This window comes from Dasypus novemcinctus, chromosome X (assembly GCF_030445035.2).
Source record: "Dasypus novemcinctus isolate mDasNov1 chromosome X, mDasNov1.1.hap2, whole genome shotgun sequence".
NCBI classification, from domain to species: Eukaryota; Metazoa; Chordata; class Mammalia; order Cingulata; family Dasypodidae; genus Dasypus; species Dasypus novemcinctus.
In genome coordinates this window covers 60,625,403-60,697,491 of record NC_080704.1, presented here as the reverse complement: position 1 = coordinate 60,697,491, position 72,089 = coordinate 60,625,403, and the positions used below count along the sequence as shown (strand labels likewise).

General features: G+C 43.1%; 1 protein-coding gene and 1 non-coding gene across 2 annotated transcripts; both read right to left on the bottom strand.

The window, feature by feature from the left end:
* Positions 1–20,581: 20,581 nt before the first annotated feature.
* Positions 20,582–28,093, bottom strand: LOC101446372 (melanoma-associated antigen D4). The gene is made up of 13 exons (XM_004478358.4): positions 27,944–28,093; positions 26,798–27,008; positions 25,634–26,464; positions 25,124–25,327; positions 24,954–25,017; positions 24,646–24,725; positions 24,171–24,262; positions 23,471–23,550; positions 23,339–23,381; positions 22,854–22,916; positions 21,767–21,881; positions 20,989–21,419; positions 20,582–20,792 (listed from the first exon to the last, which is right to left on the bottom strand). Exons 2-13 carry the CDS (start codon positions 27,005–27,007, stop codon positions 20,783–20,785), a joined length of 2,223 nt encoding a protein of 740 aa, XP_004478415.1. The 5' UTR covers position 27,008; positions 27,944–28,093; the 3' UTR covers positions 20,582–20,782.
* LOC111760525 (small nucleolar RNA SNORA11) lies at positions 22,116–22,244 on the bottom strand. The gene has a single exon (XR_002794187.1). It is a non-coding gene; the product is annotated as a small nucleolar RNA SNORA11 (small nucleolar RNA).
* Positions 28,094–72,089: the final 43,996 nt, after the last annotated feature.

The window sequence follows — 72,089 nt, the reverse complement described above, 5'->3', positions numbered from 1 at the left end:
ACTTTTTAAGTATTTCAACCCAGTGCCTTCTTTCCCCCACGGTTTTTGATGAGAATTCAGCACTTAATCTAATTGGTACTCCCTTGTACAATCATGTTGCTTCTCTCTTGCAGTTTTCAGAACTCTGTCTTTGGCCCTCGCATTTGATAGTCTGAGCAGCATGTGACAATGTGTAATTTTCCTCACATTGAACATGTTTGGTGTTCTCTGGGCTTCTGGGATACACGTATTCATGTCTTATGCTGCCTGTGGGAACTTTTCTGTCATTATTTCTTTGAACATTCCTTCTTCCAATTTCTCTCTCTCTTCTCCCTCTGGGACCTACATAATGAGTATATTGGTATGCTTGGTGGTGCCCCAGATGTCTCAGGCTAATTTAGCTTTTTATAATTCTTTTTTTTTTCTTTATTCTCCTGAGCCTCATTTCAAATGTCTTGTCCTCAAGTTTGCTGATTTTACCTTCTGCCATCTCCATTCTGCTCTTGCAAGCCTCCTGGGAATTGTTCTTTTAATTTATTATGGTCTTCAACTCCAGTTGCAATGTTTCATTCTCTTTAAAAATTTCTACCTTTATATTGATATTCTCATATTGTAAATTTATTGTTTTCCTGATATCCTTTAGTTGTTTCTCTGTATTTTCCTTCATCTCCGTGGGCATATTAGAGATCATTTTTCAAAGTCTTTGTCTGTTATGTCCACAGTCTGATTTTCTTCACTGATGGTTTCTGGATTCTTGTCCTCTTCCTTTGGATGGGCTACTATTTCATATTTTTTGTTTGTCTTGTAACCTTTCATTGCACACAGTACATTTTAATATTTTCAAATGTTATATCTGGATTTATTCACTGAGATGTCTATTTCTTGATTTTGTAACCAGGCGATGATATGACAGAGAGTTTCTTGAGTGTTAGTCTTTCTGTCAGGATGGTCTCACCAAGGTGAGTGTAAAACTCAGGGTCCTGCCTTTTATACGCCTGTGTTTTCATCTGGGCTTGTGCTTGCTCACGACCTTAGGAATTCCTCTGTTTACAGGAGTCTGAATGTCCGCTCTACCTCTCGGGAGATAGAACTTCTCCCTCTCCTGGATCTTCCATGGTCATACTTAAAGCAGGTAAGCTTTTGCTCCAGACCATCCCCCTCAATAGTTTCTTACATTGCTTTTGTTGTGTCAAGCTGCTTTTTCCTGGAGGGCAAATTCTGGAAGGAGGGCTGTGCCACAGAGGAGTTTTCCAAGTCAGCCATTCTCAGCCAGAACAAGGCCAGGGACCCACAAAGGGAGTGCCAGGTAGTTCCAAAATGACGTGGAGATGTGCCAAGAGCTTCTTTCACGGTTGCCTAAAGCTTCAGTTTCTTGGCTTGGCACATGCCCAGGCAATGCAGCCCTTCAACTGTCTTCTGCAACTCTGATGAAGCAAAACATCTTTAACTGTCCTCCATCTGCTTTGTCTGTGGCAGTTTGGAACAATGGAAGCCCCCAGAGCTGGGCCCCCAGTAATTCCACGTAGCTAATCAAAAGACAGGATAAGCAATCGGCCGATACCCTCACTGGATCTTGGGGAAGAGATTTTTTATTTTATTTTATTTTTTTAATTAATTTTTAAAAAATATTACATTAAAAAAATATGAGGTCCCCGTTCACCCCCACTGCCCCCACCCCACCACTCCCCCCACAGCAACACTCTCCCCCATCATCATGACACATCCATTGCATTTGGTGAATACATCTCTGAGCACCGCTGCACCTCATGGTCAATGGTCCACATCATAGCCCATACTCTCCCACGTTTCATCCAGTGGGCCATGGGAGGATCTACAATGTCCGGTAATTGTCCCTGCAGCACCACCCAGGACAACTCCAAGTTGGGGAAGTGATTTTTTAAGTCTCTTTCCGGCACCTGCAAGCTACACTAAGACTTGTACCCCACTGCTGCCTGCCATGAAAAGGGGTCTGGGTAATGGTAACCATGGTGCAGAAAGAACAATTTACTGGTATTAACCATAGTTTACCAGCCTCTTCCTCTCACTCTTCCCTGGATGCTGCATGGTCTTCTGCTGGATTCTGGAGTTTCACAATAGTTGGTCCAGACAATTCCTTTCTGTTTAGTAGTTGTTACGGTGGAGGGAATGATTCTTGGAGCTTCCTATTCCATCATCTTCCTGCAATCCTCCTCCATAACATTTTGTTGAAAACCCAACAATCTAAAATTTATAATGTGGCAACTCTGAAATCAGATACTACCCCTTCCCCCGGGCTTGTTCTTCCTCCTTGTTTGAGGTCATAAATGTTTGTTTAGCTTCATTTATCAATTATTTTTATAAAGACTTTATTCTTTGTCATGTGTGAACATGGAAGTCTCCACTCCATTAACTAGTGGTTTGAAGGATATTAACTTACATGCATGGAGCAATGTGTGTGTGTGTGTGTGTGTGTTTTGTGTGTGTTTGTGTGTACCCCATTCTTTTCAGATTGGCTCTGTATTAGGGCACTCCAGCATTTAGCCCAGATCTGTACAATTCGGCCTTAGCTTTCACTTTCTGCTTGCTCAGATTCTAAAGTTCAGAGAGAGGTGAAAACGTAGGGTCCTCACAGATCTTTGCTGAGCACGACTTGGATCCTAAACATGCATGTGGGCATCTATATCCCCCTGTACACAATAGAGCTTTGCAAAGCAAGTCGCCTTTCCCCAGCTTATCTCCTTTCACATATTCTCCCTTCCCGCAGTTTTTGGTTTGTCTGCTCCTTGCTCTTTCGTTCCATAAAATCACTACAGCAGTGCCTTTAAGTGATTTTCACAAATGACTCTTCAGAAGACCATTCCAGCTGAGAGAATATTCTTCTGAAGGCCTTGGAAAGGCAAGCCATCGGTCCAATCCTTGAGGAAGCTACCAGACTTGTCAAACAGGCAAAACAATTTTTTGAGACATGGTTGTATCACCCACCCTGTACCTGCAGCACACACCAGGACTGCTGGCCACCCTTACAACAACTGCTGCTGAGCCTAGGAAAGGGGGATGATAGGTGGATAAGTTAAAATGCCGCAAATGCTTTCTTACCACAGTTTAGCACCTTCTGTGTCTACATTAAGCATTTCTCCAGTTGTTGAAAGTTCCTGTTTAGATTACAGAGTTCAAAAAAGTTGAATTTTCCCGTTTTTGCTAGATTAATTGTCACTTTTTTGGAGAGATGGAATTTTGGGGTCCTCTACTCACCACTTTTGTTGAACCTACTCTCTAGTTCGCTCTTGCATCTGCTCTGCAACAATTCTCCCACACCACTTCTTTTCACGTCCCACCACTACTTTTATGTTTATGCTTCCTTCCTTGCACAGTTTATACTCCATGGTTTGCTAGAGGCTCTCCCTTGAAAACACACTAGACAGGTGCTATTCAAAGTGAGATGCACCGACCAGTGCTGGACCACAACATAAGTAAAGAAACCCAGAGTAAGCCTTAGAAACTTATACAAAATCTGTCAGAGTAATTTTACCTCTTTGAAATGCAGTAATAAAAATGAGCTTGTATGTTGTATGTCTTTATGTTTTTCATTTTACTTTTAGTGTACAGCTATTGATCAATGACAGATGGGACATTTTATGAAAGAATGTTTCTTCACCAGAGATAAGTTTAGACATCCCAGATTACTCAACAGTTCAGAGGGGACTGTTATTTCTGGGAAGGTTTCATCCATGTATTTTGTTTATCTTGTTATTAACATAAGGGTCATTGAGAGGAGAAACCAGCTAAGACAGTGGCTATGTTATTTTATTTATTTATTTTTAAAAGATTTATTTATTTATTTATTTTTCTCCCCTTCTCCCCCTGACCCCCCGGCCCGGTTGTCTGTTCTCTGTGTCTATTTGCTGTGTCTTCTTCTTTGTCCGCTTCTGTTGTTGTGAGCAGCATGGGAATCTGTGTTTCTTTTTGTTGTGTCATCTTGTGTCAGCTCTCTGTGTGTGCGGCGCCATTCTTAGGCAGGCTGCACTTTCTTTCGCGCTGGGCGGCTCTCCTTGAGGGGCTCACTCCTTGGGCGTGGGGCTCCCCTACGCAGGGGACACCCCTGCATGGCAGGGCACTCCTTGCGCGCATCCACACTGCACGTGGGCCAGCTCCACATGGGTCATGGAGGCCCGGGGTTTGAACCGTGGACCACCCATGTGGTAGACGGATGCCCTAACCACTGGGCCAAGTCTGCTTCCCAATGGCTATGTTGTAAATGCCTAAAGAAGGTTTAAGTGAGACAGCGATGTAACCAAAGCCAGAAACCACAGTCCACCTGCTCTTCGTGCAGCCATATTGGGATCCACACCCGAGAAGAAAGTCCAATGCACCCTGCCACCTTCCTGCCCATTCATTTCTGGTGGTTGCTCTGAAAAGTGAAGGGACCTATGCGTGTCCTAGAGGAATACCTCTTCTGAGGATGAATTTCCTTTTCTGGGGGAGGCTGTGGCACTTACATCTATAAAAGGCCAAGGGAAAAACTGTGTCTTAGGTCTTCACTATTCCTACTCTTTGTAGTTTGGGGCAGGTGGGATAAGAAATGTTATAAAATGGCATTTCTGTCGATATGTACTTGCACATACACACACACGAACTCATAAATGCAGCCACAGAAATAACTAAACATATAGAATAGCATACACATGCACAGTCTGAACGAGGGCCCATTAAACCCACATGTATAGGGGCACCATGGACAACAGCACAGTACAGACACATAAACTCAAACACGGTAACACATTTTCACGCCAACTTCAGGAAAAATCATGCACTGCCCACAGGGTCACTGAGACTCACACATTGCCCCAAAGACATATTCAGGTCATACATACTTTACTGATACACATTCCACAGACACACTGAGACCTAAGTGGAGAGACACACACACGGGTGCCCTCAGATACTGGGATGTTCTGTACATACATAATCACACGGAATATAAGGCCATCCCCTAAAACACACCACTAGCAAGCTAGTTACAGAAACACACTCATCAATTCTCATGGGTATATCTGTAGATTCATACATATTTAGCCATATTACTCATAAAACAGACTCAACTTCAGATCTGCTGATGAACACATACGAATTCATGACTCACATTTCACAAACATGTATGTGAACACACACTTACAAACATTCTGACTACACACACATAGTTCATGAACACTCACCTCCATTCAGGCTTACCAAAACACATTCACCTGCACATACTCACAGGTGAACAACTCATACACATTGACTTGAGTGCATTCACACACACAAATAGATGTCCAGACTTAGATGCCCGGGTCCAAGGAACCAAGGTGCTCATATGATGGTGAACCACCTTCATAAGACCATCTAAAATATATTGTAAGTTCTGTGCTTCAGTGCTGGGTGAAAAATGTCTTTGAGGAGCTGTCTTAGGGAAATTCAGGAGTGAAATCTGGGGGTTTAGCCTGTGAAATCACTACTACTGTTATGACTATCACTGCCACTCCCACGAGCCCCAGAGGAGAATACGATGGTATGCTTGGTACACTTAATCTGACAAGGAATTGCATATACCTGGAAATCCAGGGGGAGTGGGAACGTCAAGTATACACGCGCCTCCTTGTGCAGCAAAACAAGTGCATCTGGGAGGGGGAAATCCACTTTCAGGCCTCCCCATAATCGCAGGATGAGTGAGTTGATTATATTCAACTGGAGCACCACCTGTGAAAGAAAAGGGATAGGAAGGGGAGGGACAGAGCAGAGTTGATTCTCAGCAGCTGAACATCACTGCACTGTGTGTGTATGGGAGGGAGTGGGGGTTCACAATAACTCTCTTTTCCCACATAATCTATCAGTATCCCTCCAAGACAGTCTTAATGTGTTTCTTTCTTTGGCATCTGCCTCCATGAGCTGAGGGTCCTATTCAAAAATGAACCCAAGGAGATGGACAAGGACAGCCATATTCATGATGGAAAAAGCAAAATACTAATCTCTATAGGCAAACCTGTTGTGTTGGTCAGCCGAAGGGGTGCTGATACAAAATACCAGAAATCTGTTGGCTTTTATAAAGGGTACTTATTTGGGATAGGAGCTTACAGATACCAGGGCATAAAGCATAAGTTACTTCCCCCATCAAAGTCTATTTTCTTTTTTTTTTCCCCAAATTCTACTCAATTTATTCATTTTTTAAAAAGATATTACATTAAAAATATATGAGGTCCCCATTCGCCCCCACAGCCCCCACCCCACCACTCCCCCCCCCCCCAACAACACTCTTCCCCATCATCATGTCACATCCATTGCGTCTGCTGAGTACATCTCCGGGCATCGCTGCGCCCCATGTCCCATGTTCCACACCATAGCCCACACTTTCCCACGTTCCATCCAGTGGGCCATGGGAGGACATACAACATCCGGCAATTGTCCCTGGGGCACCACCCAGGACAACTCCAAGTCCCAAGAATGCCTCCACATCTCTTCTCTTCTTCCCTTTCCCCGCACCCAGCAGCCACCATGGCCACTTTTTCCACATCAATGCCACATTTTCTCGATTATTAACCACAACAGTTCATGAATAGAATATCATTAAGTCCACTCTGATTCTTACTGTATTCCTCCTTCCTCTGGAACTTGGCTTGGTTGTGTCCATTCCACATCTATGTCAAGAGGGGGTTTAGATTCCACATGGATATTGGATGCAATCCTCCTGCTTTCAGTTGTAGGCACTCTAGGCTCCATGGTGTGGTGGTTGACATTCTTCGACTCCATGTTAGCTGAGTGGAGTAAGTCCAATAAATCAGAGTGCAGGAGCTGAAGTCTGTTGAGGTCAGGGCCTGGCTATCATATTGTCAGTCTAGAGCTTCAAATCCCCTAGATATATCTTAAGCCCCAGCACCAACTACAATTCCAGTAAAGTAGCATGAAAGCCTTGTGAAAAGAGATCCCATCTGAGTCCAGCTCCATCACGCAGAAACATCAGCTCCAAAGAAGGGCCAACTGACATGGCAGTGAACCCCATCTGCCATGACCATAGAACCTGTGAGTCTCTTTAGCCCTCAAAAGGACCAATACCTAGGGTTGTAGTATCTACTTTATCTGTCTCTGAGACTCTGCTCAGGTGTGCATAAGGGCAATCCTTCTGACAACCTCCAGACTCTTTTTTAGAGACTCATAGTCATATAAACTCATTTGTCCTTTCCATTTCCCCCTTACTTTAGGTCAAACAGCATTTTTAACTCCTGTTATTATATGCAGACAGGGATATTCTGCTGGTCCGCGTTGAACCTTTAATTCAAGGTCATTTTCTAGTTGCATCATCAGTTGGTACTTGGTAGTGATCCCTCAGTGCCAGGGAGGCTCATCCCTGGGTGTCATGTCCCATGCTGGGGGGAAGGCATTGCATTTACCTGCTGAGTTTGGCTTCGAGACTGGCCACATTTGAGTAACACGGAGGCTGTCAGGAGGGAACTCCTAGGCACAGTGCTGCTCTAGGCCTTGTTCTTATTTCAGGCGTATAGGCTCACAAGCATAGTCATTAGTATCAGGGGCTCACTGTTGGACCCTCATTCCTTCCTGGTCCTTACCGTTGCACCTGGGGGACTGCTGCTGCTCCCCTAGGGACCACGACAGAGCCCTCCCCGGCCAGGAACCCAGTACCCCCCCCCCAGCTGTTGTTTTTAATTGTTTCCACTATGAGTACATCCAAACATTTCCATGCACCCTGGACACATGCCCTGTATATCTCCCTGTCAACCATATGTCCCCTGTCAATAACATCCCATACTGGTATTCCTCCACTGCCATTGTTGAACCATTCTGTGATCCAAAACTTCCTGAAAAGTGAAGCCCAATATAATGTCAGGTTCCCTTACTAGTAAAATGGAATATAGCGATGAGTTTAAAGGTTAGATATAGAATACATATTGATTTGGAAAAATTCTACATCCTATCTTTTTCTTTTCTTTATTCCTAATTATTGAGCTTCTCTTCACAACAGCCCTAGATCACAGTAATTCATATATACAATATACAGTACTCCCACACATCCACCATAAAACCTTTTCCCTTCCACAGCGATAATCTTTTAACTTATTCATATCATATTTACTGAAACTGATGTACAGACTCTGAGACAATAGCTTTCAAACAAGGTGATATCTGTGCTTACAATGTGGTCCATACTTTAGGATATACAGTTTTCTAAATTTTTTAGTTATTCTATGTTTTACATTATGTTTTACATTATGGTTTACATTATTAGTCTGACGCCCCTATAAGTTTTTGGTGTAATATTACATGTTTTATATCCATCCTTGTGTACTCTCGCAAAACCCCTCTCTTGCCCCCACATTTACCTTGGTTCCATCCATTCAACATCCATTTTCCCTTCCCCTTGGCGTGCAAAGCGACAGCCAATCTCCATTTCCCGAGGAGCCACGTCCAGATATACTTGCAACAGTGTTCAGGGCCTGACTTGCTCAACTGCCCTAATGCCCTGAGAGCCACCCTTTCTCTCGAGAGATACAGTTCCCTCTATTTGATGGCATTAGTCCTCCCCAGGATGTGGGTCCATCAAATTCTATTTTCATGTGTTGGGACAAGACGGCTGCCAACATCTGTGGGGGTTTAGGCTTCCTGGGTTCCTCTCTTCTCGGGGCTTGCTTCTCTTTCCACTGTGTGCTTAATTCCCAGGGCTCCAGCTTAAGAGGTCAGCATCAAGCTCCAACATCAAAACTCCAGCATCAAAGAGCCTCCAACTCTGTCCTTTGCCATGTCTTTTATCTGTAAGTCCCCATCCACCAATGGGTGGGGACTCAACGCCCTACTGATGTGGACCAATCAAAGCCCCAATCATGATTTAATCACGCCCAGGTACAGACAAGTTTACAAACATAATCCATTATCTATTTTTGGAATTAATAAGTGTATCAAACTGCTACGCTCCACCCTCTGAATTCCAAAAAGACAATATTACATTTATTCAAGAAAACCTTAACTCAGTAACAATGCAAGTACTAAATCATATCACAATCAATTTAAAGAAGTACAGTTTGTCCTGGGGCAAATCCCATCTGCTGTGTATCTCTGAAACTTACAAAACCATTTATATGCTTCCAATACACAAATGGACAGACATAGGAAAACATTTTCATTACAATAAGGAGAAACTGGGAGGGAAACATGAGTCCCGGTTTCTCTACAGCTCAGTAGACCTGCAGGGCAACCTCTGTTCGATTTCAAAGTCAGAGAGTCATTCTTAAGATGATGGATGGTTGTCTTTGGGGCCACCTGGGACTCACCTTTTCCACAGGCTTGCCCATTGGCCATTTTCTCAGTTCCACTCTCACCACGGATCTGGGTTTTGACCAAGCTCTAGACCTCACCCTGCAAGAGCATGGGGGTGATTGCCATACTTTACTGAATCTTTGGGTTAGAGTCTTAACCCCCCGAGTACTGTGACATGAGGACTATATTCCCCCTAACCTTTGGCCTACAGGCTCAACTCTCTCAGAGCAGTGAGTTGACCACCTGGCCTTCCCTAATCCATGGGGGACAGGTCCACCACTCTCAGACCTGTAAGGTGCAGACCTTAATCGCCCTCATCCTTGGAGAATGGGCTCCACCTTCTCTGTACCCTGGGGCAGCAAAACTTTCCCAGAGCATCTGTCAGGAACATCCACCCTCTTCAACTGCTGGGGCAAACTCACCCTCTCTGTACACATGGATGGGGTTCCTCTCTTGGCCCAAGGTGATGCCTGAGTTCCAGATCGCAGCTTCCATGGTTTTCCTGTTCAAGTTATTTCCCCTTCAATCACCCCTTTCAATGTCCCTCTTATTCCAGGCTGACAGTGGCTTTGTTCATACAGCTCTCTCAAAAAGCCTGTTGGCTTTGCATGCAGGAAGCAGGCATCCAAGTCACCAGACAGTAAGACTTTCCACAAGTCTTTCCAAGATAACTGCATCTTCAATCCTGATTTACAAATTCCAAGTTTAGTTAAGTCCTCCAGTGGGGCATTTTCATCTGGCAGCTTGGTTTCCAAAGGCTTGGAATTCCCAGAATCAGATTTTGTTTTCTTTGTGCCCTACAGTTCAGCCCTCAGCATATCTCTCTCATCTAGCATTTTGCTCTAGGCTGCAAGCAGAAGCCAAGCCGCATTCTCCGGGTTTAATTTGGAAATTTTTTCAGCTAAATGCCCAGGTTTGCCATTTTCAAATTCTGCCTTCCACAAAGCACCGGGAGTTAATCTTGCTAAGTTCTCTGCACCTTTAAAACACGGGATCGCCTTTCCTCCAGTTTCCAAAAATTGTTTCATCATTTACTTCTCAGGTGTCATAAAAAGTCCCTTTAGTATCCATATTGGTATCAACAGTCTCTTCAAAGCGATCTAGGTCTCATCCTCAAAGCATTTCACAATTCTTCCAAAAAATACCCCTTACCTATTGATAAAACCATTCCAGTATTTTGGTCATCGCAAAAGCACCTCCCCACACCTCGGTACCAGATTCTGTATTAGTAAGTCAAAGGGGCGCTGATGCCAACTACCAGAAACTTGTTGGCTTTTTTAAAGTGTATTTATATTGGGTAGGAGCTTACAGATACCAGGCCGTAAAGCGTAAGTTACTTCCCACAGCAAAGTCTATTTTCACAGCAAGACAGCTGCCAACATCTGTGGGGGGTCAGGCTTCCTGGGTTCCTCTCTTCCCAGGGCTTGCTTCTCTCTGGCCTCAGGCTTCCTCTCTTCCTGGGGCTTGCTTCTCTTTACTCTGTGTCCTTACTTCCCGGTGCTCCAGTTTTAGACTTCAGCATCAAGCTCCAACATCAAAACTCCAGCATCAAAGAGCCTCCAACTCTGTCCTTTGCCATGTCTTTTATCTGTAAGTCCCCACCCACCAACGGGTGGGGACTCAACGCCCTACTGATGTGGACCAATCAAAGCCCCAATCATAATTTAATCACACCCAGGCACCGACCTGTTTTCAAACATATTCCAGTATCTATTTTTGGAATTCATAACTTTGTCAAACTGCTACACCTGTATATATCAATAAACTTAACAACTGACTTGAAATGGGCACATTACCCCAAAGAGCCAAGTTGTCAATATGGGCTCAAGAGGAAATAAAAATTCTGAATATCCCTGGGTCTCAAAAAGTAATTGAAGTTGTAAATAAAAACATTATAACAAAGGAAACTCTAGGCCCATATAGCTTCATCAATAAATTTAATGGACTATTCATGGAACAATGATAAAATCCCATACAAAGTCCTTCTGAACATGGGAAATATTTCACAGCTCACTTTCTGAGGCCATCGTTACACAGAAAACTAGAGCAGAGAAAGATAATATTAGAAAGGCAAATGTTAGTCTAATATCCCTCATAAAACTTGCTGCAGAAATCCTTAATAAAGTAATAGAAATCAATTATGGAAAATATACAAAAAGAATAATGCACGACGACAAAGTAGAATTTATGCCAGAGAGGAAAATTTTGGTTTAGCATTCCAAAAGCAATATAATCTACCATATTAACTGTGTAAGGTAACAAACGTGTGATTGTGTGACTAGATGCAGAATGAGCGTTTGAGGAAATCCAAAACCTGTCCACGACTGAAAAAATAAAAAAAACTGTCAATATATTTGAAGGCTGTCCTCCAGTCTGATAAAGGCATCAACACAAAACAAACCGAAAACATTGACAAACTTGTCCACATTCCCCCTAAGAGTGTGGACACAGAAAAAAATCCACTCTTTCCACTTCTACTCATTAACGTACTGGAAGCCCTAACAAGAAAAGGGAGAAAAATGTGGACTGTGAATTTCAAAGGAATATTCAAGCATGTTAGAAAATCCTATGGAATTGTAGCAGTTTGGTATTATTTATAAATTCCAAAAATAGATATTGGATTATAATTGCAATCTGGTCTGTACCTGCGTGTGATTAAATTATGATTACAGCTTTGATTGGGCCACCTCAGGATGTTGAGTCCCTGCCTCCTTGGTGAGTGGGGTCTCACAGATAAAACTCCATGGCAAAGCAGAGGTGTTGTTGGAGTTTTGATGCTGGAGGAGGTTTTTTTTGTTGTTGTTAGTTAGTTAATTTGTTTGTTTCTCTATTTTTTTTAAATGTTACATTGAGAAAATAAAAGAGGCCCCCATATACCCTCCACCCCCCTCACCCCACTCCTCCCACATTAACAACCTCTTTCATCATCGTGGCACATTCATTGCATTTGGTGAATACATTTTGGAGCACTGCTGCACCACATGGATAATGGTTTACATTGTAGTTTACACTCTCCCTCAGGCCAGCCAGTGGGCCATGGCAGGACATACAATGTCCAGCATCTGTCCCTGCAGTACCACCCAGGACAACTCCAAGTCCTGAAAATGCTCCCACATCATATCTCTTCTTCCCTCTCCCTACTTCAGCAGCTACCTTGGCCACTTTCTCCACATCAGTGCTACAATTTCTTTCATTACTAATCACAACAGTTCCATAGTAGAATATCAGTAAGTCCACTCTAATCCATACTCTATTCCTCCATCTTGTGGACCCTGGGATGGTTACATCCACTCCAGCTCTATATCGAGAGGGGGCTTAGATTTCACACGGATGATGGATGCAATTCTCCTGCTTGCAGCTGTAGGCACTCTTGGCTCCCTGGTGTGGTGGTTGACCTTCTTCACCTCCCTGTTAGGTGGCCGGCGTAAGTCCAATAAACAAGAGGGTAGGAGTTGCAAGCGTGCTGAGGCTCAGGGCCTGGCTGTCACACAGACAGTCCAGAGATTCAGGTCTCCTGAGTATATAGCAACCCCAGCAACAACCACAGGTCCAGTAAATGTAACAAAAGGGGCATGTGTAGAAAGGTCATATCTGAGCCCAACTCCATCACACTCAGGAACACAAACCCCAAAGTAGAGTCAACTGACATGGCACTGAACTCCAGAGCCATATGCCATGACCATAGAACCTGTGGGTCTCTGTAGCCCTCAGAAAAACGAAAACCTGGGGTTGTGATGCTGGCGTTTTGATGCTGGAGCTTTTCTGAGCTGGAGCCTCAGAAGTGAACGCACAGGAGAGGAACACCGAGGAATAGAGATAGCTCCTTAGACATGGCCGAAGCCCTGTGGAGAGAGACAGAGTCATTCACCTGATAGTCTATAGCTGGCCTTTTGGAGAGAGCAGAGCAGCTGAGCCCAGAGAGGAACGGAGCCCCTGGAAGAGAGGAACCCAGGAACCCTGAACTCTTGGCAGAAATCGGCAGACATCTTGCCCCAACACGTGGCAATGGACTTAGGTGCGGAAAGGAACTTATGTTTTATGACCTGGTAAACTGTAAGCTTCTACCCCAAACAAATACCCTGTATAAAAGCCAACAGGTTTCTGGTATTTTCCATCAGCACCCCTTTGGCTGACCAATACAGGAACCTATAAAAACCTGACTAGAACTAATGTGAGCATTTAGCAAGGTCACAGGATAGAATATCAATGGCATTATATATTCAAACACTAGGGGTGAAAAATTGAAAGTCACAATTAAATAAACAACATTAGCAGTAACATCAAAAAACCTGAACTACTCAGGGATAAATTTAATAAAATATATGCAAGACACATAGTCTGAAAGCTACAAAACAACTGAAGGAAATGAAAGTGTACGTAGATTAATGCTTATGAGGAGGAATATCCAAAATTGTTAGGATGTCAAATCTTTCTCAATTGGTCTACAGTTTAAATGTATTCCCAAGCAAATTCAGAAGTGTTTATTTTTTGAAACCAATAAGCAGATTCTAAAATGTATATGGAAATGCAAAGAACCTAAACCAGTTAAAACATTTTTAGAGAGGAAGAACAAAATTAGAGGACCCACACTACTTAATTTAGGGTATACATGTCGATCAACGGACTGGAATAGGTAGCACAGTAATTGATCCACACATATACGGTGAGCTGAATTTCTACAAAGGAGCTGAAAGTAATTCAGTACGGGGAAGTAGAGTGTTTTCAACCATTTATGCAGGAACACCTAGATTTCTATGGGGAAAAAAATGGACTCCTACTTTTCCTGCAGAAATTATCTTCAAATGGATCCTAGCTCTAAAAAGAAGGCTAAAATTATAAAATTATAATTCAGCCTATTTATAATTTAGCCTGTGTGTTCACTTCCCAGGCTCCAGCTCAAAGTCAAGATTCTAGGAAGTAAATATAGGAAATTCTAGAATTTCCTATATTCTAGAATATAGGAAAAAGTGTTGGTGACCTTGGCGAGGGCAAAAGGATTCTTATGTAAGACGCAAGAAGTAATAGCCATTAAAAAAAGTTAACCGGAAATCATCAAATGTAAAAATAAAAAGGCAAGCCATTGACAGTGTGAAAATATTTGCAAAGCACATACCTGACAAAAGAAAAGTAACCAAAAATATATAAAGAATTCTTAAAAAATCCGTAATAAGAAGATGACCCAATAATGAAAAGGCAAAACATTTGAACAGAGCTTTACATGCATGGAAAAACAAAACAAAACACACAACTGGCCAATAAGCACATGCAACAACACTCTATATCATTAGTCATCAGGCAAACTAAAATTAAAATGACAATGATATACCATAACAAAGCCACTAGAATGGCTAAAATATTAATAAAAAAGACTGACAATGACAAGTGCTTACAAATATGTGGGCCAACTGGAACTCTCATATTGCTGATGGGAATGTATACTGGCACAACCACATTGGAAAATATTTTTCCAGTTTATTATGCATTTACACACATAGTTACCATGTGAAGAAGCAAATTTACTTCCATGTATTTACCCAAGATAAATGAAAACATACATGCTAGAGGAATGCGGGAGATGGCAAAATGCTTGAACATATTTAACAAAATAGGGAGTTCCAGGATTCAGATGATCCATCAGAACAACAATGAAACAGGAAGGAACTACTTGAAACAGCTCTTCTGAAACGCCAGGGTCCAGTAGAACACTGTACAGCATCCAGGGAAGAGCAGGAGGAAGAGGCTGGTAAATTACAATAAACACCAGTAAATTCCTCTCTCCTCCCACGGTGGTTACCAGCACCTATTCCCCGTTCTCGCGGTAGGTCACTGTAGGGAAGAGCCCCTGGATAGCTCACTGGAGGCGGAGAGGGTCCTAAAATCCTCTTCCCAAGGCCAGGGGCGGACATGGTTGATTGCTGATCAGGGCTCTTAGTTACTGACTTTGAATTGCTGGGGGCCCAACTCTGAGGGTAGCCACTGTTCCAATTCACAATTGCCAAAAGCTGGAAGTAACCCAAGTATCCATCTACCAATGAGGAACGGGTAAAAAGAGGCAGGACATACAAACAATGGAATATTATTCAGCAGGGAAAGGGTAAGAAGTCCTGATACATGCGAAACGTGAACGAACGTTGAAGACACCATGTTGAATGAAATAAGCCAAACAGAAAAGGAGAAATATTGTATTTTCTCACTGATATGAAAGAAGAATAAGCAAAATCATAGAGTCAGAATCTAGAGCATAGGTTATCATGCGTCAGGGTGAGGCTAGGGAATGGGAGGTTAAGACTTCAAATGTACAGGGTTCCTATTTGGAATGATGGAAGTGGTTACTTAATGGATGGTGGGGATGGTAGCACAACCTTGAGAATGCAGTGAACAATGCTGAAATACGTATCTGAATGTGGTTAGAAGGGGGAAATGTTAAATTGTATATATGGTAACAGAATAAAGATTTTTTTAAAAATCCATGGAACTGCGCTATACTCTGAACCCTAAATTAAACCATGGACTGTAGTTTATGGCACAATTATAAAAATGTGCTTTCATCAATTTTGTAACAAATGTTCCACACCAATGAAAGTGTTAATAATAGGGTAGTATATGGGGATCCTGTATTTTATGCAAGATTGTTCTGTAAACCCACAACTTCTCTAACAAAGAAAAAAAAAAACTCACCAAATACACTGATAAAGAAATTGTGCAAAAATATTCAGAACAACTTTACTCATAAGTCAATAAGTGAAAACCAGTGCGTGAGTAAATGCTTGACCGTCAACAGGTTACTGGACAATCACGTTGTGGCATATTTATAAAATGGAAAAATACTCAGCAATAAAATCCCGCAATCTACTGATTTATGCCAAACACAGATGCAGCTCAGAGGCCTTCATACTGAGAGAAGGAAGTCAGACACGAAAGATTATATCTTGTATGTTGACATATATATGAAATTCTAGGAAATAAATATCTAATATATGGCCATTGGAAGCCTAAGACTTGGTGTGGATGGTAGAGATCCCCTGGAAATGGACATAAGGGAACTTTTGGTGGGATGAAAATGTTCTATTTCTCGATTAGGGTGGTACTTCCACGGATGGTTGAATTTCCAAAACTTATGGATCTCTACACATTAAAATAGGTACATTTTTGCATGCAAATTATACCTCAATAAAGTGGAAAACAGAAGCAAAGCCTTGCCTCTCAGCGAAATTTTGATGGGCTCAGTTTGTTAATGAGGTATCCTCAAAATCAAGACCTCTGATAGTACAAAAATCTAAGGCTAGGTAAGTCATTCATGGTTTCTACTTGTGAGCACTAGGCTGAGGACTCTAGCCAGCCTCTGCCCACCCCACCCACACTCCACACACGGCAGATTAACGACTCGTGCCTCTGGACAAGAATTTTTAAATATAGCTGGTGGATGACTGAGGTTGGACTCATTCTCATGGTTGATTGCGCCTATGCACTTGCCTTTGCCCTTGCCTCCACTGCATCCCAAACTTGTGGCTTCTGGCCTTTTTTTTTTTTTTTTTTGGTGGGGGGAGGGTACAAGAAAGAAAGGAGGAGGAGGAAACTCTGAAAGGGTGGGCTGATCCACGGGCTCTTCCCCAGTATCTCCATTCCAATGGCCAGTATTCCACATTTTCCTAGAACACTTCAGAAACAAGGCGGAACACAGTTTGTAGCTGCTGTCGTCCCACAAGGTACATGGTTATCTGGCTTCAGTTCCTTCAGATTCCTGGCTAAAGGCACTGGACAACTCTTAATAAATCTACAAATTTCCCCACTTGTTCCTTAGCTGCTTTCAAGAGGCTCCCATTCCCCTGGACTTTGTCTCTGATCTCCCCTCCCTAGAGGTTGCAGGAAATATTCAGCTCACTCTAATTTCCTAATGTTTTCAAACGGTGTTGTGGAAAATATCAATTCTGTTGACACTATGTAAGAGTTCCCTTGCTCCACATGCTTATCAACCCTTAGGACACCTGCCTTTTTTTACATTTTAAACTGCTACATAGATATTGGGTGTGTATAGCTGTTTTCATTTTTCGACCTTTGTGCCCCATGGTATATTAATTTTTAAAAATCTTACAATTAAAAAAAAATCCCCCCCTCGAGATGGCTCCCTCGTCAGCAAGCTCATTGCCGGCTCTTTGTGTCTGCCTGTCTTCTTTTAGGAGGCACAGGGAGCCGAGCCCCTGACCTCCTGTGTGGGAGGGGAGCACCCAACCGCTTGAGCCACATCTACTCCCTGCTCATTGTGTCTGCTTGTTTTGCAGCTCATTGAGTCAGCTCGTTGCGCCTGCTCACCTTTTTTTAGGAAGTACTGAAAACTGTACCCAGGACTTCCCGTATGCGAGGCGGAAGCCCAGCTGCTTGAGCCACGTCTGCTCCGTTCTCGTTGTGTCTGTTTGTTTGCCTGCTTGTTTGTTGTCTCATTGTGTCAGTTCACTGTGTCTGTCTGCTCGTCTTCTTTAGGAAGCACCGGGATCTGAACCTGGAACCTCCCATGTGGGAGGCCGGAGCCCAACTGCTTGAGCTACATCTGCTCCCCATTGGGTATATTAATTATTTCAAAAATTTCAAAATAAAATTGCTTTCCTAGCCTCGACTGTTAATCTCATGTATGGGTGTGAGAGTCCATTCCTAATGTGGATGCTGAAGTGTCAGCATTTCCAGGATATTTTGAGAGTGCAAGAGGACAATGGAAAGGTGATATCTGAAGTCCACAATGGCCTGTAAACATGGATCTTTTCTTCAATGCTAGCTTCAGAATAAAGAGTGTGTGAAGTGCGGGGTCATCTAGAATTGGAACCCAGGGAACTTGGGAAATTGACATTGGACAAGTAATTTCCTCTGCCTGCTCCTCATTTCCTCTCATAAAAGGTGATGAGGGGGGATGGCGTAGGGGTTGTTGGGCTGTGAGATTTCTGATGCAGTTCACCTCTCTACTGTTTGGTGCCATCTTTGAAACTGAGGCAGGCATACTAACTTCACTGTCCAGACGAGGAAATGGGGGCTCAGAGAGATGAGGTCACTGGCCCAAGGTCAGAGGACTCAAACTGGCAGAGTTAGGAGTTGATCCCAGGTGCATTCCAGAGCCCCTCCCCTCTGAGATATGCCTGGAGTGGGGGGGGGGGGGGGGAGGGAAGGGGCGTGCGTACCTCCCTTTTGTACACAGCTTTATCGTTTGTATGCTGCTTTATCCACTCCCTACACGCACTCACACACAGAGCCATGCCAGCTGCTCACAATTGCCCTGGGGTCCAAGCAGGGCAGGACAGATGTTCTCACTTACTCCCATTACACAGGTGAGGAAGCTGGGGCTCAGAAAGATGATGTGGTAAAGACTGCAGAGCCACAGAGCCTCAGAGCTGGAGGCACCCTCGAAGTACATCTAGTCCAGTATTGTGCTGTGAGAGACGGGGACACTGAGGGCCGAAGAGGGAAGAAATCACTTGTTGAGACAGTGGCAGAGCTGAGTCAGAGACCTCAGGAAATTGGTTCCCTTCTCTGAGTCTGTTCTCTCTTCTGTAAAAGGGGCAACGGTAAGACGCTCAGAGTGTCAGCAAGGGTGGAATGAGATAATGCCTGTGGAGTGCTTGGCACAGAGCCTGATGATGACGATGGCAAAGACGAGGGGGAGAAGCAGGATGGCTGCCCAGGGAAAGCCCGACGAACCTGATGTCTTAGGAGGCTGGGAGGGCGGGAGGAGAGTGCAAGCCTTAAAAGCCTAGGATGCAAAACACAGGAAATATTTTCTTTTGGGAATGGGATTGTTAAATTATCTCTGAGCAGCATACTACTGTCTATATACTTTTCCATTGGTTTGGAGGATGTGGGAGGGAAACCACTGCAAAAGATAATTTGCTAGTATGCCCATACTTGGACAACTTCAGACAAAACTTTTTCTGTATGTTCTCAAGTGCCCTCTGCACACTGTGCTCAAACTCACACCTGTGGCTTATGATGAGTACCCTCACTTCATCCAAGGAAAGTCTTGTGCCTACCAGGTGCACAGCAGCATCCTGGGAAGTTCCCAGGGTGGGGGTGCCAGCCACATTATGTGTAATTCTTCACCCTAGGGCAGGGGTCTCAGTATCCTTCACCTCTCCCACAGCCTCAAGCACAGTCCTGGAAACAGGAAAGGAAGGGAATTTGATCTGTTCAGAGTCACAGAATGTCGCTGTGGTCAAGCATTGACCCAGAATTCACAAAGGAGAAAGCACAGCATCTGCCAACAAGCATATCCGGGGGGAGGGGCCAGGACAGAGACAGCTTCCTGGTGTGGGACCTATGCCTTTGCACAAGGCCCTCCACGTAGAATGCCCCCACACTTGGTTACATGCTCTGCTGTTGCCATCTTGAAGTGCTTAAATAACTTCTGAACAAGGGGCTCTGCATTTTCCTTTTGCACTGGGCCTTGCAAATTATGTAGCTGTTCCTGTGTCAGGATCCAGGTCTGGCTGAGAGAGGACCCCATTCTAGAGGAGGGGCTGGGGCCCTTGCACTGCAGTCTTTCTCCTCCTTATCTGGGGCACTGGACACCGTCCCGGTCCACTACTGAGCACTTCCCTGGAGTCCAATCTGTCTCTGCCCTCACTGTCTTACACCTTGGGGAGTGGCAGCCTTGACACCACCCCCTCCAGCTATCACCCAGCCATTGAATACACCTGGTCCTAGGGTCCTAGGCCTGACCTTTGCCTCACGGGGAGCCTCCAGAACTCCCAAACAGCTCTCAGTTCCCAGTCACAGGGATGGGCTACCTGTGAGGAGGAGAAAACTAGATCCTGCCCTCTCAGTAATAACTCCTCCTCCTACTGGCTGGATGGCTGAGAATGTCATTGTGTGGTCTACCTCATTTTCCTTAAGACCCCTCCCTTCCCAGAGATGAGGTCCTGAAAGATGTGTGGATGGTGAGGGAGTTTCTGGGACAGCACCTCCAAAGATGGGGGAGAAGATAGTGGGTCCAGTGAGTCCCTGTGGACCCTGTTCCTTAGTGGGGAGGACAGTTGGCACCAATGTGCAGTCTTCCATTTGATCCCCTCTCTTGCCTCCCTCTTGGCATCTAACTGGAGCTGCTGAACAACGCTTGTTGGAAATTACATCAGTGTGTGGACTGGGACCTCTAAAAACTCATGGCCTCCACACTCAGCTGGAACCTCAGCACTTCCCAGCATCCCACCCATTATCTACCTGTCTTTTAGGAAGAGGCAGGGTCCACCTCTCCCAGAGAGCCCGCAGAAGTTTCCATCCTACCCTATGAGCACAACCAGCGCCACTTAGAGCAGCAGGTGCACAGGAAAAGGAGGAAGCATCCAGGTTAATTTTGCAACTTTAATGAAGCACTGATAACCAAAAACGCCAAAGCACAAGAAAAAAGCAAACAACAAAAACAGGAAGAGCAAAGGAAGCTTCATCTTGCATGCTCTCTTCAATGGATAGGTACAAGCTGGCCAGAGTGCTAATTCAGAAAGAATGTGAGGAGGTGCTCTGGCCTGGTGAGTAAGATTGCTGCAGTTCATCAGCGGTGTCTGTAAACACAAGAAAGAAAAGAGAAAACACAAATTTAAATACATTAAACAGTGATGGATATAAATGACAAAAAGAGTTCTCTTCCACCGTCTCATCAGTTCCCCCAGCCCACCCTACCCCAGGCCTTCCCCTGACATCTCCCAGCAACTCCACATCCCCTTCTTCAGAGTCTAACTTATCTACTGAAAAACTTACTGGATCCAGGAGAAGAAGTTGGCACCGGCTCGGGCGGCATTTCTGGTGCGGATGGTAGAGCTGGTGCTAGGGCCATCTAGGATGCTGGTGCTGACCCCACCATTGGTGCCGCTGCTGACACCAGCTCTCCATGTGGCTCTCCTGTTGGCACGGTTGCTATTCAGAATGTACTGATGGTATCTGGCCCAGAAAGCAAACGGGATCCTGGCCCAGGCGTCACCGAAATCTCCATCTTCATCCCAGGTCAGGAGCTCCACCTGTATATCGTCCCAGCTCCACCGTCCAACCAGAGCTTCATCCCCGATATTCATCTGGGCCCTCATCTGGGCTCTGGCATGTTCCTCAGCCATATCCACATCCATAGTTTTGAAAGTGTCGTCCACAGCCTCCAAGAAATGAGCTTTCCATTCCCGGGGGTCTCGCTTCTGATTCTGAGATGAAATAACAGCAACCATAAAAATAGAGACAAGACACATTCATTGATGACCTGCTTCCTGCAATGCACCCTACTACGTGCTCTGCATAATGATGATAAAAATAAAGACTACTGGACTCAAGCGCCTATTATTATGTGTCCAACCCGGGATTTCACCCCAACCCTCGTACTTAATACTTCCGTGACCTTGTATAAAGTACTTAGGAAGCGTTCTGAGCTTCTGTATCCCCACTGGAAATATGGGATAGCCAGGAGGAGGCTGTAAACAATAAACAAAGAAGGTATGGAAAGTGCCTACCCCAGTGCATGGCACCTAACAGAGGGTCTGGAGGGTCTCTTTACCTGGGCAATGAATCTCAGGACCCTCATCTTGCTGGTCTCGTGGCGGGCTCGCAGTCCCCAGAGGAATTCATACTCGGGTGGGCTGCTATTGGGGATCTTCTTGTATTCCAGGTACCTTAGTGAGAGAGGAAAAGAAGCTTTTGCTTCTAGCCAAGTGGGCTTGTTTTTTAACCAATGGGTAAGTGATGGCACCCCCTCAACCGCAATGCTGCAGCTCAACTCTCGGGAGAGGATTCCCCTGTCCTTCCAGCCCTTGACTCACTCCCAGGGCTGCCTCCAATACTGAGGCCTTTGAAGTCTTCTGCCATTGGTCTTGCCCAGAAGCTACCTGGAGGTGTACAGGGGAGACCTGTGTAGGGCATTTGTTCATGGGAAGGATGCAAGTTTTGTGCTCCTTGTAACAATAAACCCAGATTCCTGTTGGGTGTGTTGTAAACAGAGGAGCCATTCCTCAGGCTCCCTGCTCTGAGTACACCCCACTGCGAGGGCCTCATCAATGGCCTGGCTGAGTGCTGAAGAGGTCCATCACAGTAGATGACTGTAAAGGCAAGAAAGAGCCAGCCAGGAACAGAATGCTCCATGCACGCTCCTCTACTCTTGATCGTGTGTGTGTGTGTGTGTGTGTGTGTGTGTGTGTGTGTGTGTGTGTGGTGTGCCTGTATGGTGTATGCAAGCTGTCCAAGGACCAAGGATAGGAATAGGGTGGGCCCTGGCCAGAAAGTCAGGAGAGCTTGGCCCTAGGCCCTCACTAGCATTGGGTCATGCTCAGAGACTTTCTCTCTCTGAGCCCCAGATTCCTTACTTGTAAAACAGAGGGAGTTCACATAACAGCCTAAACGGCAGGTGGCACATGAGATGGTGACTGTAACACACCCTGTACCTTGTTCTCAGGCAATGCTTGCTCCCTTTCCCTGACACTGTCCCGGAGTTCTACTCCCCACAAACTCATATACCCCCACCCATGCCTACAATATGGAGGCGCCCGTCCGTCTAACACAGGGTATGGCATGGGGAATGACTCTCAGCCAGACCAGCACACACAAGGACCACATGAGGGTGAGACAAAGTTAACCTCTTCAATACTCACTTCTGTTTCACAAAGTCATCTGTAATGAGCTTCCTCAGATCACCAAGAAATGGGTGCCTCACCCTGACAGCAAGAAATGGAACCCATGATTACAGATGACAGCAGTGCCCAGATGTGGGCAGGAGCACTCCCTTGCATGATCAAGAGCTTCCCAGCCCATCAGACACCCCTGTGGAGGAAGCCTGAGCACACAGCAGAGACTAGATGGCTACTTTACAAGGAAGCCCAAGTTGGGGGTTTGGCGGAGCCCCTAACCCTGACAGTCTAGCTTAGATCTTGTCTGGGGGCAGAGAGGGGAGAGAGGGCAGGTAAGGGGCTGAGAATGCAGGACTGTTTCCTCATCCAGCCTGGTGAGGTCTTTTGCTCTCTACCTAGTCCAGGACTCCCCATTTCCCTGCATCAGACCACCAGGCAATTGCAATCCTGGGACTGTCTTTTGCCAAAGGACAACAATGAGGGCAGGAGCTGAGAGAGGCCAAGCATACCCAGGGTGCAGTCCCATCTTACGTAGTGCCTCCCAAAGGACAGCTGCAAAGGGAGATGAGGTGCAAGAAATTAACACATGAAAATGAGACTATGGGCCAACAAACACCACATCTGCAGGCCCAGCCACTCACCCTCACTGGCACGGTTGCCGTTCATGAAGATGACACCCAGAATCACTAAGAGGAGACTCAGCCTGGGAGTGTCCTTGGTCCTAGAGGTGTAGAAAGAGGGATCATGTCCAGCAGACATTCGCATGCATGACTGAAGCTGGCTCACCCACCTAGCCTGTCCCAGATTTCTCGGCTGGCGGGGACTTCTTCCCAGCTCTACGCATGGCTTGCTACTTGATCGTGGACAATTCATTCCTCAGCCGAGACTTAATCACTTCATCCATAAAATGTGGATACTAGTACTTCCCTCCCAGAGTTCTGCAGAGGACAGGGTTTGGCAGGGAGCAAATGCTTGGCAGAGGTGTATGCAGGCCTTTCCTGCCCTTTAGCCTTAGGATCTACCCTCAGCAGTAAGCGCTCCTTTGGGGATCACTCTGCCAGTTCTTGACCAGATACTCAGTAGGAAGAGGCAAAAAACAACAAGCCTGCTTTCCTGGGAAACTTCGGGTGATGGTGATGAAACCCTGACAGCAGCAATGCCCCACCCCAGGCTACTATCCCTTTCACCCAGTTCCTGGGCACCACTTCCTACGTGCGGGAGGTATGCTAGGTACTCAAGTCCTCTTTTCCCTGGTTCTTCTGAGCTTCTGAGAGGATGCGGGAGGTTGGGTAGGGATGGGGTAGCACCGAGGAAGGTCACAACCCTCCTTTCCTTTCTTACTTTCCGAGGAGGCGAGCTGAAGAATCCCGTGTGCAGACAAGAATATACAGGTGTTCTTCCTTGTCAATTTCCTTCAGATGGATCCCAAACTTCTACACGGGGGAGAAAACAGAGTGGGAGATCAAAACTCCAGCCTGGGCATCCTGCAGGCAGTCACTCAATTCCTTGTTAGAACTTTTTCTGAGCAGGGCATTCCGCTTGTGAGTAGAGGTGGAAGAAGGGAGGGTGTGAAGGACCTTCACTGTGGGAGGTCTGGCACTGGCCTAGGTGAAGAGACTCACTTCATGAGACAATGAGACGCTCAGAGAGCACAAAAGAGTAACTGAGGGAAGGAAGTAACGTGTCAAACTGCCAGTGCCGTGGAAGCTCAAAGGCAGAGAGGCTAGGAAAGGCTTCTGGAGAAGGTAGTACTGAAATTGGGCCTTAAAGGGACGCAGGGTTCTCCTGCAGAGTTGCACCCCACCTCTGCACCCACCTTTTCCAGAGTGTATGTCGCTCGTTCAATGATTTCTGGGAAATGCTCATCGTATTCTCGGATGACATCCTTCAGCATGTCTGCAGGAAGGGAGAGTAGGGGAGAGCACTTGGGCTGAGTAGGGGCCACAGAGCTGAAGCCTCTTGGTCAGCCCTGTGGAGGGTAGCACAGTCAGGGCCCTATGCTGTGGAAACGAAGGCCCCAGCCATGGCCTGGTGGGGTGGAAGCATGTAAGTGAAGGGATGCCCACAAAATAGGCATGGGGAGGGGGAAGGGTAAATCTCAGGGAGAGGGCAGAGTTTGCCTACCTGAGCATTTAATGGGGATCTTCTTGTAGTCCTTGATCATCAGGTACTTCACCAACTTATTTGCCTGGAGAAGGAGGAATACACGGGAAGATCAAGGCACGGGTGACTGCCAAGAACTGGTCGGTAAGGGAGGAGTGGAGGGAGAGTAGGGGAGAACGCAGACTTCTTACCCTCTCTTGCAGAAGGGTCACGTTGCGAGGTGGCAAGCACAGTACGTGCCTTGAGGGTATCTGGGATGTCAGGGCCATTGGGGGCCGAGGGGCCACCTGAGACCGTGCCATTAATGGGGGCTGTGACGCTCTCCAGGTTGGCGGGACTGTAGGAGGCTCTCTCTCCTCCTCGCTGCTCTCATATTCATCATCCAGGTGCTTGGACTGTATCATTAGAAAGAGAAGAGACACAGGGTTACCAGGCTCCACGTGTCAAATTGCCCGGCATACACCTCGCCCATGCAGCAGGTACTGGGTAAATAAGAGTAGTGTGAGCAGCAGCTGACATGTGTTCAGTGCCAGGCACTGAGCCAACCTCCTCTTCTACCAGTCTTTGAGCTACCTGAGGGTCGGAATCACATGGAGTAAAAAAATGCTCAGCAAGCTTGTGTTTGAGGAACAGGGTCAAGAAGAGAGGAGGGGAGGGGAGCTGAGGGGAGGAGAGGTGTGGAGGTGGCAGGGAGATCTTACCTTCTTTGTCCTCTTGCCTCCCATCCTGGCCCAGGGCTCAGCACTGTGCTGAATGGTGGCAGCTGCACCCTCAGGCTCAGGGATGCCTGTGGCCATCTTGGCCTTCGCAGCAGCTGCTGTCACAACATTCTGAGGCTCCACCCACCGAGTCTTAGCAAGAGCTTTCCCAGACTTGTTCGTCTTGGGCTGGGTGGCTGCCACCTCCCTGGCAGATGCTGCTTGGGGCACACCAGAGGCAGCACTGGGGCCCTCTGTGGCAGCCTCTTGGGCCATGGCAGGTCTCTTGGGGCGTGTAAAAGCCATGCCACTGACACCTGCTGGCTGGGTAAAATCAAAGACATCATTGTGACCCGGGAAAGCTGTCTTGGGCTGGGTGGCATCTAACTCACTGGCATATAGAGCCTGAGAGGAAGTGCGGGTGGTACTAGGGCCCTCGGTAGCAGCCTCCTGGGCCTGGGAGGCTGTCTGGGGCTGTGTGGGGGTTGCTGGAGCCCCAGGGGCAGCCATGTCACTGTTGATTTGCATCTGGGAAATCTGTGAAGAAGCAGGGGTTGTCTCAGGGGTGGCCCCCTGAGACTTGGTATATATCATGGGCTGGGTATCCTCTCCTGAGGCCTGGTCTGTGTCCACTGGTTGGTTAAAGGCCACCTGATCGTTGGAGGCAGTACGGGCAGCAGCAGCAGCAGCCCGAGCAGCACGGTTGGAGGCAGCGGCACGGGCTATATTGGCAGCACGGGTGGCCGTCTCATTGGCAAGTGTTTCTGGGTCCAGCTGCAATGCATCCACCAGGGTCTGGGCCAGCACAGGGTTTTCCAGTTCCCAGGGCTCGTTCTGTAAGGCCACAGAGGAGGGTAAGGGAAGGCAGACAACTTCCATACACTTGCATCATGCTTCCCTGTGCTGGCCAGTCTCCTCCCAGCAGCCAGCCCCAACCTCCCCAAGATCCCCAAGCCCCTCCCCAATCTCCTTCCTCAGAGCAGGAGAGAGAGTTTGGGGGAAGCTGGGCTGTCCTTCCCCACTCAACCCCTTTCTTTCAACCACTCCCTCCTCCGCTCCTCCCCTGCCTTACAGGGGAGAAAAACCAAACCCTGGCCAGAAGTAGGAGTGAGTAAGGTCAGAGGCACGTGGGCCCAGGTCAAACAGGTGGCCAAGAAGGGGCCTCACCGACAAGATGCGAAGTCCGGGACCCAAGCTCCCAAAGGCTCTGAGGACACGGATGTCAAAGCTGGTGAGGGTGCCGTAGCCACCAAAAGCACCAAATTCTTCATAGTCGTTTCCTTCAACCATCTCTTCCTCCCCGACTTCATCGCTACCCTCATCCATGTCTTCAACAGTGAAGCTTTCTGATTCCATGCTGTAGCTTCCCTCAGCCATGCTGCCGATCCCAAAGAGGGGAGAGCTTAGCTCGGGAGGGAGGTTGAGGCGCTTCATGGGGAGGGGGCGAGATCCAGTGTGTTTGGGGGTGAGGGATTTCGCAGAATGTGTGTGGGGGGGTGATAATCACCGGGTTACCAGGCAGTACAAGGGAGTGGGGGAGGTATATTGGGGTAGACTCAGGGCCAGAGCCACAGGAAAGGGATAGAGGAGGTCAGAGGAGGTTCCCGAACGGAAAGGGGCGTTTAGGATGGGCAGGCCCCCCATCCCAGTGGCTAGATGTGAATAGGGGACGGACTTGAGGGCTTGGGTCTGAAGAGTACCAAAGGGCCTCTTTGAGAGAGGGAGAAACAAAGGGTTTGAACTTGAGGGCCGGAGCAGGGCACCAGGATGAAGGCGGAACAGATGGGGGCGCTCAAACAACAGGGACAGTGGAGAGCTCGGAGAAACCGAATCCGCGGGACACTTTGGCTAGGTCGGGGTAGGGGGATTCGGCAGATACAGGTCTAGGTTGCACTCATACAAGAGCGCTAGCGGCGGACTGGATGGGAGCCTCGGACCTAGGTGAGGCTCTAATTGGAGCGCTGGCGGTCTCAAATCCCAGGAATGGTACTCCAGGCAGGGGGCAAGAAGTCAGCTAGGTTGGAGGGATCTAGAAGTGGCAGGGGTGGGGGTGGGGTCTCCGATCTAAGGGATGGGGGTGGGGCACTCAGGTCTGCTTGAAGGGGTTCGTACCACGGGCTCCGGTGTAAGTAGGGTTCAGATCAGGGCACCTGGTTCTGGGGGTTGGCGGGTAGGGCGCCTAACTAGACCTCGGGTCTAATGGAGTTACGGTTCTCTGTGCTTGGGTTTTGTTCAGATCCTGATGGGGAGGGAGGCGCAGCGTGTCGGGTGTCTCTCGCCCTCCCCCGGTCCTCTCCGGGGCTGGATTCTTACCTTCCCTGGCTGCTTCCAATGGCGTCCGTCCCCAGCACCAGGAATCCCGCACAGCCGCGCCCTCGCCTACTGCTGCCAGCACGGCAGCTCCGACCACCCCGCCCCTTTTATCCGCGCACCCCCCCCTCCCACGGCTGGGCAACGATGCGCATGCGCGGACCCCTCCTCCGGCCCGCCCGCTTTCCCAACAAAAGCACTTTCCGCCAGGCCCCCAGTGCGCATGTGATTCGGTTCTTGGTTGGGACTGGCTGCGCTTTCTCCTTCCCGCCATATTCCCCTCACCCCCTCCTCCGACCATGGGGCTCGTCCCACGTGATCATCTACCTCAATCCCCCCCACCCCATTTGCACAGTGCTTCTCAGTCTTACACGACCCCCCTCCCCAAAGCTCGTCCATCTTGGTGCGGGATACACTATGCCCCATTTCCCCAGCATGACGCTATGGTCACAATTAAAGAGGTCTCCAGCTGTGTCTCTAACCGCCACAAGTGCAAATCCGTAACCCAGGACCTAGGAAATGAAATGGCCTAAAGATAGCAGTTTCCTTTGTGTTCTCTTCCAGTATCCATCTCGATGGCCCCCAGACACACTAGGAGCATCAGCTTCCTCAGCTACCCTTTTAGGAAGCTTGCACATCACAGCAGTCTACTTTGTTGGGGTTTGCCTTCCTCTCACAGCAGCCCTGGAAGGTGGATGTCAGTGTCCACATTTAACAGGTCAGGAAGTTGGGCTCAGACACATTGCCTGGACAACAAAGCCACAGAGCCAGTAAGCAGAAATTACAAACCTTGGCTCTGGGTCCCTCTGACCCCAAAACCCAAGTTCCGCTAGTGTGGCCAGGGGACCTGAGGTACCCTCCCATCCTCAGATGGGGGTGAGAGGCGACAGACCTTCCTCCCCAACATCAACAGGTAGAGACCCCATACTCACTTCCCACTTGCCCTGTTTGGGTCCGTCCAGGTGGAGGGATTGCTCCTAGGGGTGCACTCCCAGCTCCGACTGTCAGACCTTTTTGCTGTGAGGGGCACAAACATGCTGTTCCTGAGGCCTCCCTGTGCCAAAGGAACAGACAGGACAATCAGGCACTTGTGAGTCTGAGCCATGGCAAGCTCTGGTTCAGAGTAAATGTTTGCTCTACTTCCTTCCAGGTCTGGAGCATGGGGCAGCTGTGGTCTCGTGCAAAGAAGCTGAGCTGAGTTTCAGAATTCCTGGGATGGACTGTCGGGCCTGTCTGTCCCTAGTTGCGTGAGCCCACTCAGGGCACTCAACTTCTCTGAGCCCCGTTTTCTCTATACACACAAGGATCACTTACTGGGATCCTACCCAAGGATGCACGTGCCGCTGTGCTTCCAGGATGACTGGAGAAGCTCATGAAGGCAAAAAAATGGCATGTGTACATCTCAAGTTGAACGTGTTCATTTTAAAAAATCCATAGAGGATTTTCATATTTGTTTTTATATCAGCCTCTGCCAGGACTCCTGTGTACGATTGGAAGCTATTCCTCTCTAGTGACCAATATCAATTCTACCAGGCTGGTTGACTTTTGTCATCTGTTATGTAGCAAACTCCCCTGTCAGACACCAGTGTCTCCTCAGCCCTTCTTCTGTAACATGTCTTCTGTGGAGCTTGACCAGACCCTTGAAACAAAATCCTTGACAAACTGCTATATGCTAACTCTACTAGTCCCATTTGTACTTTGTCTTTGAGGGCCAAATCCGTACAGCCACAGCCTATGTGACATCTCTGCTAGGATGTCTCATGGGTTCCTCACAGTGACCTTGTTCAAAATTGGTCAATTGGTATTACCCACTACTCTCACAAACTGCTCTCTCTCTCTCTCTCCCTCCCTCCCTCCCTCTCTCTCTCTCTCCCCCTCTCTCTTTCTCTTTCTCTCTCCCCCCTCCCATCCTCCCTCCCTCCCCCTCCCTCTCTCTCCCTCTCTCTCCTCCTGTCTTCACTATCTCAGTAAATGTCACTGTATCCACGCAATTACTCATCCCCTCATTCGAGAAACTAGAAGTCATCTTCCACCACTCCCTGCCTCTCATGCACTGCACCCATGGAGGAAAGCTGTGGAGAGATCCAGAGCTACCTCTCTGTGCAACTCTCCCCTCTCCATTACTTGCAACTCCCTCCTCTCTATTACTTGCTGCAAAGTCTAGCCACATTGGCCTCTTTGAAATCTCAACTCTGTCTCCTTCACTCAGGTTCTCCATTGGCCTCTGTTTGTGTTTCATCTCCCCGTGTTGCAGCCTGGAAACTATCGAGGCATAATGCTGGGGCAACAGGACAAACGGAGATCTCACCTCAGTTTTCCTTTTGTCAGGGATTACTGTCCTGTGTGGCTGGTGGTTCTATGACTTAAAGCCATATATTATTTTCTGCTTTACTAGTTGTTTAGAAGGGAAGGTAAATCTGGTTCCTGTTAAACCATCATGCCTGGAAATACTAAGTATCCATCAAGTATCTTAAATTTTTTCGCTGAGACCTATGCTTTAAAGATGTATCTGCAGTCCTACATGTACATCTAAGATGTACCCAACTAGCTATGCACAGAAAACCCATGGTGTGCATTCCTGGAATTTTAGCTATCTCTAATCCCAGGGAAAATGGACATTTTTTCCAGGTGTGGCAATAAAAAGCCATTGGAGATTTTTTAACTAGCGGGTGAATTGTAAAATCTTATGGCCATTTCTTAATAGATGTCTCTGGAGTAATATTTCTAATGCATGTCTCTGTAGAGGATGGTAAAGGAGTAAGAGTAGAGACCAAGAAGACAGTTAGAAAACTCTGTCTGCCATAATGGTGAGAAATAATGCTGACTTGTAACACTGGCTGGCAGGGAGACAGAGATGCTTTTTCAACATTCATTCCTTGGGGGCGAGCCTTTCTTTCCTTTTATTTATTTTCTTTTTGTAAAAAGATACATAGATCACCCAAAATATTACATTAAAAAATATAGGAGGTTCCCATATGCTCCACTTCCCACCCCACCCCACCCCACTCCTCCCACATCAACAACCCCTTTCATCAGTGTGGCACATTCATTGCATTTGATGAATACATTTTGGAGCACTGCTACACCACATGTATTACACTTTACGTTGTAGTTTACACTCTCTCCCAGTCCATTCAGTGGGTTACGACAGGATATCATTCAGCACAACTCCAGGTCCTCAAACTTCTCCCATATCACACCTCTGCTTCCCTCTCCCTGCTCTCAGCAACTCCCATGACCACTGTCTCCGCATCAATCATATGATTTGTTCCATTGCTAGAGTCACAATAGTTCCATAGTAGAATACCAGTAAGTCCACCCTAATCCACATTTTATTCCTCCATCCTATTGACCCTGTGATGGCGATGTCCACTCCCCCTCTAAATGAGAGGGGACTTAGATCCCATATGGCTGATGGATGGAATTCTCCTGCTTGCAGTTGTAAGCTCTCTCGGTTCCCTGGTGTGGTGATTGACCACACTCACCTCCTTGTTAGCTGACCTAGGGAAGCCCAATGAACCAGAGTGTAGGTATTGAAACTCTGCTGAAGGCTCAGGGCCCAGCTGGTACATGGACAGTTCAGAGAATCAAGTCTCCTGAGCATACACCGATGGCAAAGCCAACCACAGTTTCAGTAAAAGTGACAGAAGAGACATGTGTAGGGAAGTCACACCTGAGTCCAACTCTGTCACACACAGGAGCACAAATTCCAAAGTAGGGACCACTGACCAGGCACTAAACTCCAGAGACATCTGCCATGACCGTAGGACCTGGGTGTCTCCGTAGCCCTCAGGAGCACCACTACCTGTGGTTGTATCTACTTTGGCTGTCTCTGAGATCCTGCTGGGGCATGTGTCGGCACGACCCCTCTGGTGACCTCCCGGCTCATTTTTAATTCCCATAGTCAAATAACCTCATTTGTCTTTACCATTTCCCCCTTTCATTCAAGGTCTTTTTCTAGTTGCACCACCAGCTGGTGTTTGTTAGTAATCCCGCGGCACCAGGGAGGTTCATCCCCAAGAGTCATGTCCCATGATGGGGGAAAGTAATGCATTTACATGCTGAGTTTGACTTAGAGAGTGGCTACATTTGAGCAGTGTGGAGGCTATCAGGAGGGAACTCTTAGGCACCCCGAAGCTCTAGTTGAAATTTCAAGCACACAGGCTCATAAGCATAGTCATCAGTACCCAGGGCCCATATTGGACAATCCTTCTTCACTGGTCTTTGCCCTTGCACTTGGGGGATTGTTGCTGTTCCAATCGGGAATACAACAGAACTCCCCTGGGTGGGAGCTCAGAACTCCCTCAGTTGTCTTATGTAACTCTAACCACTATGGCAATACCCAACGAACATCCAAACATATCTATATACCCTATATGCATGGCCTGGAGAAATCCCTCCCACCCATGCATCCACCATCAACGACACCTGACACCAGTGCTCCTCCCCTGCAATAGTTGAAACCCTCTGTGATCCAAAACTTCTTCAAAAATGAAGACAAATACATTACCAAATTCAATTAGTAGGAAAATGAAATAGTAATGGTACGTTTAAAGATTAGAAAGAAAATACATAAAATTTAGAAAAATGAAAATAAAGTAAAAAATAAATGGGAGTACTAAAAAATGGAAAATATCATAAAACTTTTTTTTGCATTTTGCCTTTCATCATTGTAATAGGTGTAGCCCTGTATGTATAGTGGCAAGGCAAACTCTTCCATTTCTTCTTAAAAGTGTCTATGTCCTTTTTTTAAAAAAAAATTTTTTTATGTCTTCAAAGAAGGTTTAGGTCACAGTAAAGTCACGTATAGACTATAGGGGCTTCCCATATACCCAACATCAAACCCTTTCCCTCTTCCCCAGGAATGATCTTTTTACATGTGAATGTTACGTTTGCTACAACTGAAATGCAGATATTGAAACATAGCTACTAACCATGGTTCCATTATGGTTTACATTACTGTGTGCATTTTAGACTGTACACTTTTATAAATTTTTGGTTACATTGTGGTTCACATTATGGTTTACATTTTAGACTATACACTTTCACACTTTCATGAATTTCTGTGAAATTTAACATGGCCTGTATCCTTTGTTGCATGATCTTGTGGAACACTTCCATTGCACCATAGTTACCCCCTCTTCCAGCTATTCTATTCCTCTTCCCACCACCACCCCCCCTTCCCTCAGGGCCCACAGTGACAACCAAGCTTCACTGCTTGAAGGACAAGATTCATAGATACTTGCAACAATGCTGAGGGCTTCACACCCCAGTCTGTTCTCCCCTAGAGGGAGCCACCCATGTGCTCAAGACACACCCTCCCCTCTGTTTGACAACAACAGGCCTCCCTAGGATGGGGGTACAACAACTTTCCACTCATTGTATGAGTCTCCACCCACTTAATTAGAACACTATGACATGATAAGCACTCCCACACTCCCTAGAACCCTGCCTCAGGGGCACCCTGTGCGAGATGACCCCAGTTAAATACCTTCAACCAGTAATCCTTCCTTATTATATTTTCTAACGAGTTTTCTCAACTTTATAGTTTCAATCATGTACCTGACAATCTCCTATGTTCAACCGCTCACCCCAACCCTCCTCCAATTCCATGGACCATCGGACTCATACTCCCAACCCTAACCGCCCTCCAGCCGGCAAAGCCCCACCCAATAGTATCCCTATGTCCACATCTTATCACTTCACTGCACATCTACTTACCTCCACTTTATGATAGATTTTGCCCTTGTAGGCATCAGCTCACAACCTTCCTCTCCACTTCCCCCCCCCCCCACAACCTGTAAGCCTATCTTCCACTCTCCAGCTCTCTGAGACAGCTTAATTCATATCAGAGAGTTCATGTAGTATTTGTCCTTCAAAGCCTGGCTTGTTTCACTTAACATAAGGTCCTCAAGATTCATCAGTGCTAGCCCATGTGTTAGTACTGTATTCCTTCTTACAGCTGAGTAGTATTCCATTCTGTGTATATACCACATTTGGACATTTTGTTTATCCATTCTTATGTTGATGGGCATTTGGGTTCATTCCAAGTTTTGGTAATACTGAATAATGTCGCTATAAACATTGGAGTGCATATTTCAGTTCGTGTCCTCGTTTTCAGTTCTTCTAATTATATACCCAACAGTGCAATTGCTGGGTCCTATGGCAAATCTATAACTAGTTTTTGAGGAACCGCCAAACTATCCTCCACAGTGGCTGGATCCTTCTACATTCCCACCAGCAGTAGATGAGGGTTTCCATTCCTACACATCCTCTCCAACACTTGTATGCCTCTAATTTTTTAATAGCCCCCAATCTAATGGGTGTAAGATGGCACCTCATTGTAGTTTTGATTTGCATTTCCCTAATAGCTAGTGATGATGGGCATCTTTACATTGTGCTTTTTTTAGCCATTTCTGTCACTTATTTGGGGAAGTGACTATTCCCATCTCTTGGCCATTTTTTAAAAGGTTGTTTGTTTTTGTTTTTTATTTTTGAGATATAGTGTTTCTTTATATATGCAGGATAATAGTCTCCTATCCGATATATGGTTACCAAATATTTTCTCCCATTGGGAGAAACTTCTCTTGACAAACTCCTTTCAGGTGCAAAAGGCTTTAATTTTGAGGAGGCCCCATTTATCTGTTTGTTCTTTTCCTGCTTGTGCTTTTGGTGTGAAGTTCATGAAGCCATTTCCAATTACAAGGTCCTGTAGGTATTTCCCTATACTGGTTTTCCAAGGTCTTTATGGTCTTGCCTCTTATATTTATGTCTTTGAGCCATCTTGAGTTGGTTTTTGGATTATGTGTGAGATGGTGATCCTCTTTCATTCTTTAGCATATGGATATCCAGCTCTCCAGGCACCATTTGTTGAAGCGGATATTGTCTCCCACTTGAGTCAGCTTGATGGCCTTGTAAAACATCAAATGTCTGTATATGTGAGGTTCTCTATAAGAGCGCTCAGTTCAGTTCTATTTGTCAGTAAGTCTATTCTTGTGCCAATACGATGCCGTTTTGATCACTGTAGCTTTAAGATTTAAAGTCAGGTAGTGTGATTCCTCCGATTTCAGTTTTCTTTTTCAATATGTTTTGGCCATTTGTGGCCTCTTTCCCTTTGAAACAAATTTCCTAGTTAGTTTTTCCAGTTCAGTAAAAAATGCTGTGTGTATTTTTATTGGGATTGCTTTAAATCTTAGATCACTTTGGGTAGGACAGACATCTTAATGATATTTAGTCTTCCTATCCATGAACAGGGAATATTCTTGCATTTACTTACATCTTCTTTGATTTCCTTGAACAGCGTTGTGTGGTTTTCTGTGTATAAGTCTTTTACATCGTTAGTTAAATTTATTGCTATGTATTTGATTTTGTAAATTTGCTATTGTAAAAGGTATTTTTATCTTGATTTGCTCCTCAGATTGTTCATCATTGGTGTAAGAAATGCCACTGATTTTTGCACATTAATGTTATAACCTGCGACTTTACTGAAATCATTTATAAGTTCTAGAAGTTTGTCATCGATTTCTCAGTGCTTTCTTTTTATGTTAAAAGATTTATTTATTTCTCTCTCCGTGTCCCCCCGCCGCTGTTTGTCTGTTCTCTGTGTCTATTTGCTGCCTCTTCTTCTTTGTCCACTTCTGTTGTTGTCAGCGGCACGGGACTCTGTGTTTCTTTTCGTTGCATCATCTTGTGTCAGCTCTCTGTGTGGGCAGCACTATTACTGGGCAGGCTGCACTTTCTTTCGCACTGGGTGGCTCTCCTTGTGGGGCGCACTCCTTGCACGTGGGGCTCCCCTTTGCGGCGGACACCCCTGCGTGGCACGGCACTCCTTGCGTGCATCAGCACTGCGCATGGGCCAGCTCCACACGGGTCAAGGAGGCCCGGGGTTTGAACCGCAGACCTCCCATGTGGTAGACGAATGCCCTAACCACTGGGCCAAGTCTGCTTCTCTCTCAGTGCTTTCTATGCATAGGATCATGTCGTCTGCAGAGTGAAATTTTGACTTCTTCCTTTCCAATTTGGATGCCTTTTATATCTGTTTCTTCCCTTGTGCTTGAGCAAGTTCTTCTAATATAGTGTTAAATAGGAGGGGTGATAGTGGGCACCCTTGTCTTGTTCTTGATCTTAGAGGGAAAGATTTTAGGATATCACCATTTTAAATGGTGTTAGCTGTGGGTTTTTCATATAAACCCTTTGTCATGTTCAGAAAGTTTCCTTCTATTCCCATCTTTTGTAGTGTTTTTTTATCAGGAAAGTGTGCTGTAGTTTGTCAAATGCTCTTTCTGTATCTGTAGATATGATCAGGTGACTTTTTTTCATTTGACCTCTTTATGTGATGTTTTACATTGATAGATTTTCTTATGTTGAACCATCCTTGCATACCAGGGATGAAATCCATTTGGTCATGGTGTATAATACATTTCTTGTGTTGTTGAGTATGGTTTGCAAGTATTTTGTTGAGAATTTTCACATCCAGGTTCATTGGAGAGATTGGTCTGTAATTTTCCTTTCTTGTGGTGTCTTTGTTTGACTTTGCTATTAGGGTAATGTTGGCTTCATAGAGTGAGTTAGGCAATGTTCCTTCTATTTTGATTTTTTGGAAGAGTTTAAGCAAGATTGGCATTAGTTCTTTCTGGAATATTTGGTAGAGTTCACCTGTGAAACTGTCTGGCCCGGGACACTTATTAGTAGGGAGAACTTAATGACTGATTCTCTTTTCTTATAATTGGTTTGTTGAGATCATCAATTTCTTCTTTCATCAATGTAGCCTGCTTATGTGTTTCTAGGAATTTGACCGTTTCCTCTAAATTGTCCTTCTCGTTGGAATATAGTTTTTCAAGGTATCCTCTTAAGATAGTCTTTATTTCTGTGGGGCCAGTGGTGGTATCCCCTTTCTCATTTCTTATATTGAGTATTTGCATCTTCTCTCCTTTTTTCTTTGTTAGTCTAGCTAAGGGTTTGTCAATTTTATTGATATCAAAGAAGCAGCTCTTTGGTTGTTTATTTTTTTCTAGTGTTTTCTTAATTTCCATTTCATTTAGTTCTGCTCTGTCTTTGTTCTTTCTTCTTCCCCTGGGGTTAATTTGATGTTGTAGTTGTTGTTTTACTAATTCCTCCAAGTGTGCTGTTAGGTCATAGACTTTAGCTCTTTGTTCTTTTTTGATATATGAATTTGTGACTATGAACTTCCCTCTCAGTACAGCTTCTGCTGCATCCCATAGTTTTTGTATGTTGTGTTGTCATTTTCATTCATTTCAAGGTAGTTAGTAATTTCTCTTGAGATTTCCTCCTTGACCCACTGTTTGTCTAAAGGTGTGTTGCTTAACTTCCATATCTTTGTGCCTAATCTGGTTCTCTGGCCCTTGCAGATTTCTACCTTCCTTCCACTGTGGTCAGAGAAATTATTTTGAATGCTTTCAATCTTTCTGAATTCATTGAGACTTTCTTTGTGGCCTAGCATGTTGTTTATCTTGGGGAATGACCCATGTCTGCTTGAGAAGAATGTATATCCTACTGTATTTGGGTGTAGTGTTCTGTATATGCCTATTTGGTTCAGATCCTCTAAAATATTATTCAAAGTTTTTGTTTCTTTACTGATTCTCTGTTGAGATGTTCTGTCTAATGGTGATAGTGGTGTATTTAAGTCCCCCACTATAGTTGTAAAGGCACTGATTCCTCCACCTAATTTTTCCTGTTTTTCCCTCATTTATTTTGAAGCTTCCAAGGGGAGCCTATCTTTACTGGTCTTCATGTCACCTGCTCTCATTCTCTGGGTTCAATCAGAGTCAACATGCCCTTCTGCCTTCCAAGGGCAGATTTTGACATACAAGCAGGTCTGAATATCTGTTGATGGGAGTACTGGTCAAGGCCTCCTGAATTCCAGTGGTTCCCTACATCTGTCTTTTGCCAAAAGAGCTCATGAACCAATCTTTTCATAGTGTGTTACATCAGTGGTTGGAGACTCATACAATGAGAGGGAAGATGTTTTACCCCCATCCTGGGGAGGCCCGATGTTGTCAGAGGGCAGGGTGTCTCAGGAGAGCATGGGTGACTCCTAGTTGGGGAGGACAGATTAGTGTGTCAAGCCCTCAGCATTGTTGAAAGTATCAATGAATCTAGTCCTTCAAACTGTGAAGCTTGATTGCCACTGTTGGTCCAAAGGTGGAGGGTGAGAGAGGAATAGAATAAATGGAAGACATAATTGGGGGGGCGGGGCAAAGGAAGTGTTCTGCATGATTGTGCAATGATGGATACAGACCATGTTAAATCTCACCAAAATTTTATAAAAGTGTACGGTCTAAAATGCAAACCATAATGTAAACTACTGACAATTGTTAGTAGCTATGTTTCAATATTTGTACATCAGTTGTAACAAATGTAACATCGACATGTAAAAAGATCATTGGTGGGGAAGGGGGAAAGGGGGAGAATGTTGGGTATACGGCAGTCCCCTATATTCTGAATGCGACATTACTGTGACCTAAAACTTCTTTGGAGACATAATGAAAAAAAAAGGAAGAGGTGAGATACTGAAGCATAAATTGAAGATATTGCCTTGCCATTGTACATACAGGGCAACACCTATCACACTGATGAAAGGCAAAACATCAAAAAAAGATTTTTATAATATTTTTCATTTTTTAATACCCCAATATTTTTTACTTTTAGTTTTTCTAAATTACTACATATTTTATCTCTAATGTTTGAACTTATCATTACCATTTCATTTTCTTTCCATTGAATTTGACAATATAATAGGTTTCATTTTTGAAGAATTTTGGATAACTGAGGGGTTCAACTATGGCAAAAGAAGAGCATTGGTGTGTGGTGTCATTGATGGTGGATGCATGGGTGGTAGGGAGTTTGCCAGGGCGTGCACATAGGGTATATAGATATAGTTGGATGTTCGTTGGGTATTGACACAGTAGGTAGAGACTCACACGACAATTGAGAGAGTGCTATGTTCCCATCCTGGAGAGCTCTGCTGCATTCTGCAATGGAACAGCAACAGTCCCCCAAGTGCAAGTGCAAATACCAGTGAAGAAGGATGGTCCAATGATTGACCCTTGATACTGGTGACTATGCTTATGAGCCTCTTGCCTCTGAAATTTCAACTTGGCCTAGAGCTGCAGGGAGCCTAAAAGTTTCCTCCTGATAGCCTCCATGTTGCTTAAATGTGACCACTCTCTAAGCCAAGCTCAGCATATAAATGCATTACCTTCCCCCCAGCATGGAATATGACTCCTGGGCATGAACCCTCCCTGAAGCTGAGGGATTACTACGAAACATTGGCTGGTGACGCAACTGGAAAAAGACCTTGAATAAAAGGGGGAAATGGTAAAGACAAAAGACAAAAGAGTTTTTATGCCTAAGATATTTCAAAATGAGTCAGTAGGTCATCAGAGGAGTATCGCTTATGCACGTCTCAGCAGGATCTCAGAGATAGCCAATGTAGATACAACCCCAGGTAGTGGTGCTCCTGTGGGCTGTAGAGACACCCAAATCCTATGGTCATGACAGTTGGCTCCAGAGTTTGGTGTCTTGCCAGTGGGCCCTACTTTGGGATTTGTGCTCCTGAGTGTGATGGTGTTGGACTCAGATGTGACTTTTCTACACATATCTTTTCCATCCCTGTTATTGAAATTGTGGTTGTTGCTGGCATGGGTGTATGCCAAGGAGCCTTGAATCTCTGGACTGTCCACGTGCCAGCTGGGCCCTGAGCCTAAGGAGAATTGCAGCGTCTACTCTCCAGTTCATTGGACTTACCCAGGTAGCTGACAGGGAGGTGAGGATGGTGAGGTTGGACACCACAGCAAGGAACCAAGCAAGTCTACAGCTTCAGGCACGAGAGTCCCATCCACTATCCTTGTGGGATCGAAGCCCCCTGTCAATTGACAGGTGAAATGGGCATCACCGCTCCAAGGCCCTCGGGATGGAGGAATAAAATATTGATTAGAGTGGACTTACTGATATTCTACTATAGAATTATTGTGACTGTTCCAATGGAAGAGATTCTATCATTGACATGGAGACAGTGGCCACTGGATCTCCTGATGGCAGGGAGAGGGGAAAAGGTGTGATATGGTGAGATTTTGGTGGCTTGGAGTTATCCTGATATCGCAGGGACAAATGCAGGCCATTATATACTCTGCCATAACCCACTGAATGGATTGGATATGTAAACTGTAAGCTCTGCTGTGTAGCAGTGTTCCATAATGTATTCATCAAATTCAATGAGTGTACCACACTAATGAAAGAAGTTGTTGATGTGGGAGGAGTGGGGGCAAGGGGACGGGGAGAGGGGTATATGGAAACCTCTTTTATTTTTTAAAAATAATTAATTTAAATATATCACCCACACACAAACATACATAAACAATAATGTATAGTAATAGTTGTGAATTTACAAAACATATATAACATCATATAGGACTCTTATAACTCACCCTACCACCAAAAACTTACATTGTTGTTAAACCTTTTTAACTAATTTTTTTTTAATTTTTTTATATTTTATTGACTTTGTAATAATATTACATTAAAAATATATATGTGAGGTCCCATTCAACCCCATCCCCCCACCCCCCCTCTCCCCCCCCCAACAACACTCGTTCCCATCATCATGACACATCCATTGGATTTGGTAAGTACATCTTTGGGCACCTCTGCACCTCATATACATTGGTTCACATCATAGCCCATACTCTCCTCCATTCCATCCAGTGGGCCCTGTGAGGATTTACAATGTCCGGTGATTCCCTCTGAAGTACCATCCAGGGCAGCTCCATGTCCCAAAGACGCCTCCACCTCTCATCTCTTCCTGCCTTTCCCCTTACCCTTCGTCCACTATGTCCACTTTTCCCATTCCAATGCCACCTCTTCTATGTGGACATTGGATTGGTTGTGTCCATTTTACCTCTATGTCAAGAGGAGGGTCAGATTCCACCTGGATGCTGGATGCAATCCTCCCATTTTCAGTTGTAATCACTCTAGGCTCCATGGTGTGGTGGTTGTCCTTCTTCAACTCCATCTTAGCTGAGTGTGGTAAGTCCAATAAATCAGATTGTAGGTGCTGGAGTCTGTTGAGGCTCAGGACCTGGCTATCACATTGTCAGTCCAGAGATTCAAATCCCCTAAGTATATCTTAAACCCCAACATTAACTGCACCTCCAGCACATTAGCATGAAAGTTTTATGAAGGAAGATCCCTTCTGAGTCCAGATTCATCACACATAAACACCCTTTCCAAAGAGGGGCCATCTGCCCTGGTAGTTAACCCCATCGGCCATGACCATAACTCCCGTGGGTCTCTTTAGCCCTCAAAGGAACCAATATCTGGGGGATGTATCTGCTTTATCTGTCTCTCTGACTCTGCTCAGTTGTGCATGAGGGCAATCCTTCTGCCAGCCTCCAGACTCTTTTTTAGAAACTCGTAGACATATAAACTCATTTCTCCTTTCCATTTCCCCCTTACTTTAGGTCAAACAGCATTTTAAAGTCATGGTATTTTATGTAGACATGGATATTCTGCTGATCCGCATTGAACCTTCCGTATAAGGTCATTTTCCAGTTGCATCATCAGTTGGTAGTTGATAGTGGTCCCTCGGTGCCAGGGAGGCTCATCCCCGGGTGTCATGTCCCACGCTGGGGGGAAGGCATTGCATTTACATGCTGAGTTTGGCTTCGAGACTGGCCACATTTGAGTAACATGAAGGCTGACAGGAGGAAATTCCCAGGCACAAAGTTGTTCTAGGCCTTGTTCTTATTTTGGGTTTATCAGCTCACAAGCATAGTCATTAGCATCAGGGGCTCACTGTTGAACCCTCACTCCCTCCCGGTCCCCGCCACTGTACCTGGGAGACTGTCGCTGCTCCCCTAGGGACCACGACAGAGCACCACTGGCCAGGAACCCAGTACCCCCCCTACTGTGGTTTTTAATTGTTGCCACTATGAGTATATCCAAACATTACCATGCACCCTGGACATATGTTCTGTACAGCTCCCTGTCAGCCATATATCACCTGTCATTGGTACCCCATACCAGTATCCCTCCATTGCCATTGTTGAAACACTCTGTGATCCAGAACTCCCCGAAATTTGAAGCCCAATATAATTTCATGGTCCCTTACTAGGGAATGGCATATAGCGATGAGCTTAAAGGATAGATAAAGAACTTGGATAAAGTTAGATAAAGAACTTAGATAAAGAATGTTGACTTGAAAAAATTCCACATCCTATCTTTTTCTTTCCCCCCCCCCCCAATTATTCAGCTTTTCTTCACAGGAGTCCTAGACCACAGCAATGTATATATATAATATACAGCACTCCCACACATCCACCAGAAAACCTTTTCCCTTCCACAGTGATACTCTTACGCCCTATTCATATCATATTTACTTAAAGTGATGTACAGAGTCTGAGACATTAGCTTTCTAACAAGGTGACATCTGTGCTTACATTGTGGTGCATACTTTAGGATACACAGTTCTTTACATTTTTAGTTATCCTATGTTTTACATTATGGTTTACATTATCAGTCTGTCATCTCCTATATGTTATAGTGTAATATTACATGTTTTATATCCATCCTTGTGTACTCTCAAGAAACTCCTCTCTTACCCCCCATTTACTTTGGTTCCACACATTTAACGTCCATTTTCCCTTCCACCTTGGTGTCCTCAGTGATAGCCAACCTCTGTTTCCTGAGGAGCCACTTCCAGAGATAGATGGAATAGTGTTCAGGTCCTAACTTACTCAACTGCCCCAATGCCCTGGGAGCCACCCTTTCTCTCGAGGGATACAGTTCCCTCTATTTGATGGCATTAGTCCTCCCCAGGATGTGGGTCCACCCCCACTCTCACTACTTGGGTTTCTACCCCATGGTGTCACCCACTCTGGCAGAATGAGCATTTAGACATTCCCCAGGAGCCCGTCCTGCATCAGACCCTCCCCTCCGAGCATTCTAAACAGGTAACCCTCTTTATTATATTTTGATATGATTTTCTCGGCATTTTACTCTCCACCAACACCTGACCCTCTCCTGGTTCGTATGCTACCCCTCCCTCCCCCCACTTTTGGGCAACGTTACCCATCCGTCCCTCCCCAGCCACCCTCAAACCTGCAAAGCCCCAAGCAAAGGCAACCCCTTGCCCCCCTTTTATCTCTTCTTTGTGTTCATATTTACCACCATCTCGTCTTAAATTCGACCCCTGCAGATATCGGCTCATATCCTTCCTCCACCCTCCGATTTCCTATAAGCCTATCGTTCAGTCTCTTGCTATCTAGGGCAGCTTGTTTATTTCATATCATTGAGGTCATGTAGTATTTGTCCTTCAATGTCTGGGTTGCTTCACTCAACATAAGGTTCTCAAGATTCATCCATGTTATCACATGTGTTTGTAGTGTGTTTGTTCTTACAGCCGAGTAGTATTCCATTGTGTGTATATACCACATTTTATTGATCCACTCATCTGTTGATGGGCATTTGGGTTGATTCCAACTTTTGGCAATAGTGAACAATGCTGCTATGAACATTGGTGTACATATACCGGTTTGTGTCCTTGTTTTCAGTTCTGCTGGGTATATACCCAGCAGTGGTATTGCTGGGTCATATGGCAAATCTATGGCTAGTTTTTTGAGAAACCGCCATACTGTCCTCCAGAATGGTTGGATCCTTCTGCATTCCCACCAGCAGTGGATGAGTGTTCCCCTTCCTTCACATCCTCTCCAGCACTTGTATTCTTCTGTTTTTTTCATAGCTGCCAATCTTATGGGTGTAAGATGGTATCTCATTGTAGTTTTGATTTGCATTTCCCTGATAGCTAGAGATTTGGAACATTTTTTCATGTGCTTTCTTGCCATTTGTATTTCTTCTTCGGAGAAGTGTCTGTTTAAGTCTTTTCCCCATTTTTTAAATGGGTTGTTTATCTTTTTATTTTCAAGATATAGGAGTTCTTTATATATGCAAGTTTTAAGTTTCTTATCAGATATATGGTTGCCAAATATTTTCTCCCACTGTGTGGGCTCCCTTTTTACTTTCTTGACAAACTCCTTTGAGGTGCAGAAGGCTTTAATTTTGAGGAAGTCCCATTTATCTATTAGTTCTTTTGCTGCTCGTGCTTTTGGTGAGATATTCATAAATCCATTTCCTATTACAAGGTCCTGTAGATGTTTCCCTACACTGCTTTCTAAGGTTTTTATGGTCTTGGCTCTTATATTTAGGTCTTTGATCCATCTTGAGTTGATCTTTGTATAGGGTGTGAGATGGTAATCCTCTTTCATTCTTCTACATATGGCTATCCAGTTCTCCAGACACCATTTGTTGAATAGGCCACTCTCTCCCAGCTTTCAATTCGATTCCATTGGTCTATGTGTCTCTCCTTATGCCAATACCATGCTGTTTTCACCACCATGGCTTTATAGTATGTTTTGAAGTCAGGTAGTGTGATTCCTCCAATTTCGTTTTTCTTTTTCAGTATGTCTTTGGCTATTCGGGGTCTCTTTCCTTTCCAAATAAATTTCATAGTTAGTTTTTCTAGTTCCTTAAAGAAGGCTGCATTGATTTTTATTGGGATTGCATTGAATGTGTAGATCAGTTTTGGTAGGATAGACATCTTAATAATGTTCAGTCTTCCTATCCATGAACAAGGAATAGTCTTCCATTTATTTAGGTCTTCTTTGATTTCCTTGAACAATCTTGTATAGTTCTCGGTGTATAAGTTCTTTACCTCTTTAGTTAAATTTATTCCTAAGTATTTGATTTTTTTATTTACTATTGTGAATGGTATTTGTTTCTTGATTTCCTCCTGATCTTGCTCATTATTGGTGTACAGAAATGCTACTGATTTTTGCGCATTGATCTTATAACCTGCGACTTTACTAAACTCATTTATGAGTTCTAGAATCTTCGTTGTAGATCTCTCAGGGTTTTCTATGTATAGGATCATGTCATCTGCAAATAATGAAATTTTGACTTCTTCCTTTCCAGTTTGAATGCCTTTTATTTCTGGTTCTTGCCTCAGTGCTCGAGCAAGTACTTCTAAGACAATGTTAAATAGGAGCGGAGACAGTGGGCATCCTTGTCTTGTTCCTGAGTTTAGAGGGAAGGAGTCTAGGATTTCTCCATTGTAAACAATATTGGCTTTAGGTTTTTCATATATACTCTTTATCATGTTCAAAAAATTCCCTTGTATTCCAACCTTTTGGAGTGTTTTTATCAAGAAAGGGTGCTGTATTTTGTCAAATGCTTTTTCTGCATCAATAGATATAATCATGTGATTTTTTTCCTTCAATCTGTTTATATGGTGTATTACGTTGATTGATTTTCTTATGTTGAACCATCCTTGCATACCTGGGATGAATCCCACTTGGTCGTGGTGTATAATACGTTTAATGTGTTGTTGAATACGATTAGCAAGTATTTTGTTAAGTATTTTTGCGTCTAGGTTCATTAGAGAAATTGGTCTGTAATTTTCCTTTCTTGTGATGTCTTTGTTTGGCTTTGGTACTAGGGTAATGTTGGCATCATAGAAGGAGTTGGGTAACGTTCTTTCTGTTTCGATGTTTTGGAATAGTTTCAGCAGGATTGGTGTCAGTTCTTTCCGGAATGTTTTGTAGAATTCACCTGTGAAGCCATCTGGCCCTGGGCTCTTCTTAGTTGGGAGATTTTTAATAACTGATTCTATCTCTCTGCTTGTGATTGGTTTGTTAAGATCATCAATTTCTTCTTTTGTCAATATGGGCTGTTTATGTGTTTCTAGGAATTTGTCCATTTCCTCTAGATTGTCATTTTTGTTGGAATATAGTTTTTCAAAATATCCTCTTATGATAGTCTTTATTTCTGTGGGGTCAGTGGTGATATCGCCTTTCTCATTTCTTATTTTGTGTATTTGCATCTTCTCTCTTTTTTTCTTTGTTAGTGTTGTTAAAGGTTTGTCAATTTTGTTAATCTTCTCAAAAAACCAGCTCTTGGTCTTGTTTATCTGTTCAAGTGCTTTCTTATTTTCTATTTCATTTAGTTCTGCTCTTATCTTTGTTATTTCCTTCCTTCTTCTTCCTGTTGGGTTGCTTTGTTGTTGTTTTTCTAATTTCTTCAAATGTGCAGTTAGTTCTTCAATTTTTGCTCTTTCTTCTTTTTTGATATATGAATTTATGTCTATAAACTTCCCTCTCAGTACTGCTTTTGCTGCATCCCATAAATTTTGGTATGTTGTGTTATCATTATCATTTGTTTCAAGGTAGTCATTGATTTCTTTTGAGATTTCCTCTTTGACCCACTGTTTTTCTAAGAGTGTGCTGTTTAATTTCCAAATCGTGGTGTGAAATCTGGGCTTCTGTCCCTTGCAAATCTCCGGCTTGACTCCACTGTGGTCAGAGATAATGTTTTGTATGATTTCAATCTTTCTGAATTCGTTCAGCCTTTCTTTGTGGCCTAGCATATGATCTATCTTGGAGAATGATCCATGTGCGCTTGAGAAAAATGTATATCCTGCTGTGTTTGGGTGTAGCGATCTATATATGTCTATTAGATCGAGCTGCTCTAATATACTATTCAGATGTTTTGTTTCTTTGGTGATTCTCTTTTGAGATGATCTGTCCAGAGTTGATAGTGGTGTATTAAAATCCCCCACTATAATTGTAGATGTATCTATTCTTTCACTTAGTTTTTCCAGCGTTTGCCTGACGTATTTAGAGGCACCCTTGTTAGGGGCATAGATATTTATGATTGTTCGATCTTCTTGACAGATTTTCCCTTGGACTAAAATGTAGTATCCTTCTTTGTCTCTCACAATTGTTTCACATTTAAAGTCTATTTTGTCTGATATTAATATAGCTACTCCTGCCTTTTTTTGGTTATTGTTAGCTTGTATGATTGTTTTCCAGCCTTTCACTTTCAATCTCCATGTGTCTCTGGGTCTAAGATGTGTCTCTTGTAGACAGCATATGGATGGGTCATATTTCCTTATCCAATGTCCCAGTCTGAATCTTTTGATAGGTGAGTTTAATCCATTGACATTCAGTGTTATTACTATCAAGGAATTATTTGTGTTAGCCATACTTTGATTGGATTTGTGTTTTCATATTTTGTTTGTATATTTTTTTTTGTCTTTTTTGTTGTTGTTGTTGGTCTTATACTCTCCTCCAACTTTGCCTTTCCTGTTTTTTCCTTTCTTCCTGCAGCACTCCCTTTAGAATTTCTTGAAGGGGAGGTTTCTTGTTGGTATACTCTTTCAGTTTCTGTTTGTCTGTGAATATTTTGAACTCTCCATCATATTTGAATGCTAGTTTAGCTGGATAAAGTATTCTTGGTTGGAAATTTCTTTCCTTTAGTACCTTGACTATATCATACCACTGTCTTCTTGCCTCCATGGTTTCAGAAGAGAAATCAGCACTTAATCTAATTGAGCTTCCCTTGTATGTGATGGTTTTCTTTTCTCTTGCTGCTTTTAGGATTTTCTCTTTGTCTTGAGCATTGGATAATTTGACAAGTATATGTCTTGGGGTGGGCCTGTTGGGGTTTATGACTTGTGGAGTGCGCTGTGCTTCTTGGATATGTACATCTGTCTCTTTCAGTATATTTGGGAAGTTTTCAGCCATTATTTCCTGCAACACTCTTTCTGACCCCTTTCCCTTCTCTTCACCTTCTGGAATGCCTATAATACGTATGTTTGAGCGTTTTGCATTGTCATTCAGGTCCCTAAATCCTAATTGGATTTTTTCTATCTTCTTATTGACCCCTTCTACTATCTATTTGATTTCTGATGTACTGTCTTCCACATCACTAATTCTCTGCTCTGTCTCTTCTAGTCTGCTGATATTTGCTGCAAGTGTATTTTTGATTTCTTGAACTGTGGTGTTCATTCCCATCATATCTGTTATGTTTTTGCGTATGTCTGCAATTTCCCCTCCAAGTGATATCTTCATGTTATTAACCTCTTTCATTACTGCTTCAAATTTGTCGGTGATAAATGTTCTGAGATCTTTCATTGCTTGTGCCAAGTTTTGCTCCCCTTCGTGATTATTGGTTTGTTGATTGGATTCAGCCATGTTTTCCTGATTATTGGTTTGGTTTGTAGATTTTTGTTGCTTTCTGGTCATCTCTTTATTTTGACGAATTTAATCAGTTCCTTAGCTTCTTTGTCTGCTCTTGGAGGTTAATTAGTTGTTATTTTTGCATAGGTGTTATATCTTCTCTTTGTTAGATTTTTCTTCTTATTCTAGTTACTTGTTGTTGGTTAAGTTCACTTTAGAGGAAAGTATTAGTGTTGGGGAAAGGCAATTGTGTAAGCAAGGGAAAAATGTAAAGTTGTATTGGTGATGTATGTTGACGAAGCAAGAATATGAGATCTGGAAGGATGGAGGTTAGATTCATGTAGATTGTATAGAGTTATAGCTGTAGGTAGAGTACCTTTTATGAAGTAGATGACTGAATTTGGGAGGAATATGGTATGAACTACAAAGCTATTGTTTTCATGAGAGAGGGAGAAAGAAAGGAGAGGTAATAGTTTCAAGAGTGGATAATAGACAGAAAACAGAACAAAGGTATTAGAAATTAAGAGTTAGACACTTTGTGGATCAAAGAACGGGAGGTTGGGGGTGGAATATAGGAGAGACAGTAGATGATAGTGGATATCAAGATGCAGGGGAAGGGGGATAGTGTAGGTAGCCTAAATCAGTTCACACAGAAATGAGGCAGTGGAGGATTGGAAAACCCAGCAAATGTGAGGTGTTCCCTGTAGCACCTATTGTATACTTGAATTAAAATAAAAATAAGTGGAAGATGAGGGACAAGAGGGAAAGAGAAAACCGAAAAAAAAAACTAATTATAATAAAGAAAAAAGAAAGACAAGAAGAAAGGAAGAAAGAAAAAGAGGATGGGCAAACGGTGGGGAACGGATAGGGAGAAGAGAGATATAGGTATACACGTGTCACAATTGCAACACTATCTAAAACAACAACTTCCCCCCACTTTGCCCTAAAACCCCCCGTCTGTCTGCCCAAATGGGTCTGCAAGCACCTCCCTTCCCACAAACCCCCAATAGGCCACCCAGGGCCCACGAACTCCCCAGTACTGCAGATGCTCCAAAAAAAAAAAATAAAATAAAATAAAATAAAGTAAAATAAATTAAAAAAAAAAAAAAAAAAAGAACAGAAACCCCTCCGCAGGCCCGGCTCCGCCCGCTGCGGAGGCTTGGACGGGCTCTGCCCAGCTCCTTACGCCGCCTCGGCCTGGCCTGGCTCCGCCTGGCTCTGTTCGCTACAGTGGCCCAGCCGGCTCCCGCGTCCACCTCCCGCCACCGCGGCCTGGACCGGCCCCACCCGGCTCCGTACCCGCCGCGGCCTGACCCGGCTCCGCCTGGCTCCGCTCGCTACAGCGGCCCGGCCCAGCTCCGGCGTCTGCCTCTCGCCACCGCGGCCTGCACTGGCCCCGCCCAGCTCCGTATGCCGCCGCGGCCCGGCCCGCACACCACCGCGGCCCAGCTCGGCCCTGCTCGGCCCCGCCCGGCCCCGCCCAGCCCCCCGCTCGCCGCCGGCGCAGCCCGGCCTGGCTCCGGCGTCCGCTGCTGCGGCCCGACCTGGCTCAGCCCCACCGAGCGGGGCTAGATGCCTCGTTTCCGCCTACCCAAGGAGGGAATCCTCTACAGGTAGCTGGGATCTCCGTGTATCTTTCACAGACGAATCCTCTCTGTTACCTTCCCTCCAAATCGATGTCCAGACACCTCCGGACCAGCAAAAATCCCGAAACAATCCGGTCCCAAAGAGTCTCCAACGCCGCCCAGCCGATTCCCTGCAGAAGACCCTAACAGGGATGTTCACTCAGCCACCATCTTGCCCTTCAGCTTTTTAACTAATTTTTAAATAGCATTGTCAAAATATTACTACTAACCAAAGTATTTTTCCCTATTATTATCTTTATATCATTTATATATGAACATACATAAACAATTAAGTGTATAGTAAAAGTTGTGAACTTACAAAGCAAACATGCATAACATCATACAGGGGTCCCATACATCAGCTCCCCAACAACACCTCGCATTGCTGTGAGACATTTGTTACAAATTATGAAAGAATATTGTCAAAATCTTGCTACTAATTATATTCCTTATCTTACATTTAATGTTTTCCCCCAACACACCCTATTATTATTTTAAATATATATTTTTATGACAGAAATTGTAAACTTATAAACAGTCATGCACATGTGCAGAATTCCCAAACTACACCCCTCTATCAATACACAACATTGTGGTGGAACATTTGTTACAAATAAGATAATGTCATCTGATTGTTATGATGTCCATAGTATACATTTGGTTCACATTTTACATGCTGCCCATTATCAACACAGTACATCTTTGGCATAGATGCTAGAATATATTATTACTGCTAGCCACACTCCGTAGGTGACTCCAGTTGTATTTTTCCCATGCATTCCCAACACTGTGCAGTAGTGATGTACATTTGCTCTAGCTCACAAGGACACTCTTTCATCTCTCCCATCAATCACAATTCTCATCCACCTCTTGGTTTACTATGCTTTACAGTTCCTAGATTATTCTCTAGCATTCTGTCAATTGGCATTTACATACCTGGCCTACCATTTTCAGCCACATCCCCATTTATAACTAGCTGTTACCCACTATTTGTTACCATCCATGCTATACATTTCCACACTTTTGCAGTAAAGCTAATTAAAAAATCTATGTACATTAAACATCAGTAGTCCATCTCAGTCCTTCTCTTATGTACTTTAAGAATCTACCACCTACGTATCTTGAAAATATTTTCCTAAAATTTCTTCTAGAATTTTTATGGTTCTTGCTTTAATTTTTAGTTTTTTAATTGATTTTTTTGGGGTAATTTTTGGATAAGGTATGAGATAGGGGTCCTCTTTCTTTCTTTCAGGTATGGATGTCCATTTCTTACAGCACCATTTTGCTGAATGTACTGTTCTGCTCAAGCTGTGTGAGTTTGAGAGGCTAGTCAAAAATCACTTGACCATACATGTGAGGGTTTGTTTCTCAACCAGCAGTTTGGTTCCATTGGTATATGTGTCTGTCTTTATGTCAGTACCATGCCGTTTTTACCACTATAGCTAGGTAATATGATTGAAACTCCGGTGATGAGGGTTTGCCTTTCCTTTTTATGATGTTTCTGGCTATTCTGGACCCCTTACCCTTCCAAATAAATTTGATAATCATGTTTTCAAATTTTTAAAAAATGCTGGTGGAATTTTTTATTGGGGTTGCTTTGAATCTGGATATCAGTTTGAGTAAAATTGATATCTTAATGATATTTAGTCTTCCAATCCATGAGCAGGGAATGTTCTTCCAGTTATTTAGGCCTTTTTTGTTTTCTTTTAACATTGGGTTGCAGTTTCTGAAAACAAGTGCTTTATATTATTGCTTAAGTTTATTCCAGACTATTTGAGTTTTATCTGTCATATTTTATTTTCACCACTCTTTTGACACTTTTAGTTACTTTTATTGATATAATCTTCATTTCTAGACTCTCTTCCAGGCCTCTCTCTCCTGTCTTTTCTTTTCAGGCTCTAGCACACCCTTTACTGTTTCCTGCAAATCTGGTCTCTTGCTTGGAAATTCTCTCAATTTCTGTGAATATTCTAATCTTGCTCTCATTTTTGAAAGACAGTCTTGCTGGGTATAAAATTCTTGGCTGAAAGTTTATCTCTTGTAGTATCTTAAATATATCAGACCACTGTCTTCTTGCCTCCATGGTTTCTAGGGAGAAATCTGCACTTAAACTTATTGGGTATCCCTTACATATTATGCATTGCTTTTCTCTTGTTCTTCTCAGTATTATCTCTTTGTCTTAGCATTTGACTTTCTGATTCGTATGTGTCTTGGAGTTGATCTATTAGGATTTTTTCAGTTGGGAGTACATTGTGCTTCTTGGGTATGGATATCTATGTCCTTCAATAGGATTGGGAAAGTTTCTATCACTATTTCTTCAAATACTCCTTCTGCCCCTTTTTCCTTCTCTTCTCCTTATGGGACACAAATGACATGTATGTTTGCATGCCTTTTGCTGTCATTTATTTCCCTGAGACCTTGTTCAATATTTTCCATTCTTTTCTTCATCTGTTCTTTTGTATGTTCATTTTCAGAGGCCGTTTCTTCACTCTCAACAATCTTTTCTTCTGCTTCCTCAAATCTGCTATTATATGATTCCATTGTTTTTACATATTCACTTTTTGCACCTTTCATTCCCATAAGATCTGCTATTTTCCTATGTATGCTTTCAAATTCTTCTTTGTGCTCATTCAGTGTCTTCTTAAATCTTAATCTCTTTAGCCATCTCATTGAATTTATTAAAGAGATTTGTTTGAACATCTAAGATTAGTTGTCTCAACTCCTTTATGTCTTCTGGAGACTATCTTCTTCCTTTAACTGGGCCATAGCTTCCTGTTTCTTGGTGTGAATTGTAACTTTTTATTGGTGTCTTGGCATCTGGCTTACTAGAGTATTTATTCTGGGTGCAGTTTTTCTCTTTAGTTTGGGGCTTCCTGCCCTTTCTCCCTTGCTGGTTGTAGAGTAGGAGCCAAGGATGTAATTGGTGCTCTAAGTTGTGGAGCCTCAAGCTACCCTTATTGTCCCAAGGAGAGATGAAGCTTCTCTCAACTCTCTCTTTTGCCAGGGGTAGGGACAGAGACACAGCTATGTGGAATAATACAACTTGTGGAGGCCTAGACTGTAGTTGCCCAGAGATGATAAACCCCTTGCTCCCCTGCCTTGGGAAGGGATGGAGCTGCAGTTGTGGGCAGCAATCTATGCAGCATGGGTCCAAGATGACTGCAGGTGCCCCAGTAGACTATTGAGTATTCAGTTTTTGCCAGCCAAAGGTACCCACAGTTACTGGATAGGCTGATGCAGGGCTCACCAGCCTCCTCCCTGCCAGTGGTGTAGGCTAGGGCTTCGGGCTGATCTGAGTGAAAAAAATAGGCTCCTACCATAACCGTGTTTTTTGGTCCTTGCTTCCCCTCACGCTGGGTGTGGCATCAAAATGGTGACCTTTGTTATCTTTCTGACTTGGACAGATTCACGCCCCAGCTGTACCTAGGTTTATTCCTTAGCCATCTAATTTTACCAATCAGTAGCCAAAATCGGCAGTCAACCCTCTCCTCCCCCCCATTTTTGGGAAATGTAGTTTCCAATTCCAGCCACAGAACAGATCCTGGGGCAGCTCATGCCACTAGAGTAGGACAACCACCAGTCTCCATGGTTTGGCCAGCAATTTCCCAGGGAGGCTGGCACATTTCCCCACAGCCTCCTCCATGCTGGACGTTGGGCTAGGCTAGACCTGCAATCTGACCTGGATCAAAAGAAGTCGGTCCCCACCAGCACTGTGATTTCAGTCTGCCCCACTTCCCCTTGTGCCAGTTGTATTTTAAGATGGCACCTTCCGGCCTCTTTCTGACTTGAACAGGCTCAAACTTGAGCTGTTCCCAGGATTATACTTTAGCCTGCTGAAATTACTCATCAGTAGCTGAAGTTGGTGCCCAAATTCTTCCTCCCCTGTTTTTGGGAAATGGAGCTTTCATTTTCAGCTCCTGAGGCAGACTGTGCCTCCAGTAGAGGATGGGCACTGGCCTCCATGGCATGGAGCACTCTACTTATGAATCTTCTTTGCAGATGGGCAGTCTCCTCCTTTCATTCCTTCAAGGATGTTGCAGGATGCTCTTCTGGTCTCCTGGAGCCCTGAAACTGGTGCTTCTGCTAGCTGCAGATACCTCTGGGTGTATACTAACTGCCCTGTAGCAGTAGCTGATTCTAGGAGCTCTTGCTCCACCACCATCTTGCTGATTGTCTTTCTTATACTTTTTAATATAACATTTTTTTGTGGTCTATGTATGGTTTAAAAATAAATAAATATTTATAAAAAAAAGCTCATGAACCATCTTCAGGTAATAATTTTCGTGTTATTAAACTCGTGTTCCATTAAGCAGTTTACCATCATTTAGGGTTCATATCATCTCTCAGAATTTTGACTTTCATTTTCAGATTCTCTGCATTGGCAAACATGTCCTGGGCAGACTCACTGGCTTCTACCATTTCTTAGTTGGGAGGTTTTAAATGACTGATTCTATCTCTCTATTTGTTATTGGTTTGTTGAGATCATCAATTTCTTCTTTCATCAATATAGGCTGCTTATGTGTTTCTAGGAATTTGTTCATTTCCTCTGAATTGTCATTTTTGTTGGAATAGAGTTTTTCAAAGTATCCTCTTATGATAGTCTTTATTTCTGTGGGGTCAGTGGTGAGTTCTCATTTCTTATTTTGTATATTTGCATCTTCTCTCTTTTTTTCTTTGTTAGTCTTGTTAAGGGTTTGTCGATTTTATTGATCTTCTCAAAGAACCAACTCTTGGTTTTGTTTATCTTTTCAACTGCTTTCTTATTTTCTATTTCATTTAGTTCTTCTCATCTTTGTTATTTCTTTCTTTCTTCTTCCTGTGGGGTTACTTTGTTGTTTTTTTACTAATTCCTCCAAATATGCAGTTAGTTCTTCAATTTTTGCTCTTTCTTCTTTCTTGATTTATGAATTTATGGCTATAAATTTCCCTCTCAGTATTGCTTTTGGTGCGTACCATAAGTTTTGGTATGTTTTGTTATCATTTTCATTAGTTTCAAGATTGTTATTAATTTCTTTTGAGCTCTCCCCTATGACCCACTGTTTTTCTAAGAGTTTGCTGTTTAATTTCCATATCTTGGTGTGAAATCTGGGCCTCTGGCCCTTGAAGAGTTCCATCTTCACTCCACTGTGGTTGGAGATATTATTTTGTATGATTTTGATCTTTCTGAATTCAATGAGCCTTTCTTTGTGGCCTTGCATATGGTCTTTCTTGGAGAATGATTCATGTGCACTTGAGAAAAATGTATATCCTGCTGAATTTGGGTGTAGTGATCTGTATATGTCTATTAGGTCCAGCTCCTCTAATATACTGTTCAAAGTTTTTGTTTCTTTATTGATTCTCTTTTGAGATGTTCTGTCCAAAGTTGATAATGGTGTATTGAAGTCTCCCGCTATAATTGTAGAGGCAGCTATTCTTTCACTTAGTTTTTCCAGTGTTAGCCTCATGTATTTGGAGGCACCCTTGTTAGGAGCATAAATATTTATGATTGTTCATTCTTGAAGGATTATCCCTTTCACTAATATGTAGTATCCATCTTTGTCTCTCACAATTGTTTCACATTTAAAGTCTATTTTGTCTGATATTAATATAACTACGCCTGCCATTTTTTGGTTATTGTTTGCTTATAAGATTGTTTTCCAGCCATTCACTTTCAACCCCCATGAATCCCTGGGTCTAAGATGTGTTTCTTGTAGACAGCATATAGATGGGTCTTATTTCCTTATCCAGTCTTCCAGTCTGAATCTTTTGACAGGTGAGTTTAATCTATTGACATTCAGTGTTATTACTTTCAAGGAATTACTCATATTAGCCATACTTTCTTTCAATTTGTGATTGTCATATTTTGTTTGATTTTTTTTCTGTTTTTGTCTTTTTAGTTGCTCTTACACTCTCCTCCAACTCTGTCTCTCTTGTTTTTTTTCTTTCTTCCTGCAGAACTCCCTTTAGTATTTCTTGAAGGGCAGGGTTCTTGTTTGCATACTCTTTTAATTTCTGTTTGTCATTGAATATTTTGAACTCTTCATCATTTTTGAATGCTAGCTTAGCTGGGTAGAGTATTCTTGGTTGGAAATTTTTTTTCTTTTAGTACCTTGACTATATCATACCACTGCCTTCTTGCCTCCATGGTTTCAGATGAGAAATCAGCACTTAGTCTTATGGAGCCTCCCTTGAATGTGATGGTTCTTTTTTCTGTTGCTGCTTTTAGAATTTTCTCTTTGTCCTGAGCATTTGATAATTTGACAATTATATGTTTGGGGTGGGTCTCTTGGGATTTATGGTGTTTGGGGTGCATTGTGCTTCCTGGACATGTACATCCATCTCTCTCAGTAGATTTGGGAAGTTTTCAGCCATTATTTCCTCCAACACCCCTTCTTTCTTCTTTCCCTTCTCTTCTCCTTCTGGGATGCCTTTAATACATGTTTGTGTGTTTTGCATTGTCATTCAGGTCTCTAAATCCCAGTTGGATTTTTTCTATCTTTTATCTATCAGTTCTATTATCTGTTTGATTTCAGATATACTGTCTTCCACATTGTTAATTTTCTCCTCTGCCTCTTCTAATCTGCTCCTATTTGCTGACAGTGTATTTTTGATTTCTTGAACTGTAGTGTTCATCATCATCATATCTGTTATCTTTTTGTGTATGTTTCCAATTTCCTCTCCAAGTGTTTTCTTCAAATTGTTAATCTCTTCCTTTACTTCATTAAGTTGGTCTCTAATATATGTTTTGAGATCTTTAATTACTTTTCCAATGTTCTGCTCCTCTTCCTGGTTTTTAGTTTGTTCATTGGATTCGGCCATGTTTTCCTGATTATTGGTTTGGTTTGTAGTTTTTTGTTGCTGTCTGGTCATCATTTTGTATTGATGGTTTAATCAGTTCCTTCGCTTCTTTTTCTAGTCTTGGGGATTAATTAGTTGTTGTTCCTGCATGTTATGTCTTTTCTTTGTCACTTTATTCTTCTTACTCTATTTTCTTGTTCCTGGCTAAGTTCACTTTGAAAGAAATTGTTAGGTCCAGGAAAAGTAAAATGAGTAAGAAAAGAAAATGTATAAAGTAGTATTGGTAATAAATGTTAACAGAGCAAGAATGTGAGATCTAGGAGAATGGATATTAGGCTCATGTAAATTGTGTAGAGTTATAGCAGTAAGTAGAGTACCTCTAATGAGACAGTCAACTGTATATGGGGAGAAATGTAGTATGAGTTAAAAGGCCAGTGGTTTCATGAAATAGGGAAAGAGAAAAGAAAGACAATAATATCAAGAGTGGATTAAAGACAGATGATGATGATGGAGGATAGAAAGATGTAGGGGAAAGGGAATAGTGTAGGTGGCCAAAATCAGTACACACAGAAAAGAGGAAATGGAGGATGAGGAAACACAGCAAATGTGAAGCGCTCATTGCGCCTATCATATAAAGAAAATAAAATAAAGAAGAAAAAGAGGGAAAAGAAAAAAGGGAAGAGAAAAAGCAGGGGGCAAAGAAAAAAGGGGGGGGGAAATAAGCAAGGAAAAGAAAAAGAGGGAAAATAACTAAGTAAATGAAAAAGAACCTTGGGGTATAAAATGGGAGAAAAGACCAGGAGACAATGCAATATTAGCAACCATAACCAAAAAAAAAAAAAAAAGAACCAACGTTTCAAGCTAGGAATCCTCTTCCAGTTAAATAATACACTTCAGGATCTGACCTTACCCCTTTTTCCCTTCCTCACTTCTCTCTCTCCCAGGGCAGCAGGAAAGCTGCCTGAGAGGTCCAGTAGGAGATTCAAGTAGGTCCATGTTGAACCAACTCAACAAAGAAGTTTTGACTCTTTATTTCCAGCGTGAGAGCACCTACACCTCACCAGAAACCCCAAATATGCTATTGGAAGCTTGGATAGCAAGTCCTGCAGTCCCTCCACCCTAGGGTTTGGTAGGGGAGGTCTAATTGATTTTCTGACTCCACCTTCTCCCAGATCAAGTTTCCTATCCCAGGACGTTTTGGTAAATTGGGCTTTCTCAACAGCTTTGCCTCTCTTTTCTTCCCAAACTCTCCCCAAGTCAGCTGGTACACTCCTCCAAGCTCAAGAAGAGAGATAAAAAAGAAAACAACCCAAAACATGGAGGGCTAGGGTAATCAAAGACTTCAGATGGACCTCAGGGTGCAGTGAATTTGGGGATGGGAAGTCCATGATATTGCAGACTCAAGGTGTGTGAATCTCTGGAGTGTGGGCCACCAGGGCTTAGGGAACACAGACCTGGGATCCACGCATCCAGTTAACATGGGACCTGGGAACACCACAGCACAACAAAGCCTTCAGGGATGGCTGCAGCCTGACCGCCAGCTCTAGGGGGAGGGGTCCCGCCCAGAACTTCTGACCTCCATGTCAGAAACCCTAAATTCCACCTCTCCCAAAAATCTCCTCCGTCACTGTCTCACCAAATCGACTTCCAGACACCTTCTGCCCTGCAAGCCCCCGAAACAGCCTGCTCAGGGCTTGGGAACACCCCAGCACAACAAAGCCTTCAGGAATCACCACAGTTGGACCACCAGCCCCAGGAGGAAGTCTCCTGCCTACAACCTCTGACCTCCGTGCAAGAGACCCAAAATTCTACCTCTTGCAAGTATCTCCTCTGTCAGTGTCCCACCAAATCGATGTCCAGACACCTCCTGCCTTGCAAACACCGGAAACAGCCTGGTCCAGCAGGACTCCAACCCTACTCAGCTGCTTTTTTGCAGGAGAGATTATGAGGTGCCCTCACTCAGATGCCATCTTGCCCTGCCTCCTCTACCATTTCTAATTGTTCCTCTTCATCCCTTCACTAAAGTTTCAGTAACTATTGCTACCTATCCAACTAATTATTGACTTTCTTTGCACAGAATGGTATTTTATGTATCTCATGGTTCGCAACTGACTTGAAATTAAAAGCACATATCACCACTGCCTTTTAGGAAAATGCCTTCCAGTTATCACTAAATATATTGAACATATTTTGCACAATTCTTGTTTTTTCTTGCATGTACCCAGCCAATTATTGCCCTTCTTCCACACACCCCCAAATAAAGGATCTGAGGATAAAGTATTTATCTGAGGATGAATTTTCCTTTGATGAGTACTCTCTGAATAGGCTCCCAAATAGGCTAACACATCAGTCTCTTGGTTAGGCATACTGTGTCTGTCCTAAGGCTGCTGCTTAACACTGGGAAACCATGAGCTCTCATCAAGCATGCTTTCCTCTGTCCTCCACAAATAAACACTACTGTGAAGCCACATCCATGCCACATATCACCATTACATAAAGCTATCCACAATGGGATTCTTGCAAGCTTTTACCTACCATTTTGTTCAAAAGAGAGGAGGAGAAGTGTCTGTGGCACAACTAGCGTGACTGCATTACAGTGGTTTCAATATGGAAAGTATTTCAACATTTTTAGTTCATCAGTAGTCAAAACATTACCCATAATCCCCTATCAGTTTATAATAATGAGACAGACCCATTATGAATTCTAGCACAACACAGAGCTTGGGAAACATTAGTATGTAAATGCCAAAATATGACTTTTTTTCTCCTGTCAAGTTCACTATTCTAACACCACTTTCAAAAATGTCCTTGGGATCACATGATCATGGTTCCAAAATTTTTGTGGGTTGAGATATTAAATTCTCTATATCAATTTATAGGTCTGATATAATGAATTCACAAAGGGCCAGTGTCATATAGCATTTCTTCTTTTGCTACAGAGAGGTTTATATTTCAACCCAGCACCCCATGATGAGAGCTTAAATATACACCATGCATTGTACATTATCCGAAAGACTTGATAATATATTTTTCTTTCTTAACCAACAATGCATACATAAGTCTATAACCTTCAAAGTATTTGTCTTCCACACAGCCACATGAAAGCAACTTGCTTCAGGTCGAGAAGGGTCATCTTGTCACTATTCCTGTCTTTTTTTTCACTGATGAAATCTCAGCTATCAGTTATTTGCCAAAAGCAGTGGCTGGAGTGGGACCTTTGCTTCCTTAACTTTTACAAACAACTGTAATTTTTAATGGCCACTGTTCCTGACACTGCTAGTGACAGAAAGAAAAAAGGAACTTCCTTTTTCACTCTTTTGATCAATGTACGTTAAGGTGGATTGCTGGGAGAGAGGTTCCTTTCCTTTCTTCCCCTTCATGGCTTTCTGCTTGTCACCTTGCTGTCCTACCTCCTGTCTCCCTGTTTCATCTCTTTCACATCACCCCTGCCTGCTCCCTCTAATGCTGTGAACTCTCTATCTCTCACTCTCTTTCTTATTCTTTTTAGTTCTCCAACCAGTTTTTCTACTCACTCCTTCCTTCTTCCTTCTGTCATCTCTCCTACAATTATTATATTTCTTGATCTCCTTCATTCCTTTCCCTTTGCTTTCCTGCACATATCCCTGCCTGTTTCTCCACTTTTGTGGGAAAATCATGTATATATACATTCATTCACCCATGCCTCTATCCATTCAGCCATCCATTCCATTCATTTCTTAGCTTGTTCATTCATCTATCCATCTTACACATGTCTGAGAATCTGTATTATGTAACTGGCACTGACTTAGGCCATCGGGAGAGAATAAAACAGGTAATGGCACCTTTGACTCTGAGGTTTGCAGTGGAATGAGCAGACAAATCTGATCCCACTGAAGGATAGATACTCTTATGACAAATACTGACATATGCTATGGAGGATGTTTTCAGGGTGTGAAGAGAAAGTAAAAGAGGATTACCAATTTAAATTAGGGATGCAGTGGTGCAAGGTCAGAAAGGCATTTGTGAAGATGAGGTATTTAAAATGATGTTTCAGAAACAATTATGAGGTAGACAGGTGGACAGGAGAAGGGTCATTGGTAGCAGCAGCATAAATGCCCTAAGTATTAGCAAGCATGTTTCAAACAGGACCTAAGGGAATGTCAGAATCATTCAAGCAAGGAGAGAGTGGAAAGACTTTAGGGTCAGAGGGTTGAGAAAATCATAATTCCAGTTTATATCATGAGTCTCATCATTTGTTCAAATAAGGCTCCTCAAATGCTGTCATTTATTTATTTGTACATTGTAAAAAATATTTTTATTTTGAAATAATTTCAAACCTACAGTTTAGTTTTAAAAACAATACAACACCCATACATAGAACTTCACCACAACCACCCCTTAAGTTACCCAGATCCATGAAATTTAACATTTTGACACTTTTGTGTCATTCTTGCTGTCCAGCTACTGCCCAGTCTATCTTTCCAACCACTTACATATCCATCTGGATTAGTCAGTGTTCTCTAGAGAAACAGAATTGAGAGCAGACATAAGTAAATATTATGAGACTTTTATAAGAATTGTCTCACAAAACTCTATGCATGGGCAAGTTCAAATACCATAGGGCAGGCTACAAGCTGAGAAACGTGATTAAGGTTTTTGATGAATTCTCCAGGAGAAGTAGGCTGTCTGAAGTGGAGATAGAAATTCTCTGACTGCTGAAACCATCACTTCTGCTTTTTTTTCTTTTTTTAAAAATGTTACATTAAAAAAAGTGAGGTCCCCATATACCCGCCAACCCTCTCACCCCACTCCTCCAACATCAACAACTTCTTTCGTCATTGTGACACATTCATTGCATTTGGTGAATACATTTTGGAGCACTGCTGCACCACATGGATAGTGGTTTACATTGTAGTTTACACTCTCCCCCAGTCCACCCAGTGGACCATGGCAGGGCATACAATGTCCAGCATCTATCCCTGCAGTACCACCCAGCACAACTCCTAGTCTTGAAAATGCCCCCACATCATATCTCTTCTTCCCTCTCCCTACCATCAGCAGCTACCATGGCCACTTTCTCCACATCAATGCTACAATTTCTTCCATTATTAATCACAATAATTCCATAGTAGAACACCAGTAAGTCCACTCTAATCCATACTCTATTCCTCCATCCTATGGAACCTGGGATGATTATGTCCACTCCATCTCTATATCAAGAGGAGGTTTAGATTCCACATGGATGATGGATGCAATTCTCCTGCTTGCAGTTGTAGGTACTCTTGGCTCCCTGGTGTGCTGTTTGACCTTCTTCACCTCCCTTTTAGCTGGCTGGGGTAAGTCCAATAAACAAGAGGGTAAGAGTTGCAAGTCTGCTGAGGTGTAGGACCTGGCTGTCACATGGACAGTTCAGAGATTCAGGTGTCCTGAGTATACATGAACCCCAATGACAATCACAGGTCTGGTAAAAGTAACAGAAGGGGCATGTGTAGAAAGGTCATATCTGAGTCCAACTGCATCACACTCAGGAACACAAACTCCAAAGTAGGGCCAATTGACATGGCACTGAACTCCAGATTCATCTGCCATGACCATAGGACCTGTGGGTCTCTGTAGCCCTCAGGAGAACCAGTATCTGGGCTTCTATCTACTTTGGCTATCTCTAGTACCCTGCAGAGGTGTGCATAAATTTTACCCCTCTGATGACCTCCTAACCCTTTTTTGAGAGACTCATAGCTATGTAAGCTCATTTGTTCTTTCCATTTCCCCCTTTTCTTCAAGGTCAAAAAGCAGTTTTTAATACCTGGTATTACATACAGGCTGAGATATTCTGCTGATCTGAGTTGACCATTTAATTCAAGAACTTTTTCTAGTTATATCATGAGCTGGTGCTTGGTAGTAATCCCTCAGCACCAGGGAGGCTCATCCCTGGGAGTCATGTTGCAAGCTGGGGGGAAAGTAATGCATTTACATGCTGAGTTTGACTTAGAGAGTGACCACATTTGAGCAACATGGAGGCTCTCAGGAGGTAACACTTCGGCACCCTGCAGCTCTAGGCCTAGTTCATATTTCAGGCACACAGGCTCACAATTGTAGCCATCAGTATCAAGGGCTCATTGCTGGATCATCTGCCTTTATTGGTCTTTGCCATTGCACTTGGGGGATTGTTGCTGTTCCATTGGGAAATGGGATAGAGCTCCCCTGGCTAGGAACTCAGTACTCCCTCAGTTGTCATTGTTTAAATGAAATCACTATGAAAATATCCAAACATTTTTATGTACCCTGTATACATGCCCTGGAGAACTCCCTCCCAACCATGTGCCCCCTATCACACCAGTGTTCCTCCTCTGCCATAGTCGAACCTCTGTGGAGTCCAAAACTTGAAAAATGGAGCTTAATGTATTGCCATGTTCCATTAATAGTAAAATGGAATATAGTGATGGGTTTAAAGAATAGATACACAATACATATTAATTTAGAAAAATTATATAAAGTAAAAACAAATTGAGGTATCAAAAAATGAAAAAATGAAAAGCTTTGTTTTTGACGTTTTGCCTCTCATCACTGCTATAGGTGTTGCCCTGTATGTACAGTGGCAAGTCAATTTCTTCCATTCCTTCTTCAGTGTCTACATCTTTTTTTTCTAATTATTACGTTTGTCTTCACATAAGTTTTAGATCACAATAATTCACATATATAATATACGGTACTCCCACATATCCAACATCAACTCTTTATCCCTTCACAAGCAATGATCGTTTTACATGTTCATATTATATTTGCTCCAGTTTATGTACAGATATTGAAACAACAGTTTTCAAACATGGTTCCATTTGGGTTTGTATTATGGTTTATATATTAGACTATACTTTTCTAAATTTTTAATTATCTTATGTTTTACATTATGGTTTACATTTTAGCCTATAAATCTTTATATATTTTTGGTGTAATTTACATGTCCTATATCCAGCATTGTATGATCTTGTGGAACACTTCCACTACCCCACAGTTACACTGTTTCCATCTATTCAATACCTCTTTCCCCCTAACCTCAGGGCCCACCATAACAATCAACCTTCATTACTTGAAGGACCATATTCAGAAATACTTCCAACAATGTTGAGGGCTTGACATACTTGACTGCCCTAACCCATTGGGAGCCACCAATTGTCTCGAGAGATACAATTCCCTCTATTTGAGAACATCAGTCCTCCCCAGGATGTGGGTATACCTTCACTCTCAGTGTTTGGGTCTCCATCTGATGATATACCTGACAATGACAAAGTGAGTGCTCACAAACTCCCTAGAAGTTTACTCTGTGTCAGATGCTCCCCTTTAAGCATGTTAAACAGGTAACCTTCCTTATTATATTTTCTAAAGAGTTTTCTCTAAATTATAATTTCAACCACATACCTGACAATCTGCTATGTTCAAATGTTCCCCCAACCTCCCACCAATTTCTTGGGCCATCTGACCCATCCTCCCATCCATAGCCCCCCTCAAGCCCAAAAAGCCCCATCCAAAGGTATCCCTATGCCCCCATTTTATCCCTTTCCTGTACAAATATAACCTCCAGCTTATCATAGATTTCACCCATGTAGATGTCAGCTCGCAACATTCCTCTACCCCTCTAACTTCCTTTAAGCCAATCATCCAGTCTCTAGCTCTCTGAGACAGTTTGGTTTACTTATTTCATATCACAGAGGTCATGTAGGGTTTGTCCTTCAATGCCTGGGTTGCTTCACTCAACATAAGGTTCTCAAGATTCATCCATGTTACCACATGTGTTTGTACTGTATTCGTTCTTATAGCTGAGTAGTATTCCACTGTATTTATATACCACATTTTATTTATCCATTTATCTTTTGATGGACATTTGGGTTGATTTCAAGTTTTAGCAATATCAAATAGTGCTGCTATGAATATTGGTGTGCATATATCAGTTTGTGTCCTTGTTTCCAGTTCTACTGGGCATATACCCAGCAGTTGAATTGCTGGGTCATATGGCAAATCTATAGCTAGTTTTTTAAGAAAACACCAAATTGTCATCCAGAATGGCTGGATTCTTCTGCTTTCCCACCAGCAGTGGATTAGTGTTCCCATTTGTCCACATCCTCTCCAGCACTTGTAGTCTTCTGATATGTTGGCAGCTGCCAGTCTTATGGGGGTAACATGGTATCTCATTGTTGTTTTGATTTGCATTTGCCCAATAGCTAGTGATTTTAAGCATGTTTTCTTGTGTTTTTAGGCATTTGTATATTTTCTTTGGAGAAGTGTTTGTTCAAATCTTTTTTCCCATTTTTTAAGTGGGTTGTCTGTCTTTTTATTTTTGAGATATATGGAGGATATAAGTCTCCTATCAGATACATGGTTACCAAATATTTTCTCCCATTGTTTAGGCTCTCTTTTCACTTTCTTGACAAACTCCTTTGAGGTGCAGAAGACTTTAATTTTGAGGAATTCCCATTTATCTATTTGTTCTTTTACTGCTGGGGCTTTTGGTGTGAAGTTCATGAAACCATTTCCTATTACAAGGTCTTGTAGATGCTTTCCTACATTGCTTTCCAAGGTCTTTGTAGTCTGGCTCTTATATTTAGGTCTTTGATCCATCTTGAATTGATTTTTGTATAAGGTGTGAGTTGGTAATACTCTTTCATTATTTTCCTTTTTTAAAGGTTTATTTATTTATTTCTCTCCCCTCCCCCCCCACCTCGGTTGTTTGTTCTCTGTGTCTATTTGCTGTGTCTTCTTTGTCCGCTTCTGTTGTTGTCAGCGGCATGGGAATCTGTGTTTCTTTTTGTTGCATCATCTTGTTGTGTCAGCTTTCCGTGTGTGTGGCACCATTCCTGGGCAGGCTGCACTTTCTTTCGTGCTGGGCAGCTCTCCTTATGGGGCGCACTCCTTGTGCGTGGGTCTCCCCTACACAGGGGACACCCCTGCATGCATGGCACTCCTCGCATGCATCAGCACTGCGCATGGGCCAGCTCCACATGGATCAAGTTGGCCTGGGGTTTCAACCGCGGACCTCCCATGTGGTAGACGGATGCCCTGACCACTGGGCCAAGTCCGCCGCCCCTCTTTCATTCTTTTACATATGGATATCTAGTTCTGCAGGCACCATTTGTTGAAGAGGCCATTTTCTTCAAGTTGAGAGGATTTGGTGGCCTTGTCAAGTACCATATGGCTGTATATATGAGGATCTATATCAGAAACCTCTATTCGGTTCCTTTGGTCAGTATGTCTATCCTTGTGCCAATACCATGCCATTTTCACTACTGTAGCTTTGTAATATGCTTTAAAGTCAGTTAATGTGATTCCTCCAATTTAATTTTTATTTTTCAATGTATCATTGGCTATTAAGGACCTCTTTCCTTTCCAAATAAATTTCATAGTTAGTTTTTCTAGTTCATTAAAGAATGCTGTGCTGTTTTTTATTTGGATTGCATTGAATTTGTAGATCAGTTTTGGTAGGATAGACATCTTAATAATATTTAGTCTTCCTATCCATGAACAGGGAATATTCTTCCATTTATTTAGGTCTTCTTTGATTTCCTTGAACAATGTTGTGTAGTTTTCTGTGTATAAGTCTTTTACATCTTTAAATTTATTCCTAAGTATTTGATTTTTAATTTACTATTGTAAATGGCATTTGTTTACCTCCTCTGATTGCTCTTATTGGTGTACAGAAATGCTACTGGTTTTTATACATTGAATTTTAATCTGTGACTTTACTGAACTCATAAGTTCTAGAAGCTTTGTTGTAGACTTCTCAGGGTTTTCTATGTATAGGATCATATCATCTGCAAATAGAGAAATTTTGACTTCTTCCTTCCCAATTTGGATGCATTTTATGTCATGTTATTTCCCCAGTGTTTGAGCAAGTACTTCTAAATAAATAGAAGGGGTGATAGTGGGCATCCTTGTCTTATTCCTGATCTTAGAGGGAAAGATTTTAGGATTTCATCATTGTAAATTATGTTAGCTGTGTGTTTTCATATATACTCTTTGTCATGTTCAGAAAGTTTCCTGCTATTCTGATCCTTGCAGTGTTTTTATCAAGAAAGTGCTGTATTTTGTCAAATGTTTTTTCCACATCTATAGATGATTGTGTAATTTTTTCCTTCAGTTTGTTTATATCATGTATTACTTTAATTGATTTTCTTACTTTGAACTATTCTTGCATACCAGTATGAATCCCACTTGGTCATGGTGTATAATTCGTTTAATGTGTTTTTGAATATGATTAGCAAGTATTTTGTTGAGGATTTTTTGCATCTAGGTTGATTAGAGAGATTGGTCTGTAATTTTACTTTCTTGTGGTGTCTTTATTTGGCTTTGGTACTAGAGTAATGTTGGCGTCATAGAATGAGTTAGGCAATGTTCCTTCTGTTTCAATTTTTGGAAGATTTTAAGCAAGATTGGTGTTAGTTCTTTCAGGAATGTTTGGCAGACTTCACCTTTTAAGCCGTCTGACCCAGGGCTCTTCTTCCTTGGAGGTTTTTTATGACCAATTCCATCTCCTTACTTGTGGTTGGTTTTTTGAGATCGTCAATTTCTTCTTTTGTCAATGTGTGCTTTTTATGTGTTTCTAAGAATTTGTCCATTTCCTCTAAATTGTCCTTCTTGTTAGCATATAGTTTTTCATAGTATCCTATTATGATAGTCTTTACTTCTGTGGGGTCAGTCATGATATCTTCTTTCTCAGTTCTTATTTTGTGTATTTGCATCTTCTCTCTTTTTTTCTTTGTCTAGCTAAGGGTTTGTCAATTTTATTGATCTTCTCAAAGAACCAGCTCTTGATTTTGTTTATTTTTTCAAGTGCTTTCTTATTTTCTATTTCATTTAGTTCTGCTCTGATGTTTTTTATTTCTTTCTTCTTCCTTTGGATTTAGTTTGTTGTGTTTTTTTTTTTCTAATTCCTCCAAATGTGCAGTTAATTCTTCAATTTTAGCTCTTCCTTCATTTTTTGGTGTATGAATTTATGATTATAAATTTCCCTCTCAGTCCTGCTTTTGCTGTATCCCATAAGTTTGGATATGATGTCTTATCATATTCATTATTTTCAAGGTAGTTATTGATTTCTGTTGACATTTCCTCCTTGACCCACAGTTTTTCTAAGAGTGTGTTGTTTAACTTCCAAATCTTGGTGCCAAATCTGGGTCTCTGGCCCTTTCAGATTTTCATCTTCACTCCACCGTGGTCCCAGAAATTATTTTGTATGATTTCAATCTTTCCGAATTCATCGAGACTTTTTTGTGGCCTAGCACGTGGTCTATCTTGAAGAATGATCCATGTGCACTTGAGAAGAATGTATGTCCTGCTGTATTTGGGTATAATATTCTCTATATATCTTTTAGGTCCAGATCTTCTAATGTATTGTTCAAGTCGTTGTTTCTTTATTTATTTTCTTTTGAGATATTCTGCTCAAAGTTAATAGTGATATATTAAATCCCCCACTATAATTGTAGAGGCAGCTATTCCTCCACTTAGTTTTTCCAGTGTTTGCCTCATATATTTGGAGGCACCCTTGTTAGGAGCATAAATATTTATGATTGTTCATTCTTCTTGAAAGATTATCCCTTTCACTAATATGTAGTATCCATCTTTTTCTCTCACAATTGTTTTGCATTTAAAGTCTATTTTGTCTAATATTAATATAGCTACTCCTGACCTTTTTTTAGTTATTGTTTGCTTGTAAGATTGTTTTCCAGCCATCCACTTTCAACCTCCTTGAATCCCTGGGTCTAAAATGTGTTTCTTGTAGACAGAATATAGATGGGTCACATTTCCCTATCCAATCTTCCAGTCTGAGTCTCTTGACAGGTGAGTTTAATCCATTGACAGCCAGTGTTAATACTTTTAAGGAATTATTTATATTAGCCATACTTTCTTTCAATTTGTGATTGTCATATTTTGTTTGATTTTTTTTTCTGTTTTTGTCCTTTTAGTTGTTCTTACACTCTCCTCCAACTCTGTCTCTCTTGTTTTTTTCTTTCTTCCTGCAGAACAACCTTTAGTATTTCTTAAATGGCAAGATTCTTGTTGGCATAGTCTTAGTTTCTATTTATCTGTGAATATTTTGAACTCTCATCATTTTTCAATGCTAATTTTACTGGATAGAGTTTTTTTGGTACCTTGACTATGTCATACCACTGCCTTCTTCTTGCCTCCAAAATTTCAGATGAGAAATTGGTATTATATATTATGGAGCCTCCTTTGTATGTGATGGTTCTCTTTCATTCTTTCTTTTTTTTTTTTAAAGATTTATTTATTTTATTTAATCCCCCCCTTCCCCCGGTTGTCTGTTCTCTGTGTCTCTTTGCTGTGTCTTGTTTCTTGTTTCTTTGTCCGCTTTTGTTGTCGTCAGCGGCACGGGAAGTGTGGGCAGTGCCATTCCTGGGCAGGCTGCACTTTCTTTCACGCTGGGCAGGTCTCCTTATGGGGCGCACTCCTTGCGTGTGGGGCTCCCCTATGTGGGGGACACCTCTGCGTGGCAGGGCATTCCTTGCGCACATCAGCATTGCGCATGGGCCAGCTCCACACGGGTCAAGGAGACCCAGGGTTTGAACCACGGACCTCCCATGTGGTAGACTGACGCCCTAACCACTGGGCCAAGTCCGTTTTCCCCTCTCTTTCTTTCTCTTGGTGCTTTTAGTATTTTCTCTTTGTCTTGAGCATTGGATAATTTGACAAGCATATGTCTTGTGGTTGGCCTCTTGGGATTTATGCTGTTTGGGGTGCATTGTGCTTCCTCGACATGTACATTCATCTCCCTCAATAGTTTGAGAAGTTTTCAGCCATTATTTCCTCCAACACCCCTTTTGACCCCTTTCCCATCTCTTCTCCTTCTGGGGCACCTATAGCATGTATGTTTGTGAATTTTGCATTATCATTCATGTCCCTAAGGCCCTGCTGGATTTACATCTGAAATCAAACAGATAGTTGTTCTACTATCTGTTTGATTTCAGATGTACTGTCTTCCACATCACTAATTCTTTCCTTTGCCTCTTCAAGTCTGCTGTTATTTGCTGAGTGTATTTTTTATTTCTTAGACTGTGCTGTTCATCACCATCATATCTGTTACTTTTTGCATATGATTGCAATTTCTTCTGTATTCTCTCTTTAGTGTTTTCTTCATATTCTTAATCCCTTCTTTCATTTCATCAAATACGTCCCTAATAAATGTTTTGAGAGCTTTAGTTACTTGTTTGATGTTCTGCTCCTCTTCCTGTTTCTCAGTTTCTTCATTGGATTGGGGCTTGTTTGACTGATTATTTGTTTGGTTTGTAGTTTTTTGTTGCTGTCTGGTCATCATTTTATCTTGATGGATTTAATCAGTTGTTTAGCTTCTTTGTCTAGTTTGGGATTTAATTAGTTGCTGTTTTTGCGTGTGTGTTAAGTCTCTTTGTCAGTTTGTTCCTCCAAATATGCTATTTGAAGCTTGGAAAGCACCTCCTACAGTCCCTCTCCCTTAGGTGTGTTATCAGAGGTCTAGTTGATTTTCTGTTTCCACCTTCTCCCAGACCAAGTTTCCTATCCCATTGTGTTTAGGTAAATTGGACTTTCTCATCAGATTCATCCCTCCTTTCTTTCTAAGCTCTCCCCAAGCCTGGGAAGAGCTGGTATGCTCCTCCAAGTGCAAAAAAAAAATAAATAAATAAATAAAAGAAAAGGGGGAAGAGAGAAAATTGAACCCACACTTGTTTGGCCCTTCTGTTTAACCTCCCACTGAATCCCTCCCACTCACAGAATCAGTCCAAAACCAGAGGGCTAGGGCAATTCTGGACCCCTGGGAATGCTGGATTTGGAAAAAGGAAGTCTGGGATATTGCAGACTCAGGGTATGTAGGTCTGTGGAACATGGGCTACAGGCACTTAGGGGACATGGACCTGGGGACCATGTATCTGGGGATCATGGGGTTTGGGAATGCTGCCACACAACTGATAGTTTTCAGGAAACACTGTGGCTGCCAGCCCTAGGGGGAAGGGTTCTGCCACCCCAGTCTTTCTGACCTCTGTGCTAATAACCCACAATTTTACATTTATTTTTTTTTTTTTTTAATTTTTTTATTTTTTATTGACTTTGTAATAATATTACATTAAAAATATATATGTGAGGTCCCATTCAACCCCACCCCCCCACCCCCCCCTCTCCCCCCCCCCCAACAACACTCGTTCCCATCATCATGACACATCCATTGGATTTGGTAAGTACATCTTTGGGCACCTCTGCACCTCATAGACAATGGTTCACATCATGGCCCATACTCTCCTCCATTCCATCCAGTGGGCCCTGTGAGGATTTACAATGTCCGGTGATTACCTCTGAAGCACCATCCAGGGCAGCTCCATGTCCCAAAGACGCCTCCACCTCTCATCTCTTCCTGCCTTTCCCCATACCCTTTGTCCATTATGTCCACTTTTCCCAATCCAATGCCACCTCTTCTATGTGGACACTGGATTGGTTGTGTCCATTGCACCTTTATGTCAAGAGGAGGCTCAGATTCCACCTGGATGCTGGATGCAATCCTCCCATTTTCAGTTGTAATCACTCTAGGCTCCATGGTGTGGTGGTTGTCCTTCTTCACCTCCATCTTAGCTGAGTGTGGTAAGTCCAATAAATCAGATTGTAGGTGCTGGAGTCTGTTGAGGCTCAGGATCTGGCTATCACATTGTCAGTCCAGAGATTCAAATCCCCTAAATATATCTTAAACCCCAACATTAACTGCACCTCCAGCACATTAGCATGAAAGTCTTATGAAGGGAGATCCCATCTGAGTCCAGATTCATCACACATAAACACCATTTCCAAAGAGGGGCCGTCTGCCCTGGTAGTTAACCCCATCAGCCATGACCAAAACTCCCATGGGTCTCTTTAGCCCTCAAAGGAACCAATATCTGGGGGTTGTATCTGCTTTATCTGTCTCTCTGACTCTGCTCAGTTGTGCATGAGGGCAAACCTTCTGCCAGCCTCCAGACTCTTTTTTAGAAACTCGTAGCCATATAAACTCATTTCTCCTTTCCTTTTCCCCCTTACTTTAGGTCAAACAGCATTTTAAAGTCATGGTATTTTATGTAGACATGGACACAATTTTACATTTAGCAAGCACTACTTCTGTTGCAATCTCTCCAAATCGACATCCATATACCTCCTGCCTTGCAAGCCCTGAAACAACCCACTCCAGCAAGAGTCCAACCCTACTTGGTCACTTCTTTGCAGGAATGTTTGTGAGGTGTACTCACTTAGATGCCATCTTGACCTGCCCCTCCACTTCTCCTTTTAAAGCCTTCAACTGATTGGATGAGACTTCTTTCTTTGTTGAAGACAATCTCTTCAGTTGAATATAGATATAATCAGCCATAGACACAACCAACTTACTGATGATTCAAGTCTGTGAAATGACTTCTGTAGCAATCAGGACAGTGCTTGCTTGACCAAACGACTGGCACCCAAACCCAGCCAAGTTGACATATGAACTTACCCATCGTGCCATCTATCTATCTACTTATCAATACAGTTCCTGAACACTTCAGTATACATAATGCTCCTTGAACAATCAAACTGCAATGTATGTTTACTAAACTGGATATTCACACATTTAACTACCTTAAGTAAAAGTATCAAGGTCAAGAAATTTAATTTTGATATACAGGTTATAGTCTATATTCTAATATTTTCATATTTCTCTATGATATCCTTTTGAGCCTTTTCTTCTCCATTATTAAATGGCACCCAGTA

What these genes read in the sequence shown, in the direction of transcription:
- LOC101446372 (XM_004478358.4), bottom strand. Translation starts at nt 27,007, where the DNA reads ATGGCTGAGGGAAGCTACAGCATGGAATCAGAAAGCTTCACTGTTGAA. An exon ending in CCGGACTTCGCATCTTGTCG is followed by an intron (nt 26,465 to 26,797) that starts GTGAGGCCCCTT and finishes GTGGCCTTACAG; the next exon opens with AACGAGCCCTGGGAACTGGA. An exon ending in TGACCCTTCTGCAAGAGAGG is followed by an intron (nt 25,018 to 25,123) that starts GTAAGAAGTCTG and finishes CTCCTTCTCCAG; the next exon opens with GCAAATAAGTTGGTGAAGTA.